The sequence below is a fragment of the Amphibalanus amphitrite genome, unplaced genomic scaffold (genome assembly GCF_019059575.1).
Source record: "Amphibalanus amphitrite isolate SeventyFive unplaced genomic scaffold, NRLGWU_Aamphi_draft 000583F_arrow, whole genome shotgun sequence".
NCBI lineage: Eukaryota > Metazoa > Arthropoda > Thecostraca > Balanomorpha > Balanidae > Amphibalanus > Amphibalanus amphitrite.
In genome coordinates, this window is record NW_024882077.1 from 9224 (window position 1) to 75568 (window position 66345).

The window sequence follows — 66345 nt, forward strand, 5'->3', positions numbered from 1 at the left end:
CTAATTTCGTCAGTCGCTCTGGAACCTTAACACCGGTTCGTCCCTAACATCAACCGCTTCCGGCACACAAGCTGACCTCATTCGAGGTCACCATCCTTGCGTCACTCTGTGACAATGTGGAAGCACTGGCGAATCCAAAGGGCGACGGGGGTCATTCGGGGCCACGCTCCAGGCGAATCCAAAGGTTGATGGGGGTCATTCGGGGCCTCGATCCTTTCAACGCATCTAAAGTTGACAATGTTTTAGCCGTATTTCTTGCATGAAAAACAAAAATATTGATTTTTTCATTTGTGTCGATCTGTCGACACATTGTGAGTGGCGCTGAACGCCAGCGCGGATGGCTCAGGTCTGCCGAGATGGGAATGGGCGTGTCACCGGAGAGCGGCAACAATCTTTGCAGGACGGCGGTTTTGTCAGTCATGGTCAACTGTATTTCTGGACAAAAAACTGCCCTCTGGAAAGGTGGAAACCCTACGGACTGACCCATTGATCGCTTTGGCTGCATATCCGTAGCGAGACAGTTTTATACCGGCGCCTTGTCAGCCGCCGCAGCTCACCAGTCACTGGTAGACACCCAAATGCTTCCTCCGCATGATCCTCTCATCTCACGACTCTGACATGGCTTGCTAGCCTATACTCACCCTCCATTCACAGAAGAAAAAAAAATGTTTAGACCTTAAAACTGCGGCCTTGGCGTATTTTGTGTTCCATTACACAAGGGAAGTCTAACAAAAGGATGAAATGCCATAAAAATTCAAGTGGTAAGCATTGGAAACACATCAATATACAAAATGTGGTATGAAATTTGCTTGATTTTGCTTGTTATAACGGCAACGAAACTGAATGACCATTGCCATTGTAAAATGAAATTTGCTTTTTTCCAATGCCCGATGTCACAGTCCTATGCCGTGTGCCGAAATTCATTGGCCAGTGTCGAAACCACGCTCAGTGTCGAAATTAAATGCCGCATGTCACGCCCCTGCACTATGCCGAGTTTGGAGCGTGGTTTGTCGAAAGCGCACTCCGGCTGACGTTCCTAATGCAGATCTGCCGAAACTAACTGACCGGATGCCGATTCGGATTGAAAAAAGGTGTAGGAAGTTGGGGGAGACATTGGTCTGGGCAGGCACCCTAGAGTCACCGGGGCGCAAATTTACAAACTGTATACACGTCTTCGGAGACCGAGCCGTGACGTCATGCCAAATGGGCGGAGTGAAAGGCTGTAGCGGCGCTTGGCAGGTGACGTCAAGTGCAGGGGCGGAGCGGAAGACTCGCGGATCGTGGAGCTTACCTACTCGATGAGAAATTGTAATGTTGTGTTGAATATTTACAACTAGCTAAAACCCCTGATCTTGTTTGGGAAAATAGTTCATCCGAAAGACCAAGTTATACTTACGAAATACGATAGCATAATTGTTAAACACAAAAGCCACCAATGGACTCAGGAAGACCTGCCGAATCGAATGATATGCGACATAACCTCTTTTGACCAACTTCGTGACCTGGGGGTGCTGACCTGACCTTGACCTGAGGTCAACACCCTAAAATGACCTGACCCTAACAAAAAGTATATCATTCGACGCGCCTGAGCGGGGCGAACACGATGCTGCCAAAATCGCGGCTCTGCGGCCGTTTTTTGCGAAGTTATTCACCAAAAACTGAACCGTACCCTGGGGCACTTGACCTGACCTCAGAGGTCACCGGTTGACCTAGGACCTTAAAATCGGGTACCAATCTCTGCGTCTCGTAACGGCGCACACGCTCGTTTTTTCCGCGACGCGCTAGCTCCACCAGGGGCGAAACGACGAGGGGGGTCGTACCCACCCCCCCCCCCCCTCGGCCGGCGCGTATGTAAAAAACCAATAGGTCCGGCGAGGGTTAACTCCAAGGCACCAAAGAATCGTCGCAATCCTTCGCTTTGCCGCGATTTATTGGTGAAAAACAGGGGGCGCGGTCTACTTACCTCTACTTATATGTGTGGTGGGTGAGGGCTAATATTCATTTTATCTGTGTTATTAATATGCAACAATTTCTACATGAACTGAGACCAGTCCATATGGGTATGTTTTTCTCACGGACAATGACAATATAAAAACAATGCGAATAAAACCAAACGTTTCGGACAACAACGTGCCTTCGTCAGTGGAGAAAAATAAGTGTATAGGTTTAACATCGATGAGAACTATATGCGGCACCGTCTCGGTCTGGCCAGCCGGGTTGCCGATAAAATACACAAATGTTTATAAGCTTCCAAGATGTGCTTAAAAAAACTGCTTAAAATATATCTAAAAAAACAAAAGTAACTACTTCATCGATTTTATCGAAAGAAAACATGTATGCCTAATTACTTATTTCTTGCCACTGACGGAGGCACTGTTTTGTGCGAAAAGTCTGTTTTATTCGTATTGTTATTGTATTGTCATGCCCTGTGAGAAAAAAGGATAACTCTTCAGTTAGTAACCATAACAGCGAAACGGCTTAATGTAACACAATTCACTGTGTATACGAAACCTATAAGTCCCTAAAAATAATCCTATTTACAACTTTTAAAAAGATACAGCTTATACAGCTTAGGCATATAATTTTTTTCTGCATTAAGATAATATTCATTTATCTCCACAGAATATGGTAAATTAGTGCTGCTGAAGTTCGCTTTCGAAGCGTCTCCTCCAGGCATTCCACAGCTCTCGTGCCATTTTGGATCACGGAACATGGCTGGGCGCAGGACAGGCCGTCTGCGAGCTTGGACGGACCACGTGACCACCTCCTCCCCTCCCCCTCACTCCCGTCCCCTTCCCTAGCAGGGCGTCCGATCTAATCGCGCCCCAGGCAGTCGGCTCGGTCCGACCCTCCCCTGGTCGAGCCACGGCCCGGTGCCGCCTGAATTTGTGCCGGGTGCAAAACTGGAGCAGTAACTAGCGCCGGAACTAGTAGTCAGCACGACCATCGTCAGATGGCAGGAGTAAATGGAATAAGCGGTTCCAGGTTTCAGAAGGAATGGGGCAGGAAAAAGCGCTGAAAGCAATGTTTTGCTGATATAGCCATAAAAAGTTCACTGAATTAGGAGAGCAGCACATCAGTTTAAAGCCCTTCAGATGGTGGTTTTAATAAGCACACAATTATTTCCCAATTCGCCTCCAACGGTGTCACAGGCAAAGAATACGCTGAAATACTAGTGTGTACAGAAGCAACTGCGGGTCCCTGTACCAGCCATGCTTTTTTGTCAATAATTTTGAATCAACAAGAAATTAACAGTCGAAATTTTGCATGGGCATTGGTGACAACCTTCCTCAAGCAGTCTCATTGTTTTCAAGTGCATTCGACCCTTCATGAGCTCACAAAAGGGTTCACCTCTGACCATGGGTCAGGCACGAAAATGTAGGTTGCAAAGTCGGGTATGTTGTGAAACTCTCTGTTTCAGGATTAATGGGAATGGTTAAGTCGGAAATGACACATGGCTAAGTGTCGGCGAGGATGAGTGCAACATAATGATCATCTCATAAAAACGGTGGCTAAAATTTTTGAAGGACGAAACCATGCGAGACTAACGGCGTTTTGAACGACCCTCGCACGACAGCAGACTCGTGTTCCGGAAAGCAGCTGAAAATGCGGTCATAACTATTGAAAACTGGCAAGAAGGTCACAGACAGAGGTTACCCATTTTCAAAAAGTGCAGGTCATCGTAAAATAAAGACAAATTATAATTTCAAATTGTTTATAATATCTATAACGCTAATTTTTGGGGACAATAACACAAAAATCGTCAATGCCAAGGACACCTGACCCTCCAAAAGTGTCAGTTATTGTAAAATTTTATCTAACGAAGTTTCGAGAGGCAGATCTGCAGCGAATAATTTTCTTTTAAACACAAAATCCCGATAAAACCACACGATGGACAGTTTTGGGCCGTTTACAAAGCAGAACATCTCCCGAGGAAAACACTCCGCAACCGAGCGAAGGTCTTGGCATGGGGAATGACGAGCGCTTGGAATTTGCAAAATTTGCACAATGTGTCTGAGAAACAGACGTCCGACACATTCTGCTACCATATGATGCGAAAAATTTACTCCTGGCACTTCCCGTTTGTTCAGGACTGGGGTCGTTTTGAAAAGGAAAATGGCGCTTGGGATGTCGGCGCCAGTCATTCATGAAGGAGTTAGCGCCAGAGAATGCATACAAAATACTCAAGAATGGTGTCGATGCAAGCTGTCGGCTTTCAGGGAAAATCAGATGTTGCCGGGGAGGTAGTCAAAACTAAATCCGACGCAGAAACTGCAGGGGATTCCCCTGCAAGAGCTTGAAAGCTGGTAACCTTTTATCAGCCTCCGGCAGCTGACGGAGCAACAAAAATTGGTATGGGCAAATATTTTTGGAGATACCAGGGCCTCCTCTAAGGATTTTTCACTGGGTGGGCAAAATTTTTCGCCGCTCCCCTGCCCAAGGGCAGATCCAGTCACTTGTTTTGGGGTGCAACCATTTTCACCTGCGACTGGGGGGGGCGGGTTAAGGCCTATGTCACTTTCACAGTCAACCAACTGTGCCATTTATAGTTTAACGTTTGTTGTGTGTGATATGGTATTTCGTGTGTATTTCACCTTATAGGTATGCCTATTGTTTACATTAGTGATATCAATAACGGAAAATCAGGATACCGATACCAAACCAAATGCCAACCAAAACCATGAAAAATACCGAAACCAAACCAACTTGGGAACATGAGGGAAATACCAACTTTTTACCGAATTCGTATCCTCTTATACATTAGCCGGATTCGTAATACCAACAAAATACCAACAACATTAGGATCAAAATACCAAATACCAAGTTGGTATCAGTTTGGTATCGGTATACCAAAAAGTTGGTGTCCGATTGACATCTCTAGTCTACATACATTTAAAATTTTAAGAAGACTGCAAAAGTGCAGAGTTAAACTTACTATGATCGCTCCTTGAACCAGAAATCGAATAGGTAGGTGAGGCTCGCTGCCTCTTTTTAGGAGGCATGGTCAGCTTACTCTTGACGCGTCCTCTTGATCTAAATACGGCTTTTATTGACCTTAATCTACTTGTAATACATCCTTGGCCTTGTAGCGCGCTACCCTGCTGGTCCATGCCGGTCTTTGAGGGTCCCACACTGACCTCTGAGGCCCCATGCTGGCCTGTAAAGGCCCATATTAGCCTCTGAGGGCCCCGCACTGGATTCTGAAGACCCGATGCCGGCCTTTAACCATCCCCTGTATTGGTGTTTTTCCAGCCGCGAACGTAGGTACTCGTATAGGGGGGGGGGGCGTTGGACCTCCCTTGCCGTTTCGCCCCTGATCGAGCTAGAGCTTCGCGGAAAAAAAAAACAAGCGTGCTGCCCGTGACGAGAGGAAGCCGATGATACCCAATTTTAACCCTCGCCGGCACAGGCCATTGCGTCCTTCGGCGGCACGATCCCCCTTCCCTCGCGTTTGGCCCCTGATCAAGCTAGAGCTTCACGGAAAAAACGAGCGTGTTGCCCGTTACGAGAGGAAGCCGATGATACCCAATTTTAAGGTCCTAGGTTTGTTTGTTTGTTTGTTTATTCAGTATATTGCCAACGGGATAAGGCCTCCCACTAAAAGGCAAAGCCATCCGTATAAAACAATAAATACAAGTCGTAAACAGGATATTACACCACACGCATGATCACACTTTTCATCACCACGGACCTACTGTCATGAAAAAGGTCAACATGGGGACATCGAGCTATAAAATCATTGGCAAGTCGGGGCAGTCGGCAAAACATCCCGTTCTTGACTGAATTTACCCTGGCGACAGGTTCGAAGAAGCTGGCCCGGTAGCGAGTAGTTCTTGATGGCACACGAATGGAAAAACAACTTAAAAGGTACATGGAGTCACATCTGCTTTTAATAATACTATATAACAGAGTAATGTCATGCTGTAGCCTGCGAGATGTGAGTGATGGCAGCTTAAACAGCGCTAGCAGTCCGTCATATGAGAGGTCAGATGACATCCTTCTGTTCGCAGTGCGGTGAACAAGCCATAACAGGAACTTATGTTGTACACGCTCTATCCTGTCCAGATGTGTTTTTGCCGCGCCTGACCAGATCTGGGATCCAAATTCTGAGACAGAACGGACGTTAGCAAAGTATGCGGCCATGACGGCCCCTTCGTTCAACTGCCCATTCTTTCCATGACAAAACTGAAACGATTGCATGAGCACACCCAAAGCACGGCGAGCCTTAGAAACGATGAAATCGACGTGTGCGTTGAAGGACAGTTAACTGTCTAAACTCTAAAAGCACACCAAGGTCGCGCATTGTGTCTACTTTTTCTAAAACTGTTCCATCGACGGTGTATACATATCGCACAGGGTTTCGTTTAAGCGTGACCGACATGGTTTTGCACTTTGATGCATTAAGAGACAGTTTCCATGTTTCGGCCCAATCTGAGATACGGTTCAGGTCATCCTGGAGAAGGATGCAGTCGTTGTGCGACCGCACATGTCTAGGTCATCGGGTGACCTTCCAGGTCAGGTCAATGACCCGAAAACCGGGAAAATCGGGACCTGTTAGAAAGTCGTAAAGTGTGGCTGTTATGTGGTTTTCCGGGGTGCTGATCACGAATATCGTGTTAGTTTTGATCAGAGATGTGATGTCTTTAAGCATTTAGACCAGGTCGGGTCAGGTCAGGTCAGGTCAACCGGTAGGGGTTGTGACGTGTATTCGTAATACGTGTCAACCGCCTCTGACAGCTTCGTAACATGTTACGAAGGCACCAAAACTACTTCGTAAATGTTCAAATGGTTGCTAAATTCGAATTCAGCTAAAAAACTAGCCTAGAACATGAAAAACTCGAAAAAGTGAACCGAGGTCACCCGAGGTCACCAAAGGTCAGTGACGTGACCTGACCTTCAGGTGACCTTGACACCCACCCTTATGTACACTGTAAACCAAATCTACAAGTTGGCTCCTTGTTACAAGTTTGGTTCCAATTCGCATAGGCGTCACCTTGTCGATACCTTGTCGATTCACCAACCACAGGCTTGTTTGCCAACAAACTAACGGTTTGTCTACAAGTTTGGTTCCAATTCGCATAGGCGTCACCTTGTCGATACCTTGTCGATTCACCAACCCCAGGCTTGTTGGCCAACAAACTAACAGTTTGTCTACAAGTTTGGTTCCAATTCGCATAGGCGTCACCTTGTTGAGTACTAGTTTGGGCCTTGTGGACCTACCAACTTCTGGATAGGCATAGTCGTTTCCTTGTCGGTTCACCAACCCCTGGTTTGTTGATGAACTAGCCTTTGACTGGGCATTGCTAGCTTACGAATTGTCAACAAGTAAGTGTACTAACGCTCTGTTCGAACTTGTTCTTCCTTACAATCGCTTTGTTTGCGTTGATAACCTTAAGAACTTACGATTCGCGTTCGTTTCCAATTGCCACGATACTGAATCAGGAAATATTTTCGATACGGACAGGTTATTTTTTGGCTGCAAGTGGTGCACAAAACCATGACTGGCATCAGTTATTGCTCAAAGGCTTGCGCTGACAAGAAACGAAAAACTGATGGGTTATATAATCAATGAATGCATACACCACATCCATTCGGAAGTTTCTGGAATCATTAGTATTTATTACGGTCACGTAATTAATACTATTGACTGGAGACAATTCCGAGTGCATACCTATTTTCGAATGGATGTGGTAAATGCATGAGGTAGGTATACCCAGTAGGTATACCTATCGTGCACCGTCAGCATATAAGTCTTTGAAGCAAGAACTGCTGCGTATGTGGAAGAACATGGTTTTGTGCACCGCATCAAGCCAGAAGTATAACATGCCCGTATGACGAATATTTCCTGAACATTAAGCATAACAATCATGCAGTTGCACGATCACGCTGATAATTCGAATAAATCATGATCGCCAACCAGATTAGCTTTTACAGCCCATATATGTCCATCAGGTTAAAAATACAAAGAGTTGAATTAAAGGCAAATAAATGTATTTAAATATAAAAAAACACCGACCGCAAAACATCTGCTCACATGTGCATGCACACTGCACAGGTCTGGCCCACTTACATTGCGCGCGCAGGGGAAGGGAGGCGTCTCGACCGCGGGTATAGGCACGATTAGTGCGTCCCGCAGGCCAGAGGGAGCCTCACTCATAGCACGAAAACCACAGTTCACAGATTTCACTTTTTACTGCACAAATGCTGGAACAGCCCTCGTCGCTGCTCCAGGCTGCACGGCGGCCGCGCGACAACTGCTGGTTTGAAACCGCCGCGCCGGGGCCCGCTAACGGCGGGCGGCGACCACTGATTGGTCCGCCAAGTCTGACGTCAGGCGCAGCTGACCATGTGTATGCTGACCAGCTGACCAGTACAAGTTAGGCGGCAACAGGTTTCCAAAACTGGTTAAGAAACAAACGTTGAAACAAATGTAGAGTTGGTCTGGATGCTGAGAAGTTGGTGTGCATAGTAACTATTGACTCGTAGTCGTCACCTGACAAGCAATGCACCAGACAACGGCTTGTTTAAAAAGTATCAGTTAGTAAACATACCAAGAGATGATTGGTTATATTACACAAGACTTGTCAATTTGGTTTACAGTGTATGGGAGCAACATCAAATCACATGTTTGAACGTTTGAAATCACGAAAAGCTTGCAAACGCGAGCCGACATACGCCGAATCGCGATTTCGGCCAAACATGGTCACGGAAAAGAGGTCACAGGTCGCGAGTTATTCGCAAAAAATCGAGGTGGGTCCTTTCGACTCCCCCCTATACGGGCGAGGGTTACCCCCGAGTTGCTGGGGGGGGGGGCGTTCAACGCCCCCACTTTTTTCGCTGGACCATAGCAAAAAAAAACGGCGCGCCGCAGGCGCGCCAAATTTTGGGTACCTGCAGGGAATTGATTGACGTTTATTGTGACAAAATTTCAAAAAAATCGTCTGGAAAATTTTTGAGATATCGAGGTTTCAGTGACGTCATGATTTCTTGGTTTTCGACCAAAAACTTTATGGGTGGAGACTTCCACCAGGCGTCCAACTGGCGTCTAACTGAGCAGACGTCCAAGTTGGCGTCTAACTTGGCGTCTAACTGTTGGACGGAGACTTCCAAGCCAGACGCGTCTAAATTTAGCTGTCGCCAGATAGACACAGCCGCCGTTCAGCTAGACGCGTCTATGACTTAGACGCGTCTAGCTAGACGCGAAATGGAAGTCTCCACCCTATGTGTTCAAAAAATCATAAAAAATCACAGAATAGACATACAGACATGCCGCCATTAGACTGACAATACCATGAACAATCAAATGGCTATCTTCGATTATTGATTATCGTTCCTCATTTTCCAAAATCTTGAACTGAATCTTGGCAATTTCTCATGACTACTTCACGACCATGATACATGCATTTCTTAAATTGAACTTTTTGAGCCAAACACGTACACATATGATAAAATGAATGTCACCATCGTGTTCTACGCCCCAAATTACCCATAAAACATGTGTCACAGGCTGCGAATATCAGTTTTGATTTTCGGGGATATGTGCCTACCCGGTTGACCTGACCTTGACCCTGACCTATGCTTGACTGACCCCTACATGGAGCTGTCACTCTTGTAGGCCTTATATGATGGATTGTGCACCGTTTTGACAGAGTTTATGACGAGAGGCGCCCATTGTGAAGTCCCGAAGTCCATGCTACTGAAAGTCTGATTTCAGGTGTTTGACGTGACCTTGACCCGACCTCTGACCTCAAAATTCAACTTAAAAGTACTCATCTGAAGCGTCTCGTCGCGTTCTTTCGTTTGCCGCCTCGTTCGTTTCGCTGCGCATATTGGTTCTCGAGTTATCGGCTGAGGGCGTTTAACGCCCCCCCCCCCCCCCAGCAAACGGTGGGTGGCGAAATACCCCAGCAACTGCCGGCTTAAGGACCTGCATCGGCTCTGAGGGCTAAACTTGGCCTTTTCTGGACTCTGGGGTCCAACACCAGCCCAAGCCTGTCTTTTAGGGTGGATGGGACCCTGAGGGTCCCATCCTTGCCTCAAGGACCCGCATTAGCCTTTGAGAGCCTCAAAGGCTAAAGCCGGCCTCTGATGGCCTCAAACTGCCATTTTCAGGCCCTGTACTGGTCTCTGAGGGCCTTAAACTGGCCTCTGAGGGCACAAACCGACCTTTAAAGGTCCCACACCGGTTTCTGATGGCCCATTTTCTGCCTCTGAGATCCAAGACTGACCCTTTTGTGCCTCTGAGGGCCCCGTACTGGCTTCTGAAGGATCGATGCCGGTCTCTGAGGACCAATGTCAGTCTTATAAGGGCCTCACACTGACATTTGAGGCCCACATTAACATCTGATGGCTCCAAATTGAGGCCCTATTTAGTCCCCAATCAGCCTATAAGGTCTCTGATTTTTGTTGTGTGGCTTGTGTGGCTGGGGACTAGTGATGTCAATCGGATACCAACTTTTTGGTATACCGATACCAAACCGATACCAAGCTGGTATTTGGTATTTCAATCCGATTGTTTTTGGTATTTTGTTGGTATTATGAACCCTTGCTAATGTATACAAGGTTGAAAAATCGGTAAAAAGTTGGTATTTTTCCTCATCTTCTCAAGTTGGTTCGGTTTCGGTATTTCCTGATGGTTTTGGTTGGTATTTGGTTTGGTATCGGTATTACGATTTTCTGTAATTGACATCACTACTGGGGACCCATGGCTTACACCCTTAGGCGTCACGCACTGGCCTCTGAGAGCCCACATCGGCCTCTGGGGTTCCATACGGGCCTTTGAGGCCGCTATGGCCATGGGCCCCTTAAGCTAGCACCGCCCCCCCCCCCTCCGAAAGTTGGCAAAGTTGCCAAGTTGCCCCCACCCCCAAACGCCAAGTCTGCTACCGCCCCTGCATTCAGATGCATCCATTGTAAAAAAAAAAAATAACCTGCACTGCAGTGATTGGGGGCTGGGGCACTGGCTGCTAGCAAGTTTTTTTTTTCCGGGAAACGGAAGTGGTAGTTCCTACCGGACGTCTGACCGGACCTTTATTTTTGCATTTGCTTCTGGGTGGGCAAATCGACGCCACTGGGTGGGCAATTGTGGTGACTGGGTAGGCATTTGCCCACCCAGTGGGTATGTTAGAGGAGGCCTTGGGAGATACAGCAAAGGGGTTGGTTTCCAACCTTCTTAATCAGTTGTCAAAGCATGCATATTTGTCTAGTGTACACACAGACACCAAAACCTTATACTTTTGGCCGGTTCTTATATGCTTTATTGGCATGGGAAATGTGTGAACGAACTTTTGAGACACCCTGTATATGTTGACCTCGAAAGGTCAAGGTCAAAGGTTGACCTCAGGTCACGTGACCTCGAGGTCATCATGTATATCATTGGATGCGTCTTGACGAGCTGAACACAATGAGACCATCCATGCGTCTGTATCTTGTTCCTGTACGGAGTTATTGGCCAAAAACCTTTGGTGACCTTTGATGACGTCACATGACCTCACAGCTGCCCAACAGCAAAACAGACCTCAAGGTAGTGAAGGTTGATCGTATATGAAGTCATGTATGGTATATGGGGCCATTCTGACCCGTTTTAGTGGTAAAAACAGGGAGTTGATTTTTCCCCCATTGACTTATAATGGGGAGGTCGCGAAATTGACCTGACCTTAGGTCACCGAAATCAAAATTCCGAGATATACAAATTGTAGCTACTAATGACCTAATAATATCCTGCGACTTTCAAAGGCCTCCGACATCTACTGTAGCTCTGGCACGGTGACAAAGTTGCAAAAAAGTGACTTGAGGTTGGGTCATTCAAAGTGACCTGGTGACCTGACCTTAAAAGGTAGGAGGTTCAAACTTGCACACCATGTGTAAAATTGATGAGGTTATAGTCATACCAAATGTCGCGGCGCTACGCGCCGCGGTTTTCCCGCTATTCGCGAAAAACCTCAGGGGGGGCGGATATCCGCCCCCCCCGTCGGTGCGCGGGTTAATATAGGAGTGATAGTAACTTTTGTTCATAACTAATGTAAAGGTTATATTATTTATAACTTTTTCTAGAACCATTCATAGAACCAAGAAAAAACGATATTACGTGTTTTAAAGTCTTTGATATACAATTTTAGTAATATAAGAGTGATAGTAACTTTGTCCATAACGTGTAAAAGTTATATTATATATAACTTTTTTTAGAACCATATTGCGCAAAACACGCAAACCCGCAAAAAACGCACGCAGAAAACGCATAGTTTCGCCAGGCCTTAACCCTCGCCGGCACAGACCATTTTGCATCCTTCGACGGCACAAGGGGGGGGGGGGGTACGATTGTTACGATTACACACAGCGTTACGATTGAAGATGATAACTAGTTCGGCTAATCCATATAGGTAAGGTATAGGTTCATTGCTTCCTTATCAAGTACCTATCAACCCCATTTACCAAGACAAATCTGAAATCAGTGGCCTTGCATGCCTGGGCTAAAAGGGCGATAGAAGCTGACTCAAATATCATTTTGGGCTCAAAAACGTCAATTTTCAGTGGCCACCGGACGGCAGTGCTTGGCCCCAGGCAACGACGTTTGCATTTTATTTACGCATTGACGTTTGCACTAAGCGTAGACTGGCCTTCTTCCTATGTCATGCTACTGTAAGTACACGAAACTCGGAGCTGGCGCCCATATAGTCGCAGCTTTGAGCTTAGTGAATACCTACTTCAGTTCTTCAGTTAGTTGTAAAAAGTTTCGTTTGATATTTTCTCCTTTGGAACAGTACATAAGCTTTGAAGGTCAACTTTTCTAGCATCACCGTCAGACCCGTTATGAAAAAAGGAAATCGAGAAGATCCCTCCAAAGTCGAATAGTAGGCGGACACCCTGTCACGAGCGTCATTCCCAGGAGTGTTTGCTGAAGACGTCCCGCTACCTGGCCTGGATGGCAATCGCCCGAGGGCAGTGCTCAGGTGCACGGTGCGCGAGCGACGCCACGCCACGGAGCGGCCGCCAGTGGTCGACGGGCGCTGCTGGGCGGCGGGCGGTGCAGGACCAGCACGGGACACTGGACACCCATAGCTGGGCGGTGCGACAGTCACTGGTCGCCGACCGGCAGTCACCGAGTGACGGTCACCCAACTTCGAGTGACCGGTCACTGGACTTCGAGCGACGGTCACCGGCAACCGAGTGACGGTCACCAGCCTCTGGCTGCAGGCCAGCGCAGTGCGTGGACATGGAGCTCAGAAAGGCAAGTACTAATTAAATATAAGTCGTCGGATTTACAGGCATGCTGGAGCGAAATCGTCTAAGTGATCGCGCAGGTTATTGAACCACGATGTAGCTCTCAGCGTACCTGTTTGTAGAAAAGAGGAACGGTTTAGTAGCCTGGTCATTTTTTCCTTGATATGAAGTATGCCATACCAATTTCTCTGATTCCTGTCTGCGGCTAAAATAAGGTTAACCCGCGCCCCACTGGGGTCTGCGTATAACACGCCCTACTGGGGGGGGGGGGGGGGGCTATTCATAGCCCCCCCCCTCCTAACTCCGAAACTACTGGGCTGATCGTCAAAATTCAAACGGCGTCTGATAGCACCGGAAAAACTGTCGAGCGAAACCTAATTTCATTGACCTCGAGGTCACCGATGACGTCACAGGTCAGGTCAAAGTAAAAATTATTAGCATTTTGGTTTGTTCACGTTTTGGGCTCTGGCCGCCGTCCTACAAGTCAGATCAGGCTCATTTTTGGTTCACACACTCGTGAACAGATGCTCTAGATACCCTGAGGGTACCAAACTTGTAATTTGATTTTCAGGTCAAGGTCAGGTCATCACAGGTCACGAAAATATTATGTCATGCGTCGGTCACGTGACACATGTTTTATGGTCCATTTAGGCCAAAGATTTCGAATTTGATGTCGTCTGTGTCATTCGAGGTCATTTTGAGTCAAATTTAGCTTAGGTCAGGTCACTTTCAGGTCAAAAAAGGTCAAATTTTGAAGTTATAATTTTTCAACAGAAAAGGTGTCTATTGGATGCAGTTTGAGCTCAGGAACACGATGGTGCTATTTATATTGGCGTACAATGTCAAATACGTGGTGAAAAGTTGATTTGAAAAATTAATAATTGTGAATTTTTTGCAATAATGCGTATAACTTGGCCATTTTTGAAGATATTTAGCTGAAACTTGCTAGAGTTAGTCATAATAACGCGTTCTATCACATATATTCCGGTTTTTTCGAAAAGTCAAAAACTTTTTGGAAAAAATGTAAAAATGTAAATTTTGAATTTTATTATATAAAATTTTCGAAATTTTCAAAATTTCGAAAATCCGAGATAGCAGTTTGATAGCGCAGTCAATTCTGAGTCCTCTCATGCAAAGAAATTGGATCTAGCTTAAAAACTGAGCCCTTGGGAGCGATTGCCGTGGTTCGATGTTTTGCGTCGAAATCGGCCGAACATGACGTCACTCTGACGTCATTTCCGGCCGACCTATGGTAGCTACGAAGTTCAAATTTTGACACAAGGTGTCAAATTGATGCAGCCGAAGGTACTGAAAGTTTGGCGTCGATACGTCAAGCGGTTTGGAAGTTATTGCAGAAAAACGGGAGGGGGGGGCTATAAATAGCCCCCCCCCCCAGTGGGGCGCGGGTTAACCCTCGCCCGCACATGGGGGGGGTGGTTGCCACCCCCCCCCCAGGCAGTCTTTCTGCTCTGCACTCAACATTTTTAGAGCTAGAAGGCTGATTTTCCGTATAGCTGCTCCTCTATCCTTTCTTGATGTCCACTGAAAATTTCAAGTTTCTGTGATTTTTGGTTTCGGAGATATGACCTTGTTTTTCAGGTCATGTCATGACCCAAATGGCCAATTCTCAACATCTTGCGTTTGCCATGGGCCTTGTGAGCTTTTGACACCCTGATTTCGGCCTTTTTTACCAGTCTTACCTCCCACCTATCATGGAACATGTTGTTCGACGATGTACAGGGGTCAAGGTCAGGGTCAAGGTCAACCTAGGTCATCTAAGACAATTGCGTTTTAGCAAGCTGAATTTACATTTTGTGAAGTTTTTTTTTACTGCATTTTTGGTAAAAGCTTCTCAGATCATGATTTCATGTGATATGGACCCAAAAACAATCGGTGCACACATCAGTATACACACAGACACACACAGACATACAAACACATATAATTGACCTTGACCTAACTTGACCTGAAATGACCTCAGCAGCAAAATTCTGGTCGGATAGTGTGACGAAGAGGTTCTAGCTGGCTTGGCACCAGAAAACAGCATCGTCATCGGTATTTGATAAGCAGCGCACTTGATATCCAACGGTGACCCAAAACAGCAACATTTTTTAGTTTGACCTGACCTGGAAGGTCAATGACTGACCTGAGAAGGTAAAACTGGGTATCATTGGATTCGTCTCTTCCCAAAGAATCTTTTTGGTCTTTACTGCTAAGCTCTATCTCCAACAGGAACGAAATGGCGCGGGGGGGTGGCAACCACCCCCCCCATGTGCGTTCTAGGATGGGAAAATGGCATGTGCGGGCGAGGGTTAACAAAGCTTCTCATACTCGTGTAGCACACACACACACAAGCCCTCAATAACGTACCTTTAGTTTTAAGATTTTGCCTAGTTTGTTTGTGTGTATAAAGTACCTAGCTGTAACTGACTTTTCCGAGTCACGAGTAGCAGTGCAGACAATGCGTTTAACAAGACACTGTTTTCGAAGGTGTGCACATACAATTGCTCAGATGAGAGCACAAACTTTAATTCAGCCGTACATGATAGTGGTCGGTTTTAAAAGATTATAATGATTATGTAGGTATGCATAATTTCATAGCAGTTATTCCAAGTGTGTTTTTTACATTTCTTTCACGCTGTTTGACAAAGGTATGCATAAAGGCCGTTGTCGTAGCTGTGGAAGCCATTACTGGAATTCACCGACTGACGGGAAGTTCATAAAACATAACTACTTGCCTTCTATCAAATGATCCTATTCTAACAGCTCCACATGTTCCAATCCAATCACTTAGAAAAAAAAAAGTTATAAAAGGATTTAACATCCGAAACTCAAGCGAACGACCATCGTTATTATTATTTTGTTACCATCGCGATGCTAAGCCGAATTACCGCCGTGCCCTCTCCGCTGTCTGCCCGCTGCTGAACTCGCTGGGTGTGATACCAAATGATTATGTCCATAAGTATTTTTTATCGAAGTTATGCGGTAAAGTCGGTGATTTCCCTAGTCGCTGATCGCCGAAGCAGTGGTAGTCCGGATCGGTTACTGAGCAGTCGATTGTCGAACATCGCCATTGATGTTTCGTCTGTGGCTGAAGGAGGTGCTCCTTGATAACTATTTTTGAGTAGGGTGTGAGAAAAATTGCCAAGTTGTTTGGTGTTGTCGGAAGAAGTTGTCGGTCTACACAATTCGACCTTAACTGTGGTGAAGATATATTGAATGCAAACTTCGCTGGGGTCGTGTGGCATACGTTTTGTCATTGATGCGGCATGTCATTGTCATGTCATGTCATTTGTCATTAACTCACTGGTTAATTTGCTCCTGCAGGCAATGCGCTTCTGCCATCTGAGCCGCAGCACCTCCACCCGTGTCATCATCATCGGCGCCATCATCATATGGGCGGCCATCTTCAACATGCTGACCTACAGGCGGCCGGCGACGGTGGTCGAGCTGCGCTCGGTGGCGCAGCCGCCGGCTGGCTGGTCGCAGTCGCGCCGGGTGGTACACGACAGTGCCCGAGTCAGAGAGCCGGTCAAGGAGAGGGTGGAGCCGGCCAGAGCACACACCGGACAGCTGGCCGAATCTCACGCGCCACTCAGCTGCTTCACGTGAGTCGCGTCGTGATTGCATTGTTCACGGTGGAGAGAAAGCGGCACAAGAACGATGGATGTCGACGTTGCCTGTCATGCGGCGTCGGCGAAATTTATGCGCTGGGAATGTGCTGAGAGGTGATCAGAGTCCGCACCGCTATACGAGCCCAGACAGCCGCGTGGGCATTTTGTGCATCGTCATCATCATGACTGGTAATCCCACTGGCGGATAAAGAAGGCGGTCTTGGACGCTACGGGGGCGTCCCTCCCAGATAAGCTCCTCCAAATTCCAAAAACTCCTCGACTTTCTATTTTACGCACTACTGTTAAATAAAACTTTCTGTAATCAAAATTGTTTAGTTTTATTTCCATTTCTAAAGAATTGTAACTTTTCGTCAATTTCGGGCGCTGGAGGGGGAGGGGGAGAGAAAAATTTGTTCGAAAACCTTTTGGATCATCTAGTGGATAAACTAACCCCCGAAATTTTACTTGAACATTATGTTCGGAGGCTAAAGAGAGTGATTGTGCTGCGGGAGTGGTGCTCGTACAGGTGTTGGAGAATATTACTTTGCCTAAATGGCGAGACATCAAGTAAATGAAAGAATCGATTAATCACAAATTTAATAACTGTACTTTTAAAGGTACATAGGATGTAATTTTGAGCCGGTCACTTCTTATTGGCTGGCACAAAAGGCGAAAACTTCCTGCCCAATCCCATTTTTATGTAAAGGTAATAATGAAGGTGAGTTTTTTTTCAGGGATCTCTCCAAACCCGAGGACAGGGTCTTTAACAATGAAGAGAAGGCCATGTTCCGCTACCTGTTTGACTGGCCGGAGGTACCGACCAGCTCCTGCAAACGCATGTTCAAAATGGGCGGCCTGGCCAGCGGCAAGGGCTGCCTGACCGACGGCGACAAGCACGTCTGTCTCGACGAGCCGCTCTCGTTGGCGGCTGCCCACGACGACTGCCTCATCTACTCGTTCGGCATCAACTACGACTGGAGCTTCGACGAGGCCGCCAGGGCCTTCGGCTGCGAGGTGCACTCGTTCGACCCCAGCATCGACTACCCCGAGGGCAGACGCTCGGACGGCATCACCTTCCACCACTTCGGCATCGGCCGCAACAACCACACGAACGTGTACGGCTGGCAGATCTACACCCTCGACCAGATCATGGACATCCTCGGCCACAAGGGGCGCACCATCCACTACCTCAAGATGGACGCCGAGGGCGGCGAGTTTGACATGATGGCGCAGCAGCTGCTGGACGGCGCCGGCGAATTCGTTCTCGACAAGGTCGAACAAATCGGCTTCGAGGTGCACTACCGGCTGGACCCTCGCCTAGAGATGGGCGACTTTTACCTGCTGGCAAACGAGACTATCCGCAGCATGCGCGAGCTCGGCTTCAACATGGTGATGTGGGAGTACAACAAGGTGGTGTGGCAGCGGTACATGTTCCCGGGAGTGGAGCGGCCCGTCAGCCTGCTCTACGAGATCCTGCTGATCAAGAACGGTCCCGACACGTGGGACCGCTCCAAGAGAGGACGCCGACAGAGGGAGGCGGCGGCTGCAGCGGAACAAGCGGCGGCAAAGGCAGCAGCTTCTGAAGCGGCAGCGGCCAGCCGGCGGCGGTAAACTATGTGATATTCTGCCAGGGCTGGGCGATGGGTAGTGGGAATGTTATGCATTGTGTTGCAGTAAACCCACCACACGTCTTCAGATAAATGACTGTGTGTGTGTAGGTTGCAATCGTGATGCCGTTCTCGAATATGTACGTGGTTGTTGCAAAGCGTTGCTGTTGTCCCCGACGTGACGGTAGGTTACAATCGCGATGCTATTCAGGGAACATGTGTGTGTCGTTATGTGTGTTGGAATGTTGTTGACCATTATGTCCGGACTTTAGTATACATAGATCACAATCCTATACGTTTAACACAATCCTGGGTCATGAGTGCTGTACAGGTTCCTGTTAGGAAGATATTTGGGACGCCTGAGACCTCCCTTGATGCAATTTGACATTTGTCCAAATATGATGCCTGCGTATTATTTTTGTTTGTTAAAAAAATGGCTGTAATAAACTTGGAAAGATGCCTCGATTTATGCTTCTCGATCGATTAGATTAGCTGGACTCAGCTGCGATCGTACTACGAACGAGCTTCTGTCCATCGCATTACATTTCAATACCTATTCAATTCAATACGTAGTTCAAATTGGTAACAAATACACTTTAAAGTGACCATCGAGAATTAGTTAATACCATTGAAATCCCGTGTTCGTACTAATTCGTAAACAGAAGCTTGTAAAAGCTGGTAAAAGTCACAGCGACTCGCGTTGCCTGCTGGAAGCTCGGCCCGATCTCCCACTCTCCAGCCACATCGCTGCTACAAATGTGGGCCACCGCGTGCTGCACCGGCAGGCATTGACCGCCCTGCAGCGCGCCTGGCCGCGCCGGCCCGACACCGTTACAGGAGAAACGGTCGGTTTTTGTTACCATCGAGAGCCGGCAGTGACCGGCATGTTTTGCCGTCGGCCTCACGGAGCGAGGGTGGTTGATTTGAGTGATGCACGTAGATACGGTCGTGCTCTATTTCCATTTAACTTAGTGTTATAGTCTTGTGTAAATATACCTTTTCGCCTTTTGTGTTTCAAGACTGTTTGGATTCTATTAAAATAGTAGGTACCAGCCGCGAAACATACATGCATATTTAAACATATGTAGTATGTACCGACATAATATTTGGATGAGAAAAACCCGCGCGTGATGAACAATACCTAAAAACTTTGTTTTTTTGTTTGTTTTGTTGGGTTAGGCCCTTTCGATCTGACGAGACCATTTCAGGGCCGTAAGGATAATAGGAAATAGGGGAAATAGTTTGAAATTGGTCTGGGTGAGCAGTGAGCACCCTGGTTAGTCGCCGGGGCTGAGCCCGTCCAGAGTACAGACCGACCAGCCTCCCAAGCACTCACTGCACCCAGCCACGGGCGTGCTCTTACGAGCCATCCCGCATGGGATAAAGTTGCCCGTTCAGCCCGGAGCAGGAGTGTGAGGCGTGGAGGAGAAGGATTGGTCTGCCCAGGAGATAAAAGACAGGAAACAGAAGACCTAAAAAGGCGCTGCCAGATAATTTACCGATTCCCTGATGTGCGTTCTCACCACGTTTCGTCATCTCACCACGTACCACTGCCTGTTCCGCTCTCATACGCATATCATCGTGCGTTGACCCAGTGCGCGTGCGGCATTGCGTTACAGGCGCCCTCGGGTCATAACGGTCGGCCGACCAGGGCGAGCTGACCCCACAGATAGGCGCTCGCTCCGGCCCGGAGGTTCACTGAACGCACCCGGCTGACCTCAACTGGCATGCGCCCACAAGGTGCGCCCCGGGCAGCGCTCTCCGATCCGCATACACACACGCACGCACACAGACGCACGCAGGTCGGACGGTGCTGGCCATGTTTGGTTTACCGTTCGATGAGCTGTCGGATGTGAGATCTGTTTGAGGAATTATAATGAGGAGATCCTGGATGGCCGTATAATGCGTATGTTGTCCTTAGTACCTATGTAGGTAGTACCGGTATATGACCAAGCGTGTCGAATTAAATGCATACTTTTTGTTTGAAAAAGGTTAGCTTGGGGTGCTGACTGTTGAGCTCATCAGATTACCAAGCTGGCCAAGTGAGGTCATATTAGCCGTTTTCACAACGGTCTATCCGGCGAGTGCACCTGATTTGACCAAATCTGCACCTAATCTCTTTTACCGCAAATATCTTCATTTTACGAGTTTATTCATGGGTGAAACTTTGACATTACCATTGGGGTCCCAAACGTCCAAGGGGGCCTCCATTTAGTGGGGGGGCCTCCAAGCAATCAGGGGCCTCCAATCGTGGAAGCGGTAATTTACGAACCACGCCAGGGCCTCCTCTAAGAAATTTTCACTGGGGGACCAGAGGCTCAGAAGCCAAACCGAGGGTACCCCCAAATCCAGTTTTCTCATCGGATTTAGGCCACTTATTTTTCGTCACAGCTCGGATGCCATGATTTAATTTTTTAATATTAATAAAGAAATTTGTCTCTCCGTGGCCAAGTGGATAAAAGCGCCGGAATTCGACACTTAACCGGAAGTGAGAGCCCGGTTCAAGCCCCGGTGCGGGCGGCCACATTTAGCTCCTACGTGTAATGGCGTGCGTGTCTGTGGCAGGGGCCGCACAGAAGCCAGGTAACGTGAGTGAGCGGAGGGGACCGTGTCCCACTGTCCAGTCGTGAGGGCACGTTAAACGTTCGGACAAAATTCTGCCATACAACTGGAATTGCGCGATCGGGCGATGGGGTCTGGGTCAGCACAACAAGCTATGCTTAGTGCGGGCTCTGATTCCTCAAATCCGCCCATTCAGCCATTCGGACTAAATTTATTTAAAAAAAAAAATGGTAGGTCACCTGACCCTAATGGTGGTTCCAGGCCAGCAGGGTGACATTGTATGTAAATTTCCCCTGCGGCGTCCGAAATCGACGAAAAATTATGGCTTTTTCACTTTCGACAATAAAACAAAATGCCTTTATTATAAAAACGAATTTAACGGCACAGCATTGCGCAAGGAATCTAACCGACCCCAGAAATTGTGAGGGTTAACGCTCGCCCGCACCTGGGGTGAGGGTTGCCACCCCCAAGTTAGTTTTTTTCTGCTCTACACAAAACATTTTAAAACATTTGAACATTTTAAAAGCTAGAAACCTGATTTTTTGTATAGCTGCTTTTCTGTCTTTTCTCAGCGTCAATTGAAAATTTCAAGTTTCTGTGGCTTTTGGGTTTGGAGATATGCTTGTTCTTCAGGTCATGTCGTGCCCTAAATGACGAATACCCAATATCTTGCGTTGGCTATGGTCCCATGTGAGCTTTTGACACCCTGATTTCGTTTTTTTTTGCCAGTCTTACCTCCCACCTATCATTAAACATGTTGTTCTGCGATGTAGGTACATACAGATGTCAGGGTCAGGGTCAAGGTCAACCTAGGTCATCTAAAATTGTTGCGTTTTAGGCAAGCTGAATTCACTTTTCGTGAAGTGTCTTTGACTGCATGTTTAGTAAAAGCTTCTCAGTTCATGATCTCATGTAATAGGCAGGGACACACAAATCAATCTGTGCACACATCAGTACATACACAGACATACACAGACATACAAACACATATCATTGACCTTGACCTAACTTGACGTGAAATGACCACAGCCAGCAAATTAGTCGGATAGTGTGACAAAGAGCTGTTCTAGCTGGCTTGGCACTAATACGGCAGCGTCATCGGTATATGAGGGGTTGGCCCGCTGCTTGTGTAGGCATTTTATCGACATCACCACAATTTTTTCTTACAAGATTTTAAGCTTTGCGGTCAAAAGCAACATATTCTTTGGGAAGAGACGAATCCAATGATACCAAATTTTACCTCATCAGGTCAGTCATTGACCTTCCAGGTCAGGTCAAACTAAAGAATGTTGCTGTTTGGGGTCACCGTTGCCCGTTGGAATATCACGTGCGCTGCTCATCATATACCGATGGGCGATGACGCTGCCGTATTGTGGTGCCAAGCCAGCTAGAACCTCTTTGTCACACTACCCGACCAGGTTTTTGCTGCTGAGGTCATTTCAGGTCAAGTTAGGTCAAGGTCAATGATATGTGTTTGTATGTCTTGTGTGTGTCTGTGTGTATACTGTTACTGATGTGTGCACAGATTGTGAATGTGTCCCTATAGCATGAGATCATGAACTGAGAAGATTTTACCAAAAATACAGTCAAAGAAACTTCACGAAGTAAATTCAGCTTGCCTAAAACGCAATATTTTTAGATGACCTAGGTTGACCTTGAACCTGACCCTGGCATCTCTACATCATCGAACAACATGTTCCATGATAGGTGGGAGGTAAAACTGGCAAAAAAGGCCGAAATCAAGGTTCAAAAGCTCACAAGACCCATAGCCAAAGCAAGATATTGGGCATTTGTCATTTGGGTTATGACATCACCTGAAGAATAAGGTCACATCTCCGAAACCAAAAACCACAGAAACTTGAAATTTTCAGTGGGCACTAAGAAAAGAATTAGAGAAGCAGCTATACAAAACATTTGGTTTCTAGCAATCAAAATGTTGAGTGCAGAGCAGAAAAACTACCTGGGGGGTGGGGGTGCCAATCACTGTCCCCCCCCCCATGTGCGTGCGAGGATTAAATAATTTGAATATCAGGAAAACAGTTTATTCAAACAGGTATTCCAACAGAGTCCCGCTTTTTTATAGATGACCTCCGATTTTTGTAGCATCTCGAGTACCTACGTAGTACGTAAGTTGCCCAGGGGGCCTCTTATTTGTAGGTACAGTACAGAGAGCCTCCTATTTCGACTACTTGCACAGAGAGCCTCCTACTTCGACTACTTGCACAGAGAGCCTCCTTTTTGTACATACAGCTAAGCTCCTACAGGTCGAGCGCCGGTCTTCTATTTGTACGTACAGAGAGCCTCCTACTGTTACGGAGGGCCTCCTATTTGTCTAGGGGGCCTCCTATTGGTTAATGGCGCCTCCTATTTGTCCAAGGGGCCTCCTATTCGTCTAGGGGGCCTCCTATTTGTCCAGGAGGCCTCCTGTTTGTCCAGAAGGTCCCCTGTTTATCCAGGGGGCTTCTTTTTTCCAGGGGGCTTCCTCTTTATCCAGGGGGCCTCCTACGTGTTCAGGGGCCTCCTATTTGTCCAGGGGCCTCCTATTTATCCAGGGGTCTTCTCTTCGACCAGGGGTCTCATGTTTGTGCAGGGGTCTCCTACTTGTCCAGGGGCCTCCTTTTTTGAAGGGCCTCCATTTTATTAAGGGAGCCTTCTATTTGTCCAGAGGGCCTCCTATTCGTACAGAGGGCCTCTAGCTCCTACTTGTCCATGGGGCCTCCTATTTGTTCAAGAGGCCCCTATTTGTACAGGGGGCCTCCTATTTGTCCCGGGGCCTCATATTTGTCCAGGGGCATCCTATTTGTCCAAGGGACCTGCTATTTTTCTAGGGGGCCTCCTATTTGCCCAAGAGGCCTCCTATTTGTCCAGCGGGCCTCCTACTTGTTCAGGGGGCCTCCTATTTGTCCAGGGGGCCTCCTATTGGTTAAAGTAGCCTCTTATTTTCCAAGCGGCCTCCTATTTATCCAGGGGCTCCTATTTTAGGGGGCCTCCTCTTTATCCAGGGGCCTCCTTCTTGTTCAGGGGGCCTCCTATTTATCCAGGGGCCTCCTATTTGTCCAGGGGGCATTCTAATTGTCCAGGGGGCCTCCTTTTGTGAAAGGGGCCTCCTATTTGCCCAGGGGCCTCCTTTGGTGAAAGTGGCCTCCTTTGGTGAAAGTGGCCTCCTATTTGTACAGAGGGCCTCCTACTTGTCCATGGGGCCTCCTATTTGTTCAGGGGGCTTCTTATTTGTACAGAGGGCCTCCTATTTGTCCATGGGGCCTCCTATTTGCCTAGGGGCCTCGTATTTGTCCAAGAGGTCTCCTGCTTGTCCAGAGAGCCTCCTATTTCTCCAGGGGGCCTCCTATTTATCCAGGGAGCCTCCTATTTCTCCAGGGGGCCTCCTGTTTTCCGGGGGCCTCCTACTTGTTCAGGGGGCCTCCTACTTGTTCAGGGGGCCTCCTACTTGTTCAGGGGGCCTCCTACTTGTTCAGGGGGCCTCCTACTTGCTCAGGGGGCCTCCTATTTGTCCAGGGGCCTCCCATTTGTCCAACAGGGCCTCCGATTTGTCCAAGGGGCCTCCTATTTATACAGAGAACCTTCTATATGAACATCGGGCCTCCGTTTGTAAAGAAGCTGGTGCTCTCGGGGGCCTCCACTATTGGGGTCCCAAAATGACAATTGAGGTCCCAAATGTTCGCATTGGGGTCCCACATGGGACCTCAAAAGTATACAAAGTTACACCCATGAGTTTATTTCAGTGTTTTAATCGATGATGCTCTCTGATAATACGACAAAGCAGGCATATAAACAATTAGTGCAACCCTAGCTGATAGCTACTAAGAGACACACTGAACCTGATTTGACCAAATCTGCACCTGATCTGCACCAGATGTGCACCAAATGTGTACCAGATGGCCGTCGTGAAAACGGCTACTGCCCATCAATTGATTCGGCAGGTCTTCTCAAGTTCACTGGTGGTTTACTGACACGCTACAGCCCCTCGCCGACACAGGGGGGGGGGTTGATGCAACCCCCAAAGGTTTTTCGCGCAGAACTCGCGTAAAAAGCAGCCGAATGCGACACAACTTTCAGGACCCTCGCATTTATAAATTGAATCTAGCTAAAAAACTGAGCTCTTGGGAGCGATTCCCGTGGTTCAATGTTTTGAGTCGAGATGATGAGATCGGCCGAACATGACGTCACTCTGACGTCATTTCCGGCCGACCTATGATAGATACGAAGTTCAAATTTTGACACAAGGTGTCAAATTGATGCAGCCGAAGGTACTGAAAGTTTGGCGGCGATACGTCCCTATTGCAGCAAACGGGAGGGAGGCTATGAATAGCCCCCCCCCCCCCCGAGTGGGGCGCGGGTTACCGTTAAGTGACGTCATGTCACGACATTTTCGCCTAAAAAACAGCAAAACTTCAAACGCCGCTAACATCTTCATTTTTAAAGGAATCAAGACGTGACAAAAACGTTATACGTGCTTCTACTTTGTCTATCAAATGGCTATCTCGTTTTTATGGCAATGTTGGATTTTGGCCCTTGAAAAACTGATTTTTTGGGGAAAATGATTATAAAATCCAAAATTTTGAGTGTATTGAGAAACTGGAATATATATCAGAGAAGTGGTCTCATGTGCACCTACATACCAATTTTTAGAAGAATCGGTTCAAAAATGTGGGAGTTATTCAAAATTTAATGACGTCATGACACACATTTTTTTGAAAAATGATTTTTTGGACGTTTTAGACCTCGTACGGAAACAAAAATAACACCATTCGATTTGCCGTGAAAAAACTGCATCAGATAGACACCTTTTTAGGTCTGAACAACCAACTTCAAAATTTGACCTCACTTGACCTGACCTCAGCTTACCTCGACCTGAAATTTATCAAGACGTGGACCATATCGCTTATTGAGTGTGCCTATTTAATTCTATGAATAAAATGACCCATAAAACATGTGTCGCACGTGTCCTTTCTATATTTCGTTTTTGGTGACCTGACCTGACCTTGACCTTGACCTTGACCTTGCATGATATTGTATGCAACGGCTATTGTCTTGGTAGCCTAAGAACACGTTTTGGGCAACCAGTCTCAGTCCATTCTTCGGCAACTACGGTGCAAGGCCGATACTGTAGAAACTTGCATTTTGTACCATTGACCTGACCTCTGACCTACTTAATCCTATTAGTGGCAGGGGGGGGTTGTTTTTATCCACCCCTCAGGTTTTTCGGGAATATCTCCGAAACCGCTGAAGCTACGATGCTGAAATTTTCTGACGTTTCCTAAAACTAAATTGGGCACATTCCCTGAAAATTTCAAGTTCATAACTTTACCAGGGGCGGCTCCAGAGCACTGGGAATTGGGGGGTCCTATTCGTGAAGCGAGTCATTTGGGCGAAGATCACGATGCTGCACCAGTTTTACGAACAGTGAATGAAAGGTATCATGTGATAACATATACAAAGTTATTGTGCATCCTCTTTTGACACGTTTTTGCTATAATAGGCGGATCCAGGCGTCCAAAAAGGGGGGTTATTTTTTACCTCCCAACATATGTGCCCTGACACCGCCTATGCATGACCAATACAATTTTAGTCGTTCTCTCATAAGAAAATTGTAACATAACAAGACCATTGCCACCCTTTTTAGAAACAGCATCAACAAAAACCTTATTTACTATACTTTTTGTGTACCCCCAATCTCAATGATCTGTATCCGCCTATGATTTTTGAAAATGCATATTTTTAGGATCCATGTGAATTCCTGGTTCATTCTCTATCGATCGGCAAAAGTTGCGTTAAGATTGGTTCAGAAACCTGGCCGTGATAAACAGTCTAAAATGTATCTGCAATTTGCCCGTTTTTACCCCCCTTTACCCCCCTATTGACATTTTTAATTTTTTTTAGAAATGTAGATCTCGTTGAGCCAAATCGAATGCCGTTTGAATTTTGAAAATCGGCCGGTTAGATCTCGAGATATCAAGGGGGGGTCGTAAACAGCCCCCCCCCCCCCTGCCACTAATATGGGGTAGCCAGGAGCCTGCCACTAATAGGGTTAAGCAAAAACAAATCGGCTCTTAAGATCCGCCTTGTTGAGAGCTTTCGATTGCCGTTTTCCCCGTCTTTCTACGACCATCGGTTCGGAAGTTAGACAGATGGGGAGCAGAATCTGTTCCCCCCCCCCCCCCAGCAGGGCGCGTATGGCTGAAAAGCCCAGCGGGGCGCGGGCTAAGTTCGCATTGTGTCAAATATGTCAATTACCACTCACCACCACGGTATAGTAGGTTTAGGTATGTCTCGAAAGAACTATATAGAAGGTGGCAATAGAAGTCAACGACTGAAAGCCGCCAACTGCTAAGAAAACAGCGGAATGTAAACGTCCTTTGCCTGCAGAACATTGGTGGATTTACATTGCATTAAAAAAATACCCGCAGACTTCATAGCGTCGCTTGTGACACGTCTAGTGTATCCGTTGATGACTGTGCGTCTGCGTCTGCATGCATCTACTCTAGCGTTAGGGCAGAACCACTGTGTGCGACATTTCCACAGTCTGCTTAGAGTTGCGTCTGCCAGACAGAAAAGGGTGCCACTTCTTCACTGGAAGATGGCCATGAATGTCGTGTTTGGTGTGAACATCTCGCTTTGTTAGCGCTTCATCGTGACATCTACCTCATTTTGTGTTAGCTTGAAGTTACCCAGCCATGATAGCAGCAAGAAGACAATGCTCGTCACTGATACGTTTATTTTTAACATGGCTATATTACAAACACCCGTGATTCATTCTCCAAGCGAAAACAGCTCATTCCCGGAATAGAAGCATTCGGAGACATCTCACGACCTGCTCTGGAAGTCGCCATCACAGTGACAACTAGCCATCTATAACTCGATCCACGCCAAATGACGGGAGAGTTGAACCGAGACATGCACCTACCGTATCGGAGCTCGCGACCGCAGGGGGTCGGTCGACCGCAGGAGACGTGGTCACTGATCAGTGACCCAGGGTGACCATTGCACCAGACCAGGGAGGCATCCGTTCACCCAAGGTCGTTGCATTTGTTCAATATCATCGTTTCGATGGCCGCTGGTAGCATGGGGTTTGGGTGGGTTCAGCCTCCTTCAGCCCAATCCTAATGTCTTTATGTCCCCTCCTCATTTCATTTTTCGACTTTGAAAAAAGATGACAAGTCAAATGTTCGCACAACATAGTACCAAGAGTGGTAAAACAGCTCCACAAATAAGGGTGGAATCATGTCAGGCTCACGTTTGAGAAAAAAAAAACTAATTTGGACCATGATATGTCCAGCGTCCAGCATCCCTAGCAAGGTGGAGGAGCAGCAGCAGCCGCCGCGTCCTCTATCGGCGGACTGGTGGCGACATCTTTATTGGATTGAGCAGCCTGCCTTGGCGCCGTTCTTCCTCAGGCGCGACCTCGGCTTGTACTTCTCCAAAAACTGCAGCTGCTTCGCATTGATGGCTCCTCTGCGCTTCCTGGAGCAGGACAGAAATGGACCAGTTAGAACGATGGATTCAGCCAGATCCAGCAGCTACACCTGGCAGTTACAATGTATAAAACTACACCCGCGAAATAGGGAGTCTAAGTCCATAAAATAACGACGCACACGAGCTTTTGCCTCAGTCCGCCGTTCCAGAGTCACTTTATTCGCAAGAATTTGAACAAAAACAACATTTCATTACTATAGACAGTGAACTAGGGTGACCCGCGTGCTCCGCAACGCGAAAAGGGATATTTTCGATCGGCGGGTGTTCGGTTGTTCTTGTGTCGGTTGGGTTATCTATCCATTTCGGTCGATTGCTTTTTGACAGCTAAACGTTTTGGTTTGTGGAAAAAATATCCACCGCATCGAGGTGCCCGTGTCTGATAAGCATGCTTTCCACTTCAGAATCTGTCAAATGTGCTTTATAATTGAGGTGCGTAGTTTTAAGACAAATGAAAGGCGTAGATAATTTTCGCTAAAAATCGTTTTGCAGAGGTTTAAAACATTTATATTTTTAATAATACTGTTGCTTGTCATGCAAACGTGATGATTGGATCTTGGAGAGAATTGAATGCTCTTTCTAATGATAGCATTTTCAATTGTCAAGCGTATCAGGTTAAGCAGCAAATCCCGTGTAACTTTTTAGTGGCACATTATGGACAAATACCATTTAATTCAGCGATTTTTTCCACATTGTTTTTGATTAATTAGCTGTTCACAATTTTTCCATGAGAGGCGGTACATTTCTCTTGCCAATTGACGTTGTTTCAACTCTCTCAGTCTGATGGTCACGGGAAAATAAAATAAAATCCAAAATCCGTTTAAAATGGCACTTTTTGAAATGAAATTGCCCTCACACTTGCACGTGGCGCGTGCCACCCCTGCACCGCACACTATTCGATTGCCCGTTCGATTATCTACACGATGCTGTTTTCCCCGTGCCGATCGGGCGCACGGCTACCGAGATATTGCACGGGGAACGGACCCGTGTCGGGCAAATTTAGCCATTTTCGCCCGTTTTTGCCAGCCGATTTATACATGTTAAGTCTATGACGCGAATTTGCACTTTTTGGGCACGCGCCACGCGCTCGCTATCGATCCGATCGAGCCGAGACCGCTCAAAGGCACGTTGTCCATCCTTGTTCTATAACTTGCGCAAATTTCAGCGTGGTAGGTGCAACGGTGTGATCTGTAACCCGCGCTACGTAGCACCATGTCGCGACCTCGGTTACAGACAGAAACTACGTCACCTCAAATAGTAATATAGATACTTCTGTATTCAAAGTATCTCGTCCACGATGGAAAGGGTATATCAGCGCCCAGAGGCTAATGTCAAGATATAAAGAGCCAGAGCCTCCAATGACAGGGCCAAAGAAACGGTATCTACGCTGGCCCGAGCGCCAAAAACACCTTTCTTCACGGCCAACGACTTATTGCATAGATAGAGATCATCAACTGCGAAATGAATTGAAATTATCATAAAGCATGCGTAGATAACACGTCGATAGCGCCCAGCTAATAATCTTCACGACCTTCGCCGATTTAATTACGACTGAGACAGTTAATATTCATTTGAGACCTTGTGCTATCGGCACTCTAAACTGACACAGTGCACCTCTCCTATCATCGTCCCAATAATTCCAATTGCAGCCGGAAGTTCTGAGCGTCACGCGGCAGACAGCCGTCCCTTATCTCCGATAAATAGCAGCCCCCACTTAACGAGCAGACACGATAAGCCGGTACTTTCAGTGGGCGACAGACCTTACATTGATCACACGCCTGATGATTAGCACAGAACAGACACTGGTCACCCTTATTACAGAGACGGCGGGGGCGATGGTTCCCGAACATCTTTGGGGGGTGGGGCAAGAGAGGGGGCGCACAGGCGGCAGACGCTCGATGACGGATGACGCAATCCCAGCAGAGGGAGAAATTCCACCGGCCGGACCCACGCGGCGCACCACGTCACATGTCATGTGAGAGGGCGCCACTGTCGCCAGCTCCCCCGTCCGCTCCGCGTAGGAAACCGCTCCCGTGCCACCCACGTGGTGGACGCGCTTCGAAGTTCGAACCTACACATCCGTCCATACTAGCATAGGACAAGTGCAGTGTGCACACAGAGGGAGTTGTGCAACAATTGGCATATAGGTACCACGTGGTTTTCACCAGCAAAAGGTCACATGGTGTGTGACACCATTGCGTCACCCTACTCGGTATCTTTCTGTTTTTCTCCTCCCCCCTCTTTCCTCTATCCCTTGGGGATTTCCCAGGTCAAAGCACATGCTCAGCGGAGCTTGCGTGGGGTTCATTTCCGCCTATACCCGTTTCTTCTTCAGTGATATATTTTGACGCCATATGACCGTGACACCACATATGTGGTGATAAGCATGAAACATGTGACATTCCCCACCATGTATGACCATTAATATTGCTATATTTCCCTGAACCGGGAAACAATCCATACTCGGCAGTCAGCGCTAGTCGACAATATTCGGAGAAAATGACTGGCGGCGATAAATTAACCACCAGCACACGTTATTCAGATTTCAGTGCATTTATACCGCGGGCCGCAAGATTCTTGACAAGTGGAAATGAAGGGATGTTATGACAGATTTGTAAGACAGGAAAGTCACTTGGTCATCAATATTCAGGTGTCAGATAAAACCCATGCATCATAATCTACGAAGACTTGTGAAAATACCAATAGCTGACTTTCAGAGAAGCAGTATTCGAAGGAGTTCCCGTGCCCAGCAAAACAAGAAGCTCCCTCAAGCTGAAGCAGAAGTGGCCGTTTGGGTCAATCGATTTTAATCGCGTTAACCCTTCTCTCGTGTTCTCGCCACGTCCGGCGCGCCCGCCCCTGCCGTCACCGATGACGTCAGCACACGGATGACGTCACGCCACTCCTCGGAAATTCTCCTCGTCGGCGCCGTCGCCGCGGTCCGGGAATGCCGGCCGGCCGTGACGTCAGAACCCCACGATAAGAGCTGACCGGGTGAATGGCGAGCGAGCCCCGTCCGCTCTAGTGGGTGTGTGCGGTCTATATAGCACGACAGATTATCACAATTTTAACCATTGGCTGTGCAGTCTACAGAAGTTATCGACTACCGTCCATCGATCTCAGTCAACAAATTAATTTACGTACCACTGACTTCTGTCCGTAACTTAATTTTAGTAATGCCCACCGGTCACTAATGGCAACTGACCGTGACTCACGACTTCCGAATTAGCCAATACGTACACGTCGAATGTCACTGACCTCTGACTCACGGTTAACGCTAGTCAACAACTAGTACTGGTCGTCACTCGTCAGCGATCACTAACTGCGACTGGCGCCACTCAGTGACAGTAAACAACGGCTAGTGTTACACTTACAACTCCATCATCCGTATAGCAACTGAATAATGGCAGCGTCCTCACAAATCGTATAAACAACCTCGAGTTCAGTCTCTCTACAGGCCGATTGGCGCAGTGTAGCTGCTTCCTGTTGCTTTACTAATCTACAATCAGGCCAATTGGATTGGATAGGCCTTCCATGAGAGTCAACTCATTATCAATCGCATTCATAAATCGTCTATACGTCCTATCAGATCTCACCACAGACCCCTTACAAAGCTGGGCTCAAAAACTTCGAAAAGTCTCCAAGGCCCTCATATCACCCGTCCTTCACTCAGTACCTACTTCCAACCGTCTCCCAAGATCCCATCTCGCTGGCCTGCAGCTCCCATCAAATTCCACAGCCACAACTTCCACCGTATTACCTCACAAACTTCTACCCCATCGGCGAACAGTTCCGACCTCAGTCCTCCGGGCGCTCCCCATCCCCCCTTCCCCTTTCTATTTCCCCCTCTACCCTCCCTCCCCTCCCCATGATACGTACTCTCGAATGAGCTCCACAGCGTCCTCATACTTGAGTCCGAGCTCCATGAGTGCCAGCGCCACGAGCACGGGCGCCCGTCCCAGGCCGGCCACGCAGTGTACCGCCACGCACGAGGTGGGGTCAGCCCGGGCCTGGCGCCGCACTATGTCGAGCCATTCGGTCACAACCTGGAGAGCAAGGGGAACGGGGTGGAGACTGGAGTTAATATCGGCAGTCACAGCCTCCACAGTGCGGCGGGGGAAACGGGGGAGGTTGATGTCGGTGGATATGCAAACCGTAAAAACGACGGGGAAGCGAGTGTGAGTACGAACCGGCAAGCACAATCAGTGATGGGAGGGGAAAACGGGGCTACGGTTAAACCGATTTGCAGAGAAGACACATGTCCATTACATCATAGCAGATAAGAACAGCATGAGGGGTTCAGTTAGCACTCGGATGGTGCTTAATCTGAATTGCATGGGGGTGGGATACGAGGTAAGTGAGCACCGGAAGACACAATCAGTACAGTCGTGTACAGGTTGATGGTCCCCTACTCTTTATCCACCGGGTTCCTATGGCTCAGCATTGGCAGCAGCCGCCTGGTACCGGTAGGCTGTACCGCATGACCCGAGAGTGAAGCGGCACAGTCTACCCACGCCGTTTGACATCGGCTCGGGTCGCCGGGTGGAGCGCTTTGTAGACCAGCTGTCGCGTCAGACCAGCCCGGGAGGAGGGGCTCGTCTCGGTGGTTGGCGTGGGCTGGCGAGTGGTGTGGGGCGTGTTGGTGGACCATGGGGGCTGGGCGGGTGTGTGTGGTCACTTGCTGCATTGCACATTTTGCGTCGCTTAACAATTGCATTCCTGTTTTTGCTAAGCACAATGCACGGAAGACTCAGCGAATATAATTTACTTGTGCATTGTGCAAAACGTGATTTGGCACGGTATCGAGGCAACCATAGGTCTTGTGCCACATAATATATGCATGATATTTAGGCAATACGCTTATGAAAGTGGTAGATTGATCGGATTGATCCTGGATGTCAATTCGTATGCTAAATCTCGACATGTATTAAATGAACGAATGAATGAATCAATCAATCAATCGACAATCGACATGTAGATATAAAACCGTATAAATGGCTCGCAACCACTAAAATCAAACCAGATCCTAACTCGGAAAAGCAGCCGGAGCCCCGATGAGGCTCGAACCGGGACTCCACGTTGAAAGTTTTGCCAATGATTCATCATCATTCCACCAAGCTAGAGCGACCGGCACCCGAAACCACAAAAAAACATTCATTGACTTTGCTGCCGACCTCCCGGCCCCGCCGCCCGCCCAGCCAGACTTTGCCCCGGCCGTGGCCACCATCCGGTGTAGCTCAGCGTAGGAGTGCTAGACTGTCAAACTGGCCGGTAGTGACAGGCCCGGTTCGAGACGCTTCGCGTGCTGGATGCTTATTTCTGTGTCCGAGGCTATGCGATTAGTCCACTTTTCAGAATGATTATTTGGTGACAGGTCTGGTTTCTTTCTTTGCTGCGATTCATGAGGAGACCGTATGGACCCTTACCTGTCCTTCCGCACCCCACTTGGGAGATGGGTGTTTGAACCCCCTGGGTTTTGTGAATATCTCTAAAGCGAATTTTTGGAGGGTGGATTACGATCGGTTCTATGCGACAAGTGACCACACACACCCAGCTCCAGGTCCGCTCACTCCCTCCCCACATCACCCCCGCCCCACACCACACTCCAGCCCGCCTCATCCACCGAGCCGAGCCAAATAGACAGGAATGACCCTTAACCCGCGCCCTGATGGGGGGGGGCCATTTTGGCCCCCCCCCTGTGGTTTTTCTTAATTAGCGAGAAAACGGCGGCGCGCAGCGCCGCCAAATTTTGGTTACCTTACCGGACATCAATTTGACACCTTCACACAAAATTTCAAGTCACAGGTCACCTCAGGTCAGGAGTTATTGAGGTCAAACTGAGGTCATGTTCGAGTAAAAATGAGCAAAAAACATGACATCTTGAAACGCTCACCAATTCTACAGTTAACAAGCAATTTTAAAGTTCTTTATGTGGTTGTGTAGACAAAAGACGGCGCTACAAAACTGCTATCTCGGATTTTCGAAATTTTGGGATTTTGACCCCCAAAAATCAAAAAAATTGATTTTTTTAGAAAAACTCAAAAAATTTCCAAAAAAAATTCGAATTTCGAAAAAAAACCGGAATATATGTGATAGTCCCTGCGCTCTTCGATATACATACCAAATTTTAGATCGATACCTCTTTTTTTGGCCAAGTTATAGCGAAAAAAACTGTTAAAAATTGATGACGTCAAATTTTTGAACTCAATTTTTAGCAATTCTAGACCTCGTAGCGCAAAACGGAGACCACCATTGAACTCCCCGTGACGAGCTGCATCGAATCGATACCCATTTTATGCAAAAATATCAACTTTGAAATTTGACCTCATTTGACCTGACCTTGACCTGACCTTGACCTGACCTTGACCGAAACGTGACCTAAGCTGGCCCTAAAGTCTGTCTGACCCACATAATCGCATTTGTCATGTAAAATGGACCATAAAACATGTATCACACGACACTTTCATATTGTGACCCCCCAGTGACCTGACCTCTGTGACCTGACCTGGTATCAGTGACCTCAAATAGCAAAATATGTGTTTGAAGAACATTTCCCCATCGATGATTTTCAATGAAATGCATTTTACACGATTTTACAACGCATTTCTTGAAATGCCTGTAAACGGTGAAAATTCGACCTTTGACCTGACCTGTGACGTCATCGGTTTGACCGAGGTCAATGAAATTGGGTCACAAGGTAGTTCCCCGTTGGGGCTATCCAACACCGTTTACCGCTTGTCGCTATGTTGCGTGGTTCTCGAGATCTGAGGGGGGGGGGGCCAAAATGGCCCCCCCCCCATCAGACCGCGTTGCTCGGCAGACCCCATCTGGGCGCGGGTTAATCCCCCCCCTCCCCCAGCCGGTGTAACGCAGCGTCCGGTCAAATCGCTCTACCAGGCGACCCGAGCCGGTGTCATACAGTGTGGGTAGGCTGTGCCGCTTCACTCTCGGGTCATGCGGCACAGCCTACCGGTACCAGGCGGCTGCTGCCAATGCTGAGCCATAGGAACCCGGTGGATAAAGAGTAGCGGACCATCAACCTGTACACGACTGTACAACGTGGGGGTAATGGGGACAGTCTATGACTGTTGGTTTAGATAGGCGACTGGTGAGATAACGTGAGGTCTGGTTGAGTCTGGGAGGTCAGATATAGGCGACAGCCATGCTGGGAAGTCCAATAACTGGAGTGATCAGTCGACTGGGGGTGTGACAATGAATAGTGCAATTAATACAGCTGCAGGGAAGTCAGGCAGTGAATAGGGTGATTGGAAAACGATTCATCAGGTAAGATAACTGGGGAGGTCAGACAACACTTGACAGTTCTAATCTTTCAGCTGTTGTTTGACTTCAGCCTGAGAGGAAGTTCAAAAACACCTGATGTAAGAGTACCAGATAGCACACGAATATCACGTCCCACCGTTGAACGGGGATCTCATGCTGAATGTGGGAAAACGCTTCAAGGCTCAAGCAGAACTAAATTCAGAACGCACAGGCACAAGTAAACACGGACATGATCGATTAGCAGAGTTCGGTAAACTTTCAAAAAACATTGTCCCTGCCATCCGATTGCAAAAAGTTATCTTTGCAACAATCAACGCATCTTGCATACCTATGCATAACGAAAGGACAAAATCATTTAGCATAAGGAGCATCGAATTTTCCTTTCAACATAGCTAATGAGCCATTCGTTTATCTGAGCTGACATGGGGAAACGTGCTTCAAGTTACGATTTCAATATTATCCTTGTCAAAACGCACGTCGCTCATACAATATGCACCTAACACATCGTCTACTGCACCGGTAGACGGTTGCCTAGACTAGGTTGGCAGACTACATTTGGACTTGACTAGACTGGTTGACTATACCCCACTTGCCTCCGCGGGCGGGAAGGAGCCGTCGTCGAACTCGAGATCGGTGACGGTGATACCCTCCTTCTCCAGCAGGTCCGTCTTGTAGCTGGGTTCGCAGACTCGCACCACCGCCTGCGCGTTGTGCCGCTTCAGCTCCTGTGGAGGAAGGGTCAGAGCGACCGGTCAGCAAGGGTCAAGAGTCAGAGAGACCGGTCAGCAAGGGTCAGAGAGTCAGAGGAGGGGTCATAGAGGGAAACAGATCAAAGAGCCATGAGAGGTAGCCAGGCACTGTCAAGTGAGAAAGTGTGGTCAGCAGGCAGGGTTGGCATTTTTGCCGGCAAAAACTAGTTTATGCCATTTGCCGGTTTAAACCGGCTTTAACCGGCAAAAAGTGGCAAAAAGTGGCAAAAACTAAAAACCATCACAATGATATGCCTAGACATGGATTTGAACATGAAACATTTTAAGGAGAATTCGGTGAAAGCTTTATGCTTTCAAACAGAAGTGACATTGACCGTTGAAGTGTTCTATAACTCAAAAACACTTTCATGGGCTTTCCTTAACCCGCGCCCTGGTGGGGGGGGGCTATTTTTTGCCCCCCCCCTCCAGATTTTTCGATATATCTCCAGAACCGCTGCGCCGATCGTCACCAAACTTTCAGTACCCTCCCGGACATCAATTTTACACATAGTGACCAAAAATTTTTCCAAAGGCTATGATAGGTTGGCCGGAAATGACGTCAGAGTGACGTCATGTTCTGCCGTTTTCGACCCAAAAAACGGTTTCGCGGGAAGAGCTGTCAGGCCTATAGCTTTGCAAATACAGAAAAACGATAAAGACATAAAAGCTGTAGAATTGACAGGGCTACAAAACTGCTATCTCGGATTTTTGAAATTTTTGGATTTTGACCCCAAAAATCAAAAAATAGATTTTTCGATTATAATAACCAAAAAATCCAAAAAGTTTTTTGAATTTCGAAAAAAACCGGAATATATGTGATAGTCCCTACCGCCCTCTATCTACATACCAAATTTGAAATCGATACCTCTTTTTTTGGCCAAGTTATAGCGAAAAAACTGTTCAAAATTGATGACGTCAAATTTTCAAACTCAATTTTTAGCAATTCTAGACCTCGTAGCGCAAAACAAAGACCACCATTAGACTCCCCGTGACGAGCTGCATCGAATCAATACCCATTTTATGCAAAAATATCAACTTTGAAATTTGACCTTTTTTGACCTGACCTTGACCTGACCTCCACCAGAAAGTGACCTAAGCCGTACCTGATAGTCTTATAACCAACACCATTGAGTTGGAAATGAAAAATTTGCCATAAAACATGCATCGCACAACCTTAGTATCTAAAGTTAGGTTCATGTGACCTGACCTGTGAGTTGTGACCCTTGGTGACCTGACCTGTGACCTGACCTGGTAATGTCAGTGACCTCTTATAGCAACATATGTACTAGGCAACCGACGCCCTATCGCTGATTCTCGACAAAATGCGTTTTCTTCGGTGTTATAGCGCATTCTCTAGATGACCCGTGAACGGTGAAACATTTCATCTTTGACCTGACCTGTGACGTCATCGGTGACCCCGAGGTCAATGAAATTTGGTTTCCTTCGACAAATTTGACAGGCCTTTCGAACGCCGTTTGAATTTTGCGGATCCGTCCAGTAGTTTCGGAGATACGGGGGGGGGCAAAAAATAGCCCCCCCCCCCCCCCACCACCACCAGGTCGCGTTATAAACAGACCCCACCAGGGCGCGGGATAAGGAACCAGTAAGACGCCTTTTGGGGTTGACAAATGAGCCAGTGCAAGAGTGAGTCCTGCACAATCAGAAGTGCGAAGGGGTATCTGCCACCGATATGCGCACGGCACCCTACCGTGGCAGCTTTGCCCCACTCTCCCCTACATGGAAATGCATTCTGTGGGGGATGTCTACCGACATGCATAGACATTTTAAGCAGGGATAAGTAATGAGGCAAACTTCAGAATGTTTGGTGCATCTCTATAACATCCAGAAATGCATTTGTACATTTCAGATCCATTCCTAACTAGAAAAGTTAAAGGGACCCTCCCACCTTCAAAAAAGTTAATGAATTGGCACGAAAGTGATGTCGCTCGGTTCAGAAAGAGCGAAAACGAATATCTACCAAATTTCATCGAAAAATATTCACCGGTTTTCAAGATATTAGACTTTTACTTTTGTTTACTTTTTGGGATCTCCGCTGTTCCTAGCGACTTTATTTGAAAGTGCGGCATTTGTTGCGCGCAAAGCAGCATATACCACCGCGTGCTACCAAACGTTTTAGTAAAAGATTTAAAAATCGTTAGATCTCCGCTGACGTCACAAATTCTAAGGGGGCATACCAATGCACTAGCCCCTTAGAATCTGAAAACTGCAAGTTTGAAATTCCATATCTCCGAATTAAAGCATTTGTCGATGTTGTGAGTGCCCAAACCGGTATTTGCAGGCCATGGCCACCAATTTGGCTATCTCAACTCAAAACTAATGTTAAGGTGGGAGTGTCCCTTTAAGGTTTGGGCCACCTGAGTTTTATCCAGTTTTTGCCAGTTTTTGCCACCGGGGTTTCTGCCAGCCGGTTTAAACCGGTTAAAACCACTGGCAAAAACCAGTTTTTGCCACCCCTTGCCAACCCTGTCAGCAGGGGTCGGCCGGTCAGGCAGAGGAAGGTCAGAGGGTCAGCGAGAGGGGTCAGTGAGAGGGGTCAGCGGGGTCAGGGAAAGGGGTCACGGAAGAAAGAGTCAGACAGGTATCTAACTATACGTAAAGTCAAATGAAGCCACAAGGATTATCAGAGCCATACTGCAACACAATCGGAGGGATATGCGTCAGAAAGAGTTGTATGATATTGTTAGATCAAATATTTGAAGGCCTAGTAAGGAGCTTACAAGATAAGATTGTGTTATGCTGCTCGAAATGCGTTCAAAAGCTGGCAAGGTAAGTGCCAGAGGTAAGGCAGCAGCGTGCGAAAATAAATTGTGACACCTTATCTCAGAAGTTGCAGTCTACGGCATTCAACAGACGTCATTCCACGCCATATTTTTTCAGTCCTTCTCTATCACACAGGCACTCAAGCCCGCACACCGTGCACAGGATACAACCCAACCAGACGACCAATGCACAATTCATCCTTCCCAGCCTAAGCTTGCTGTCGACAGATCGAGATCTGATAGCTGCGGCTAGAGGGCCTTGGCTGCGGCTTCGGTTCAGCAGCCTTCAGCGTTCGTGCAGACGGCTGAATAATCCCGTGTAAACGCACAGTGCGGTGCAGCGGGAGAGATGTCGCCAAACCGGTAGGTACCGGGCTCCACTGGACTCGCTCCCTTAGTCGATGTGTCCACAATGAAGAAGGTGTGGGTAGGAGCCAGACTGGTGTTCGATTCACCCGTGATTGGGATTGAATCAAACAACATTTGATGAATCGAAAAGGTTTGATTCACCATCAGAATTGTTCGATTCACAGGCCATGATTGAATCGAAGCATTGAGAATCAGGGTTGATTGAATAAAAAATTGACGATTCATGAACTTAAAAAATTGAAGTGAACATACATAGTTCATTACAAATACCTAATGCGCCGGTGCAATGCAACAATGGAGCTGCTCAGGTGTAAAAATAAATTGTGTAAAAATATTGGCCAAATATTGGTTTGATTTTGTTTTAATCGAATCGAAAAAATAGTTCAATAACTTTTTGGCTGAATCAAACGTGAATCGTTCCCTTTTGTTTTTCGATTCTCTGAATCGAAAGGAATCGATTCACTAATTTTTTGGAGGAATCAAACGGTGATTGAATATAGAGAAAAAAAATAAAATGAATCAATGATTGAATCGATCCAATAAAGGTGAATCAATAACCAGTCTGGTAGGAGCAAAAGGTGATGGACCGTTAGATACCTAGATAGAGCTCCCAAATTGTGACATAGGGCGATAAATTAAAAATATTTAATTACACCCAGACTGGATTGTAGTCGGTGGAGCCGAGCCAGGGCAGCATGTAGTCGGTTGACAGTGGACACTATATGTGCAGGGTGGACTTTCAACCAGTGCCCTTTAACTAAAACGCAGACATTGCACCCACGATGAAATTGGCTATAACACCTAGACTGGACTGCAGCTAGTCATTGCCAGGTCATTGCAGCTAGTTATACTTGGCATTAAGTCGATACACTCAGACCGATGCATCAGTACACCGATGCATTCAGGCTGGAATCCAGCACGTGCGCCCAGAATGGATTGTACAATTGTACATATATCGGTAAGTAAACAGTAGTCAAGGCACCGCAAGATGGACTACAGCCAAGTATCCAGACTGTCACTGAGCTCCAGCCAAGTATCCAGACTGGACTCCAGCCGGTGCTTTCGTCGATACCCCGACCGGCGACCAGCGGCTCCTAACCCAGACACTGCCGTGACGGCAGCAAGAGCCGATGACGACACCAGTGCTGGGATGACTTACACCAGGCCCAGCGGCCCCGTCCGGTGAGGTAAACAGCGGCGAGGGACGGGACGGACGGGCCGTGGACAGGCGGAGAACCAGACTACACCGACCGACCCAGCTCCGCCCAAACAGGACGGACAGGCGGGCGAGCGGACGGACGGACGGACGGACGGACGGACGGACGGACGGACGGACAGACGGTGGGGCGGGCGGACGGACGGGCGAGCGGTCGGTCGCCGGTGCGCACACACTTCATAGCCTTGACACACAACTGGCGGTGGTCAGTGGGACGGCCGACGGCCAGCAGCCAGTGGCCAGGCTCAGTCGCATCCGACAGTTACCAGGCCCGACTGACAAGGAGGGCACAGCGAGAAGAGAAAGCGCAGCCACCGATTAGTTGAGCGAGTTCATGTGCCCGCACGTGAGGGATGGTCGATGTTTTATTGCGTGCCGGGCATGTCGGATAACCGCTAATCGTGAAGGACAAGTCATATCTCTGTGATATGCTGGAAACGAAAGGAATGTCGATAGCCACATTCCGCAACCGAAAGATAGTGATAGCCACATTCCGCAACCTATTAGGGATTTCGTCGCGACAATTTTTTTTAGAAAAGCATGAACTCAATACTCTTTTTGAAGATCACGTGATAGTTGTTTTATTTGGCAAAGTCTCCGAAACGTCGTATACAATAGCCTATTAACTTCCACGATACTATTAAAAGAAAAAAGATAAAAGCATCAAAACACGATGCGACAAAATAAAGCAAAAAAATGTCACGCTTACTTATGATGCATGTCCATTGTCCAGCAAATTCCCCATTTCTAGTCCATCCAACTACGGCCTAACCCTACTGAAACTGCCTCATTGTCTCAAACCACTACTGGCGTGGTTGGCTATGCTCTCTCAGTCTCGTAGCCCGATGGCACAGTTTCCAGAGCCGAGGCGCCGTGACAGGCCACACCGCTGGCTGGCCACGGTCCAGCACGAGACGGCATGACGCAGCACTCTCGCACGGAGAGGGATGGCAAGGCACAAGACAGCCAAGGTGGCCATAAGGGAGGCCATGGAAGTGCTTAGAAGGAGACTTATCATCGAACTCTCTTTTAGAAGACGTGCCTTCCCTGATTTTAGCCTCAACCGGATTCCCTAATGTAAGACGTAAAAAATGTCACAACATATAGAAAGATATGATGGCGATCGAAACTTTGCGTGTACCTACTTAGCCCTTCATTTCGAAATGCTATCGTTGATAAAAAAAAAAAACGAAAAGAGCGTAGAGCGAATGACAGGGTTAAACAGGGGTTCGGAAAAGAAACGAAAACGAGAGCTGAAGAGAGAGAGAGAGAGAGAGAGAGAGAGAGAGAGAGAGAGAGAGAGAGAGAGAGAGAGAGAGAGAGAGAGAGAGAGAGAGAGAGAGAGAGAGAGAGAGAGAGAGAGAGAGAGAGAGAGAGAGAGAGAGAGAGAGAGAGAGACAGAGACAGAGACAGAGACAGAGACAGAGACAGAGACAGAGACAGAGACAGAGACAGAGACAGAGACAGAGACAGAGACAGAGACAGAGACAGAGACAGAGACAGAGACAGAGACAGAGACAGAGACAGAGACAGAGACAGAGACAGAGACAGAGACAGAGTCGGGGCGGGACTGAGCGACAACCGTTGCCCCACTCACCTCGATATAGGAGGGCAGGATGGCCTCAGTGGGCCGATCCGTGATCAGGAAGCGCACGCCACGGTACTCGATCTCCGAAGGAGCTGGACGGCTGCCCTTGCTCTTCATGTTGCTCATTTCACTTCGTGCCACTCACAGTACAGACAACTGGGCGACGTCTGGCCACGTCCACTCGGCACGGCTCGGCGCTCGGGTCACTCCCTGACCGTCGGACGAGCGGCCCTCTTGTCCTCTCTTTGGCGCTACGGTGTGGCGCCTCGTCCCATGGAAGCGCTGGGAGGTCGGGGCGGCTCTCGGCGGCGACTAGGTGGCTGAAAGGCGACTAGGCAGCTATTGGGCTAGGCAGCTAGGCAGCTCACTTGTGCTGAGCTCGGCAGAATTCTCCGCTGCACTTGCGCACCTCCATGCGGCTGTAGCCCCGGCCAGACTGCTGCTGCGGCAGACAGAGAGGTCACAGGTCAGGTCACCGAGCACTGTGCAGTTACCTGAGGTTACCTGTCACACGTCTTTTGGGCGGCAAGGGAGAGAACAGAATAGTGAGCCCTACACGTGCCCAAGTGCGACGTGAGACCCCCGAGTAACTTGTGCGGACCACCTTTCTTACCGACCCCTAACGCTGTACCTATGAACTTTGACCGCCATCGGCCTTGTCGTTCTTTGGCGCGAAGGGTCTCTGCACGTGCGCAAGTACAAAGTGAGGTACTAGGTATCTGAATGGTGCCGATCACCTTTCTAACCGGTCCCCAACAGTGAAGGTCCTACAAAGAGATTACAATTTAGACCGCCGGGACAATGGCATTCGCAACCCAAGCCAGCAGGCACAGGCCACAGATAGCGACAGGTCAAGTCAGCGGTAATTTCACAGGATGCACAAACACACCGATTCAATAGCCGAGAAAACGCGCTGTTAGCTTAACAAAAACTAAAATAAACGGCAACAAAACAATGAAATTAATTATCATAAACATGTACGGACAGTTTTACATAAAATAACAGCAAAACGATCATCAGGGCAGTGGCGGCGGAAGGTATTTTGGGATGGGGGGGCACACCTGATCCTTCCCGGAACCTAGGGTACCCCCAAATCTAGTTTTCTCGCCGGTTTTAGGCCACTTATTTTTCACCTCTTGGCCTTTACAACAAAAATAAAAAATAAAACATTTGCAAATAAGTGAGATAATTAGTCTCATCTGAGTCAAGAAACTACCTTTTTGGTAACCTGGAATAAACGTTTAAAGCTTCCACACATGAGCTGTCAAGTCAGGTACGGGGACCCGCAGTTGCTACTGTACAGCGACCCTGAGTAAATTGTCCCAGCACCCTCACAGGGAACAACGATAAGCTGTCAGAGGGCACGCACAGAAAACCTCAGCTGCTCTTGTGCAGGGACCGGCAGTCGATATCAATGTTATCGGTTGTTACTGGACAGGACAGACGGCTAGAGTTGGGGTTCGTGTACAATAGCAACTGCGGGTCCCCGTACAGAGGGGGATTTTTTTACTTAAATAGGTATTGTCTTCCATTCAGCTTTTCTTTGAGGCCCTCGGCCGCTAATATGGGGAGGACAAGCTGCCCCGACGGTTCCTGGCCCTTTGAAACTTTGCGGGGGCAGAGACCCCCACGGCCCCAGAGTTGTGGGGGCAGGCTGCCCCCATGCTGCCCCCGGCTCACGCGCCTATGCCGGCTGGCGTCTGGCAGAGTCGCGGGGAAAGGCCTGTGGCACGCTCAGACGCACTTTCGTGACGTCCGTGCCGCCTGCCGGGCCACTCGCGTTCCGTCCTACTCTTCCAGACTTCGGTTACCGGTAGCTCGTAGATAGCTCTGCTTGATTTCTGAGCATTATGTGTGGAGGGCGTTTGGTGGAAATAGCCCGTCACGGACTAGCTCGCCGGATAGCCCGTCGTGAAAACGGCTATTATCAATCCAAGTCACTCGCTATATCAACTTAATAAAAAGGTACTCAGCCAAACTGGCATATGTTCCTGACGTAGGTAGTATGGAAGTATTGTGGTACTTCGTCGATAACAATTTTGGGGGGGCAAAAAGATATGTTTGCCCCCCCCACCCTGGAAGATGGGGGGGCGCCGTGCCCCCGCTGCCCCCCCGCTTCCGCCGCCACTGCATCAGGGCACTTTAGCCTAGCATTATAAAGGTAAAAGGCGCGAGAAAAACTAGTGGAACATCTTGCAAGCATGGAAGGTTCAAATGCATAGGCATTGTGTTTTATTCTTTTCTTCGATGAATGAATATGGATACCCCGTATCGTAAATTATACAGTGTGTTCGACAGTTCGTTGAATAAACGGACAACCCTATCACAATGCCAACAGCATTAGATGCAGTCATTTCCGCCTAAATGTTTGTCGCGTTGCTCACGTGATGGCCTCCCTGAACAATGGCCGGCGCAACTGCAGAGCTAACAGTTACCTCATCGGTTATGACGCGCGGTGGGTGACACTTTTCCTCCCCGCACTCAGCCATTTCCCTCCTTCCTCCTGTAAATAGCCATCCTCCCCGACCCCGGTTGAGTCAGCCAGCGCTGAGCGGTTCAGCCCGTTCAGGAAAGGGGAAGGGCAGGGGTGGAAGGATGTCCCGAGCCCCAACCGCCAGCCGGCGAATCAATGCCTGCCGGCCGCTCCCTGCGCCGCCACCGTCGCCGCCGCCGCCGGGTGGCGTCAGGCGCCGGGCGGGGGGGGGGGGGGGCGGGGGCGGCGGCGGCGGACCGGCCGGATGGAGCGTCCCAGATCGACGGCAACACGTGCCCCCACCAGACACGGTGTATGGAGCTCATCAAGCCCAGCCCCCGCCGCGTGGGATTGCCCAACTGAACTTTGTTCTGTTCTCACTTCACAACTATTCAGATTACATGATTGGCTTTATTTGTAGACACCCACATGTTTTCTCAATTACTGGGCATTCAAAGCATTCCAACACAGGTGGAAGCTGCATCGACGAAATTGTTTCATCACTTTTGACTTCTGCCATTAAACTTTTGAGCACGACACTTGGACCGGGCATGTGACAACACTGACACCCTACCCCTTCCCCTCCAGCCCCGTCCCCAACCAAACGACATTACACAGGTGCGAGAAATCGATCGAGGGAGTGGTGTATCGGGGGGGGGGGGGCATCAGGCGACGACGCTGGCAACAAGGCCGCCCCCTTCCCCCCTCCCCGCCGTTCTACTAAACCAGTCTATACCGGGGCAGGGACAGCCTTCAGGGGAGGGGGAGGGGGAGGGGAGGGTCTCTGGGTCGCGGGGGACACACGAACCCGTCGGGCGTGGTGTCGCCTGTCCACGAACCCGCCGGGCATGGTGCCGCCTGTCTCCTGGCGCCGCTGACACTTGTTTGGAGCGGTCGACAGACCCTGGCCGGCCTCGTCAGACCGTCATGGCGCCGGCCCCAGCGACTCAGACTCACAACAGGCGCGTCCGGAAATCACAGTCAATGGTCACGTGATGCGTGTCATAAGACTGCGTGATCGGATAAGCCGGTCACGTGATGGTCTCCCTAAATGGAGCAGTGTCGGCTCAGAGCCACGGCTAATCAGAGGCCGGGGGTGGCCGTTTCGTGACGCTCTGGAAATGATGCGGCGCTCCGAGGCTGCGCTCGCCCGTCCCGCGGACGTGCACTGCACAGTTGGTCCGTGACATGAGGGTTGTGCGCTGCTGGTGGATCGTGACCAGAACGATGCACCGTCGGAATGTGATGGTGTCGACAGAAAGCTGACTAACGCCTGACGCTGGTTGGCGATGTGATGGATCTAAGCGCAGTAGAAGCATCCGCTCAGAACATTTAACAAGCCGCAAGGTAGTTCGACATGCTGCCGAAATACCAGCACGATATCGGTGACATACTGGTGTATCAAATAGCTCGCAGCTCTGGCTTCCATTCAGCGTTCCATTTCATCGAAAGTGCTACACAGTTACACACATGACATACCTTTAAGTTCTAGCTCAATCAATCACAGTATAAAAGATATGCTATGAACTCGAGAACGCTATTGGATGAGTGGAATGTGGCCGTCACAAACGAACATGAACAGATGCCTCTATATCAATTTTAGAGCAGTTTCTGACTAACCCCTTCGCTCAAAATTAGTCAGCATTACCATCAGACTTGTGCCAAGGTCCCAAAAAGATCCGAGATCCAGGGTTCGCAGAGTCCAAGGTCTGGGACCTTGATGGATCCTGGACCTTGCATTGTCATTTTTGTCGCGAGACCTTGGAAACCCAGGACCTTAAAACATCCATATGCCGCGAGACCTTGGAATCCCAGGACCTTAAAACATCCATATGCCGCGAGACCTTAGAATCCCAGGACCTCAACATTTGCACATGTCGCGAGACCTTGGAATCCCAGGACATCAACATTTCATGTGACATGAGACCTTAGAAACCCAGGACCTCAACATTTCATATGCCGTAAAACCATGGAAACCCAGGGGTTAGGACCTTAAAATTTTGGTATGCTGCAAGACCCTGCAGAATGCAGACCTTCAGTACCAGTTTTATTATTTGTAATGGGATCTTAGGAGAACGGTCTGGACCTACACCACCATTTTGTTGAGGGACCTCAAGAATCCTGGAAGCTGGACCATGAGGTTTATGTTGCACATGGGCCACTAAGGACCCTGCACTAGGTTTTGTCTGTAAGCACTTCAAGTCTTCAATAAATATCTATGGTTGAGCGACCAGCTGCAAGGGGCTAGATAGCTACACAAAGAGAAAACGAACCAGACTGTGTAGACATATATAGAGCAAAATCATTGCCATGGTTGTGAGGCAGAACTGGAACAAGAGACCTGGTAGCTTTTTACATTATCAATGTTGTGGATTATGAAACTGTCAAACAGTGGACAGTGGTGGTTTGGAAAGTTCTTTTCTAATCTCACCTCACATATTTTCTGGGTTGTGATATGCCGGGCTTGAAGCTACTTGGAAGCTACCCTAAGTGCCAAACTTATTTGTTTTCCATTCATCAAATCACCATTGAGCAATGAGCAATATAAGCAATCATTCCATGACAGTTCAACTTTTTCGTTTAGCAGGTTTTCGTCGGACAATTTTTCGTCTGCAGATTTTCGTCCGCAGACTTTCGTCTATGCATTTGTTCGTCTGTGCATTTTCAAGTCCGCGCATTATTTTCATAAGGACATTTTCCGCCTCGTCCAGACGAAAAAATGCCGGACAGAAAAATACTCAGACGAAAAATGCACCAATTTAATTCGAACAGACAAAAAAATGCGAGACGAAAAAGTCAGACGAAAATCTGCCGACGAATAACCGGCTGACGATTGTCAGATGGAATTTTGTTCAGAGCCTTCAATCTAATGTGAATGAACAGTAAGTAAGGTTTGCGCTCGCTGATACTCTAATTCTATTGGCTTAGTCCATCAGTTTTTCTGTGAGCGCTCGCGCAAACAAGACTTAAAACATATTTTACTTTTTATCCTAGGTATTATGTAACTGAATGTGCAGAAAATCGAAAGCATATACCTATCCAATTCAACTTTTCCATTTCTATGAAGCCTGTAGGTTTTATTTCTGTTTTTTTTTTATATTGCCTGAAAGAATACTTGAATGTCTGTCTTCAATAACTGTAAGGTGCTATCCTACATTCCTACTGATAAGGTAAGATTGAATTGAAAGGGACATGACAATACAAATTGCAAGGTACCTATTACCTACCTATATTTTTTACGAATTTGTCAGGTTAAAGAAGGAGAGATTGATATTATGATTCATTTTTAACTTGTGCTGAAGCTCCCCCTACCTATGTTGGTTAACGATAAAACCACCACAGTCCACAGGTTTGCATAGGTTCTGCCCCTTTAAATGTTGCTGGGCATCCATTGGCAGAATATTTAGAAGTAAGTCTGCTCATCAGAATGTAAGTTTGTTTAAGTTCTTGTTGTGGGACCCTGAATACTTTGGATCCTGAGATGTATTCTTGCCGTGGGACCTTGAGGACTGTGGACCCTGAACTCTGAAGTGTGTACTTGTCATGGGACCTTGGGGACTGTGGATCCTGAAATTCACACTTGTCGTGGGACCCTAGGGACTGTGGATCCTGCAATGCATTCTTGTCGTGGGACCTTGGGGACTGTTGATCCTGCAATGCATTCTTGTTGTGGGACCTTGGGGACTGTGGACCCTGCAAAGTATACTTGCTATGGGACCTTGGAAACCTTGGATTCTAGAAATTGAATTTGTCGTGGGACCTTGGAAACCTTGGATTCTAGAAATTGAATTTGCCGTGGGACCTTGGAAACCTTGATTCTAGAAATTGAAATTGCCGTGGGACCTTGGAAACCTTGGATTCTAGAAATTGAATTTGCCGTTGGACCTTAGAAACCTTGGATTCTAAAAATTGAATTTGCCGTGGGACCTTGAGGATCCTGGATCTTGATTTTTGGTCCCGGCACAAGTCTGATTACCATATGTGTGAAGTGAATCAAACGAAGCTGACGAGCACAGTGACTTCACCAAGCACTAGCGCCAGGTTCGTCCTCATATATCGTATGGCATAATCCGTAGTGTGAATCGTAGCCTGACCCGTTTTCCTTGGAAGCCCACTCAGCACCGGCAGTCGGCAGGCCAATGCCGACTCAGGTTTTGCAACGCCTCTGACCATGTTTGGTAGGGACTGATGCTGCACAGTGCACTGGGCACTTCTAAAGGGAATTTGGGAATTTGGTTAGGGCTAGCGTGATATGGGACTTCAAAGGCTTCGCCGTGTGATTAATGGTTTGGGACGGCGAAATTATATGTTGGAGCATTCCAAATCACATGCATCAGGAGCCGGCGGAATAACATGTTTGTCTATTCCGAAGCGAGCCATTCCTTCAGTGGATCCCCCTGGGTTGGGCTGGGTTTTCGTTTGCCCTCTGGACTGATCTGGGCTATGTCCGGTGACCTGGTCTGGACACAAGTCGAGTGGTCGAGAACCGCCCAAGGCGGGCGTCTGGCTCATGGCTGTCACAAATGGAGAATGGGGTCACCAAATGTCATCGCCGCTCGGTCAGACAGGCGATGGGACGGCAGAGAAAACCCAGGCCCTCCCTTCTCATAACCGTCCAAATACCGGACGTTACTGCCAACCACCGCTCTCGATGCATCCGAAACCGGCCACCGCTCTCTCCGCTCTGCCCCATCCAGTCCTCTCTCATTCCACTCTCGGTCCCCTATATCCTGCAGAGCCGCCTCCGGCCTGCCCACCCCCTATCGCCCTCTCCCTATCCCGCCCCACCCGTTTCGTTTCATAGACCACCAGCCATCCCGGCCAAGCACGGCACGGGTCACGGCACGGGATTCCAGCGCGGGACACGGTGCAAGGCACGGGACACGGACAAGGCCAGTCCAGCCCTCTTCTGCGCTCCAGTGAGCGAAGGACTCGGTGCTCGCAGTCTCTCGGTCGCACCCTTTCCAGGAACCGGCACCGGTGATACCGAATCTGATCTGCGCCGCGGTCACGGCCGCCAAATCCGCGGCGCAGCAGCCGAAGAGCGCCGCAGTTGGCGAGCTAGGTACGCCGCAGTTGGCCGGAAGACGTAGTGGTTTCGTTTCGTAACCATTGTTCCAGAAAAGTCTACGACCCCTTTGCGACGTTTGGGTAATGTGTTTTTCGTTTATTGAAGCAAGACGTGGGCTTTAACTTAGGTATGCACTTTTTTATATTATTATAATATCATATGCATTCATGTATGCATTCATTCAAATTTACCAGCTATACATAACGTAGTCAAATAAGTAATAACATCATGCATGCAATGGTTCAGAAGCTCACATATTAAATAGTGTGTTTCTACCCGTTCAGGTACTAAGGAAGTGTTCATTTTAAATAATAATGCTTGGATGCTGCATAACCCATGTCACGAAAAAAGTATGATTCCTGCGCCAGAGTTACCTGTACATTCTTAAACTTCATCTTCCTTCTTTGCTTTGCAGCGAAGAGCGCATTCTGCTAAGCTCGGCGGATTTTCCCATGGTTGCAGAACGAATCCGGCGTCGTGGACAATCATCCTCTTATGCTTGTAGGGTCTCGGTTATAACGGTGGTGCCGGGCGAGCCAAGGTTGCCTGCAGCAGGCCTGCCAGCCAGCAACGCCGCTATTTTTATCACAACACTGGCACCGTTTTCCGATCCATAGCGGCGAAGCCTCTGGAGTTTACTTCAACGCCAGAGAAAATGAAACTGGCCCAGACAAAGCCGGCAAAGCCTGTCATCTCGTATAGGCTGTCAATGCTCATCACGAGGCAGAAGACGAAGCTGATCTAGGGAGAACAAAGACTGGAGACAAAGACTCCGCGGGCGACCCTCGGCTGTCAGGACAGTTGTCCTTTCGTCGTCCCCACCGGCTGACCCTGACACCTCTCCGGACTCGGTCCTACGTCTGACACAGTTCCCATCAGTGCCACCGCCACTGCCTGCATGACGACAGTCCTTGTCCCTTACACCTATACGGTACCGCCTCTGACACAGTTCATAATTCCTACCCCATACCATATCTGAGAACACTCCTGTCCCTTACAATTTACACTTTCAGTGCTGCCTCTGGCAGCATTTCCGTCCCCGACACAGTCCCTGACACAGCTCCTGACACAGTTCGGGTGCCCGTGTCACACAGGGCAGGCTAGGTACGCCACCTGACACCGTACCTTCCCTCCACGTACCTCCGTCCGGTAAAGGACACGCCCCGCCGTTCGGCTCGTGTCGAACGGTTCAACAGGCACGCCCGGTTCGGATCGGGTGGCCCCGTGCCGCCCCGGGGCTCCGCCCGGGTCAGTGGGTGTCGAGCCAGATATCGACCGCTGCCGGCCGGCCGCCCCGGCGCGGCGCGGCGGCCGCGCGGGCAGGCCGGTCGGACCGACAAGTGCCCCAGGCGGTCGGCCGAAACAGCACAGCTGATCAGGTGGCACGTCAGGTGCGCAGGTGGTCCAACAACTGGGCGAAAATCGGCCAATGGGATACCCGCGGAATAGCGGCAGGGTAATTACAATGGAGCGTCCAACAACGGGCTTCATAGTTTCACGGCAGGCAATAAAGGCCGGGTGAGATCTTGAGGATTATCAAGCCTCCCATTCTTCGCCGGTTATCAAACGAAGAAAAAATCGCGCTTATCTGAGAGACCAGTTGCAAAACGAGCAAAGATGAAAGACCAGTTCTTTCAGGATCCTGTTCGTTTCTGACGGTTGCTAGGACGGCGAGTGTGATGTTATCCGCCATCGCGCCACGTCAGCGGCCCGGTAAGAGAGAACAGGTTCCAACACGTCGTGCGGACGGCCACGCCGACCCCTCTAGGGCTTCGGGAATCCCGAGCGTCCCACACTCGGGTTCCACTTCAATGTACCCCGCAGTCACCCGCCATATGGGGTGCACAAGTTTGGCTTTATAGACTTTTTAATAGCAAAATATAATGCGATTATAGAGCGTTTTCGCTGAAAATAAGCACACTAATATTATTCCAAATTAAAACTAATCTACATGCAACTAGCATTAAATTTAATAATGCATTTCAAAAATAGCAAACTAACACAAACTTGCATGAAAGCAAATAAATACGGCAAAACTCAAACGTTTATCCACATTTCTGAATTTGGTCTTTTCCACCATTCCTACGGGTTGCACGAGCGCCAGAAAATGAAATGACCCCTGTCCACCTAGGCACACACATCTAGCATTTCCGCCCTCCCCCGGTCGGATACTCACGACTTGGGCCGTCGTTAGTTCTCCGGCGCACATGTAGGAAATAAGGGTGCGCGCCTGTACGGGCTTGTCGAGCGATCGCGTGGATCACGGGTCCCCCACCAGCGAGCGGCGGCGACTGGCGGCCGGCGGCCCGGGGCCGCCGGCCGCGTGCCACATCACTCCCCTGGCCGTGCGCCGCGCACGCCCCCGCTGCGCCGCTCAGCTGAGCAGAGCGGCAAATGACGTCATTCATTGAAAACTTGGGCGCATGCTAAAAGATATCGACTCAGAAAAGCACAAAGTCAGACAAAAATGATTGATTATGAGAGAAAAACATAAATGAGTAGGCGGATTACACTCAAGAACATTACTTTAGCAGAAAATCCTATAAGCTGGTAAACTCATGTTTGGCAATCAGAACAGATGTCGCTACTCGCTCTCAGCCGGATTGTAGATGACGCTAGACGCTCTCCCTCTCTCGGACTCCGGAGAGATTGGTTGGTGAAGTCGTCTCCCCTAGGGTCGGAACGGCAACTCTACGAGAGAGTGCAATTCAATCAGAAAATGCTGTTGGGCTGAGCCCCCAGGCACTTACTGGCAGGGTTGTATACCAATCAAGTCGATTGAATTGATTGATTTGATTCAACGCGTATTTTGAGTTGATTGGATTGAGTCGATTGACTTTTGGAGATGACTGGTTGACTGACTCGTTTGACTTTAGCGACTGGTTGACTGATTTGATTCCCGAAAATTAGAGTGACTCGTATGATTGAGTCGATTGAATGGAAAGTTGAAATAAGTTTTAGTTGACGAAAAATAATGACACCAATTGATGACATCAAAGATCACAAAACTACACTGAAAACTGCTTGTCATCACAACTGCAATATGGGGTAGATGGCCAAATAAAGAACAGGGCCTAAACATGAACAGCCAACTTTGACTTTCAACTGCAATAACTGCTCCAATCCTGTGATAGAACCTGGCGATGCACCTACCTACCTTTCTGCACTCAGCAGGAAACTTTTTTTAATCCAGATGATAAAGTGCAAGGCCCTATATACTAATAAAGTGTGATTAATTAATAATTCACATCTCCACATCTCCTCAGAAACAACCCACTGAACTCTATGAATATCTGAAACCCCTACAAAAATAACTGAAACAAAAGCGCCGTTTTCGTCTCGCTAATTACGTTTACATTAATAGCTAATGTGCTGCATTGTTTAATTTGCAGCAGAACGTTTGTTGATCCTTTTCTCCTGAGAGCCTAGGCATAACATATTTAATATATTTCATTTTCCTTAAAATATTTTACCGAATATTATTAAGTGGTTTTATTTCAAATGAAATAATAATTAAAACGAAATTGGTGTTGTACAACCGATTTATTTTATGATGATCTACCATACTACATGATAATCAATGACGTCATCTTACCAAAAAATCAAAAGACGTAGAATAAGGATTTATAAAAGCTTAGCATGCTCATTGGCAAAACGTTTTCTTGTTTTTTCGCGGTCGCACCGTGCCGTTTTCGCGTTTTAATTTTCCTTGTTCTTCTTCCTTTGTCCTTAACTTATCCTGTGGTTCCAGAGTCCCTGTCCTTTCCATTTCCTTTTAAATATATTTTTAATGCTCATCCCTATCCCCCAGTCCTAACAGTTTCAAATTGTATTGCAATAAAATGTTTTGAATTCTTCATATATAACCTATCTACCTTCGTTGGTACTGTTGGTAGCCAGTGACACATCTAGGCAGGTAAGTAGGTACCTACCTGCTTTCCTGCTGTCTTCATAAAGCATACCTAATGAAGTTGTCAAATTTGTAGCACATTTTCAACACTTTCATATGGTGTCAGTGTGGCATGTAATCTAGCTAGGTTCATTATGTTCATGGTTCAATTCAGAAGAGCTCCGCATAACTCACATAAGAGACAGACGGGGGCTTTACATGGGGTAGATGGCCTGATGACTTAGCTGGAATATGGCCTAAATTAAATTGACAACTTTTAGGTGAAAGGTGGTGATTTGGGTTAAGGGGCGTTTGTTGAAGTCAACTACTGGGTAATTTTGCACCCATTAAATGAAACTTCTGCTCCAATTCTACCCATTGAACCTCATTATCATGATCCACCTGTCCATCACTAGGTATCCTTCCTCATTACATAGAAACTTTGAATGGCATGGCAATTTATAATTTTAAATGACAATATTTTTATGTTTCTTCTGTAGGTAGGTAGGTAGGTAGGTAGGTACACCAGACTGCTATGGACACTTTTCCAAGTTGGTGGGGCAAAAAACCTAATGTATATCTTGGTTTGAGTCGTTTGATTGAGTTGATTGATTCCTTTCATTGTCGCGTTTGAGTCGATTGAATCAATTCCCGAAAACTGCTCTGACTTGATTGATTTGATTGGTTTCCCAAATTTGTCGTGATTGAATTGATTGCTATTGATTGAGTCGTATACAACCCTGCTTACTGGTTCACAGGTAAGCAAATTAGTTTGATGTCTTTTCACCACTCCCCGAAAGCATGCGTGACAAAAAAAAAATATATATTTTACAATTTACTACCGTCCTCAGGCGGGAGACACAATGACACCATTTTTGAAGCTCTAGCCTCATTTATCCCGCGCCCCGTAGGGCTATCGGCGGACCCTACCACCCGTGGGGGGGGGGGGGGGGCGTTTCGGCCCCCCTCTAAGATCTCGGAAATTTACCAGCCGATTTTCGAAATTCAATCGGCGTTCGATAGCCCCACCCGGAAACTACCTTGTGACCAAATTTCATTGACCTTGGTCAAACCGATAACATCACAGGTCAGGTCAAAGGTCGGGTTTTCGCCGTTCACAGGCATTTCAAGAAATGCGTTGTGAAATCGAGTAAATTGGTAATTTATTGAAAACCATCGATGGTACATTGTTCGTCAAACACATACTTTGCTATCTGAGGTCTCTGATATCAGATCAGGTCACAGCGAGGTCAGGTCACTGGAGGTCACAATATGAATGTGTCGTTTGATACATGTTTTATGGTCCATTTTACATGACAAATGCGATTATTTGGGTTAGGCAGCCTTTGGGGCCAGCCTAGGTCACGTTTTGGTGAAGGTCAGGTCAAGGTTAGGTCAAATTAGGTCAAATTTAAAAGTTGATATTTTTGCATAAAACGGGTGTCCATTCGATGCAGCTTGTCACGGGGAGTCTAATGACGGTCTTTGTTTTGCTCTACGAGGTCTAGAATTGTCAAAAAAAATGAGTTTGAAAATTTGACGTCATCATTTTTGAACAGTTATTTCGCTATAACTTGGCCAAAAAAAAACAAGGTATCGATCTGAAATTTGGTATGTAGATAGAAGACGGTAGGCACTATCACATATATTCCGTTTTTTTTTCGAAACTTAAAAAAACCTTTTTGATTTTTTGGCTAATATATAAAAAAAATGTTTTTTGATTTTGGGGTGTCAAAACTCAAACACTTCAAAAATCCGAGATAGCTTTTTTGTAGCCCTGTCAATTCTACACCTTTTATGCCTTCATCATTTTTCAGTATTTTCAAAGCTGTAGGCCTGACAGGTCTTCTCGCGAAGGTCTTCTTTCGGTCGAAAATGGCAGAACATTGACGTCATTTGTGGCCAACCTATCATAGCCTCTGGAAAAATTTTTGGTCACAATTTGTAAAATTGATGCCCGAAGGGGTCCTGAAAGTTTAGTGGCGATGTCTCCAGCCGTTTAGGAGATATCGACGGAAAGGACAGGGGGGCCGTTTCGCCCCCCCCCTACGGGGCGCGGGATTTATGTGCCAAGTAATTAGCAAACACGTAGTTTGACCCTAGTTAACCTCAGTTGACTCGACCCTAGCGTTCTTGTACCTTGTAGATACCAAGTAGATATAACTCAAGGGTGTAGGTACAACACAAAAACGTTGAACTTGAGAACAAAGCTCTCATTTTTACACATTTAGACCCATTCGGGCAAATTTCCTTAAAATTTGTCATGACCTCTAGATGACCGCAGGTCATCTGAAGTTGAAAAAATTGGTGGTGCATATCGTGGCACTCGGTGAGCTAAGCATATCTGGCAATTTTGACTCAAACTGATGAAGAACTCTAGTTTTCATCAACAAAATAGTGCATTTTTAATACCATTAAGCCAACGTACCGGTATTTGTAACCATGTGACCTGACCTGGGGTGACTGGAATTTAAAACTCCCAGGTCATGTGACACATAAATGCTGCAAGTCGTGTCTGAAATTCGGTAGCGCTACGTGCCATTACACTTGCGCTATCAACGAAAAACTATGTCATTCTGTTGCCGCTAAACTAGTGCAATTTTCCCCTGACCTTGTACCGGTTTTTTAGACTTGGTGACCTGACCTGAAAAGTCTGAGACTTTAAATTTTCAGGATAGGTGCCAAAAGGCTGCCCCAGGGGGTATACCAAGTTTGGCGGCGCTATCGCGCCGTTGTTTTTACGTTATATGCGAAAAACTTTAGGGAGGTTGCATCCCCCCTCGCCGGGCGAGGGTTATTACGAAGCTCCGGCGATCATAAGAGGCAGAAGGGGCTAAACGACTGTTCCTATGTAACACCCACTAGTTAGGAAAAACAATAGGCACGTTGACTCGGATATATGTATTTACGAATTAAATCGATCATTAATCATTGATGCACAGGTAGAATAACACCTACTATAACAACGCCTATTATAAAAACATGACCAATGCGTTCACGTTGCACACATTTCGCACGATCTTCTTCGAACGTAGGCACAATGCAGATGATATGCAGCGCTCAAGCATGGCATTTACTTCATGGTTAACTTCAGTCAGCTTCGTGTTTCATCTACTCTGCCCTACCGTCTATGCTTGATGACACCCACGGAACAATTCGATTGTTTGTACCTCTGTGCCACTGCCTTGGCACAGTACCCTATCCTTTCAAATCACCGCCACTGCCCCTGCTGTCTTGACTTGATGCGTCGCTCGGCTCCACGTCCTTTCCCGTGTCAAAGTGCTGCTGAATCTGCTCCAGCGTCTTGCCCCGCGTCTCGACCAATGTCAGCTGTAAGATGACCGCGCCGAAGAGACAGAGACAGGCGTACATCCAGAACGTACCCGCCGGGCTGATGGCATCCTCCAGCGGCTCAAAAGTCAGCGTCGTCAGGAAGCAGGTGCCCCAGTTGAAGAAGATGGCGATACCACTGGCGAGGTTCTTAACATCAGGTGGAGTGGAAGTATCTCCCCTGTTGGGAAAGAGAAGAATTCATAACTTGAGACTTCTTTTGAGGGACAGAGTGTGCCGATTCACTGTCATATTATGTGGGGCAAAATCGAAAGAGTCGTCAAGAGAGTGAAGGTCCCGGGCAATGCACGTGGCGTTGCCGCTACCTGACCGCTTGGAACAGTGTAAGAGTTCCGGTTAGCGCCTTGGTCCACTGGATGTGGTGCTTAACCCAAACCAACCAGCCAAGAGAGTGAAGGGCTGACCCTAACATGCAGCTTTATTCTAGTCTCACCCATGTAAAGGTAGGTAATGGGGCCGAAGCCGATGCCGAAGCCCAGGAGGAAGACAACGATAGACGTCAGCGGCAGCCACTCGATTGCCGAGACGTCCTGCCCAGTGTCTTTTAGCCTGAAGAAGACGCCCAGGACCACCAGGCTGGCTCCTGTGATGACAGAGGAGGCCACCAGGAGCGGTTTTCGGCCGCGGCTATGCACTGCTGCCACTCCCAAGGCTGTGGTGAGTACCTGCCAAATTAAAACAAAGAAACAATGGAGATGGCTTGCACCTCAGATGAAAGCAAGGAGATGTTCTGACATTCCTTGGACTCGTTTTAAGCTGCAAAAAATGGTCTTATCAAAAAGGGCACTTGTTCGGCGTTCCGTCATTGATAAAAGATGCAGTTGACGATATATTTTCAACCAACTACATGCACTACACAAAAATGCAGCTGACAACAGTCATGTAGTTATAGTGACAACGTTCACAGCAATTTGTGCCAATGCCTTGGATTTCACCTTTGTAAGCCCAGCTGGAGTCCATGGACCCGCCGGCCTCAACGAAGATATCCGTGGCGTAGAAGGTGATGACGTTGTTGCCGCAGGCCTTTTGCAAGATGACCACGAACAGCGCCAGGGCCAGTGGCCGTCGGTACTCTGGCCGCCAGAGTTCGGACAGCGCCGCCTTCCCGGTGGCCCGGCCGGTGCCCAGCGCGGCCAGCTCGTTCTCCACATCAGCCAGCTCTCCGCGCAGCCAGCGCAGCGTTGCGCGCGCCTCGGCCAGCCGGCCGCGCTGCGCCAGCCACAGCGGCGACTGGCAGCTGAGCGTCACCAGCAGCAGCCACAGCGCCGACACGGCGCCGGAGAGGACGGCCAGCAGCCGCCAGTCGGCGTACTTGCCCACCACGTACGACAGGAGCACGCCCACGTTGAGCTGCAGTTCGAATACTGCGCCTGCGGGGCCGCGGAGTCGCGCCGTCGTCACCTCGGCTAGGTAGGTAGGTACGACCACCGTGGTCCAGCCGACTGCGGCGCCTGTCAGCAGCCGGCCCAGCAGCAGAACGGTCAGCGAGCCAGCGTAGGTGACCAGCAGCCACCCCAGCACGGCCGGCAGAGAGACCAGCACCAGCGCCGAGCGGCGGCCCAGCGCCTGCATGGCGCTGCCGGCCAGCGGGGCGGCCAGCAGCGCGCCCAGCGGCACCATCGAGCCGACCAGCGAGCCCTGCTGGTCGGTCACGTGCAGTCGAGAGTCCCTCAACTGTGGCAGAGCGCTGCTCGTGTAGCCCAGCGCCAGGCCCACCGGATAACCGCCGAATGTCGCTGGAAAAAGAGGAATCTTAGTTTTTCTTTGTTTCCCTTCATCGAAAAAGTAGATCTGTTCTCCCAGAATCCAGGTCGGTGCAAGAGCTTTTCATAACCGACGACCCGTTTGGGGCCCTTTCGCCGATAGCTTAAAAACGGCTGCGAGTTTCGGCTCGCCGTTTTCAGTTCTCCGGACATAAATTTTTGCGCAACTCCTGAAAAAAAAAAATGTGGTCTAGGTCATCTCAGGTCATAAGTTATAGCGTTGAAACCGAGGTCATGTTTGGCCATTTTCGGTCGAAAAAGCTGCTCGCGAAAAAAAATCGCAGAAGATTAGAGTTTCAATCCAGATACTTAAAAATTGAGCCGTCAGTGAAAAATTCAGGCAAACTAAAGGGCTATCTTGACATAAAAAATAATAACAATATCAAGAGTTCGCGTTTTTCTTACTCCAAATTTCGATTTCTTGACATATTTTGAAATGTAGGGATATTTGAAAAAATAAATACCTCAGAGAGCACCTTACTGCCTTTCTACATGCCAACACTGAGCACAATGTTTCAGAGTTCTGGGATCCCTCATGTTTGGGGACAAACTGCAGTTATTTTTTGTCACTTTGATTAGTTTTTTGGGACAATTATGATAAGTTGCTTAATTTGGAATCAATAGGTATGCATAGAAATTAACCCGAAATTCCGAAATCGCCCGTGGCTTCAGCCTTCTACTGGTGGCGCTTCCGACCAGTGTGCGCCGCTCCGGGGGATTTTTTTTTAACTTTACACCACTGTGACTATATAGAAAGGTGGTTCACCGATTTACTTATTGCTCTTAAGTCTCACAAGATGTGCAATTCAATTTTATGTCAGTAGTGAAAATTTGTCGTTAATGGAATAAGTGCCACGTGATTTATTTGCGAAGAACAAGAGGGGCGGGCGAAATTCACTTCCCCTTCCACTGCGCGTGTTAACATCATATGTAAATGAAAATGAAATTATGAAAACTTATGAAAATTCAAAATCAGCAATAGTATATTTCCATAATTCAATATTTCAATAATTCAAAATCAGCAATCGTCTTATCGCCCGCTCTCTATCCAACAGACTTACCGGCTGCAGCGGTGAGCAGCTGGTGCCACTCGCACGTGCTGAGCAGGCCTCTCGGCGCCATCAGAGGCGTGCGGGGTGGGTGTCACAGACCCGAAAGGCACCGATCTGCCGGCCTCTACACCGCCAAGAAACACTGTCAATCACACTGGGGAGCGCGAGATCCCTGACGAGCGTGACCAGTAAACAGAGTGACCAGCTGTACATAGGGCGAGCCGTCGGTGGGACACTGCAGGACGTGAGTCGCTTTTCACTAAGTATGCCTGTATTTCGGCTGACTGGTGAAGTGATTTCCAATGTTGTCGCTGATTAGATACGATGCGAGATGAGAGGCGAACAGAGGCGTGCTAACAAAACTAGACGCGTTATATAAGGCGGGGCTATTTGATGCATGACAATTGAAGAGGTCATATAGAGATAGCCCATATCCATATCCATTATTCAGCCCAGATTCACTCCGGACTCGGGACACCTCAGATCAAGCTGAAACTTGTACACAATAGAGGCCATGACATACACAACCCACAGCCAGAGCCATTCGGTGACACTCCCAGCCGTTTGACCTGCAGACGTCAGCAAAGGTCACGTGTGCTGACGTCCGAGTCATTCGATGGCACTCCCAGCAGTTTGACCTGCAGACGTCAGCAAATGTCTAGCTCCACCCAGTAGAGCTAAAGCACTACTATGGACGTCAAACCCCTTGAGACCTCACTTTTTTGCGATAATTCTTAAATGCATCAACTCTCGTTGATAATATTCTGGCAATGTGTGTTTCAGAACCTGCCGAAACTTTTATTACTAAGGTATTTTGACGCCAAACGATTATGGAAGGTACTTCTCATTCACTCGTAATGCTAAGGTCAATTCAGGCCCGGGCAGAGGCTTGCGCTCGGCCACACACGAGCCCCGCCACCAGCGCCATCTGCTCTAAATGTCATCTACCAGCGCCCGCTACCGCTACCAGCTACCGCCCATCATCAAGCCTGAATGGAGCGAGAGACGCGAGTGACCGGTCGCCGGGCAAGGAGCGCCGGAGGGGTAGGGCGGAGCTTAGCGCTGACGTCATTACGTGGCTCCGTCCCATGAGTGCGTAGCCTCTACCCAAACAGCAGATTCGTTCCGTGAAATTTAACATTACGAGTGAATGAGAAGTACAGGTCTCGCGGGTTTTAAGGGTAGGTTTTGCCTTTCCGGCTATATCTTTTTCGTCTTCAGCTTTGTAGGCTTGAAGATGTGACCGATTTATTCGTATAGCTCCCTACCATGATCATGGAAAAAGGTTTAACCGTATGCCGGATAGTTTCGGAGAAATTTAAAGAAAACCTCAAAATCCGCCGTTTGGGGCATTCTGACCGCGGCTTCCCTGCAGTCGCCTATGACTACAGTGGCGCCACCCAACGGGTAGGACGCTGAAACACAGAGGCATGAATGAACCCAGCGCGTAGTAAACGTTGAATGGAAGCGGGACTCAGCAGAGGCTATCACTGCGGCCCGCGCGCAGGGCGTCCTTGGACAACGGCCGAGCCCTCGGGCGGTGAGGCTAGAGGTCACGAGAGCCCGGCGCTGTTTGGCGTGTAGGGAGGGGTGAGGCGCTCGCCGCCAGTCTTGTAGCTCGGCCGGTGTGGCATGTCTATGAAAGCAGGGGTTGGGAGGAGCTGGACCAGGGTGATAGGTTTAGGCATAGAATAGAATGGAAGCGTGCTGAGGCCAGTGTTACCAACAGAAAAATGGCCGGCTGCCAGTATTTTTTTTTAAAGTCTCCCTCAAGGTCAAATAATAATCCCTAAACATATAATAATTAATGATCGGAAAAAGTAACCGCTATGGGCAAAATATTCCGGCAGCCGGCGATTTTGCCGTTGGTAAAACTGGCCTCAGATCAACTAAAAATATCTTTTGCTTATTAAAATGCATCTATCATTACGAAATAATCCACAATAATTTATTGAGAAAGATACAATGAATTGTATTTTTCCGATGTTACCGTTTTATAACAATTATTATTTGCACTTGAAAGGGCGGTCGAACGAACCCCTCCTCTCATTTTTCTCGAACAACTCGCCATAAGTGGCGGATCGCCACGTAGGGGAGAGCGGGGCAATGGCGGACGGTGGGTAATGCCGGCCACCCATCTCTAGTGAGTACTTTGTCCATCACTAATCAGCTGATGTTGTTTACATTTCAGTTGAGCGCCATTCTAGCACGTGGTGCAAGTTTGTCACGGTAGCTCCATTATTTTCATTTTTATAGCGTTAAATGTGTTTTTCGCATCTGATTTTTAATTTTTGTTGCATCTTTTTGCTGACTGTGAAATGTGTTAACGCATTTTCAGAAGTGCTGCTTTGCAATGACCTTCAATTAAGCCTTTCTTAGGAGACTGCTGGATGTGAGGCGTTTGCGACGCAATGCCTTTGACTGCTGCCTGCTTTCTTAAAATAAAGCTGACCTCGGGGTAATACCGGACACGTGTCCGGAATGACTCCACGCGGTTTTGTTTGCGACTTCTGTCGTTAAAGCTCAACGTTTCGGGTTGCTGTGTTCACGGCTGTGTTAGTTTGCTTGCTGTTTCCGGTTGTGTTAGTTTGCTGCTCTGTTGGCGCCGCGCTGTTGTGTTGCAGCGAGTGCAGTGTTGTGTTGCAGTGCAGTGCACTGTTAACTGCTGAATACAGTTGTCGTTTCTTAATTCTCACTTAAAGTTCCATCGAAAGAACGGTTTAAGGATGAATACCAGTGGCGATATTTCGACTTTTTGTGCTATTGCACTAGTGGCCGGCATTACCCCTCGCTTTTTTGCACCTCCATTTTTCACCACATTTTCGCGTAGGCTCTGAATCTGTCATCAGTGATCTGAGATACTAAAACTGGGTGTTATCTGAAAGCCTATTTCCTTTGGCTATAACCACAGTCAAAATCACCATAAAATAGCTTCAAATAGGTAAGCTATTGAGCAAAATGCTTATGGTGTCGCCATTGCCCCACTCTCCCCTATGTCTATACAAAAAATCGTAGCTGCCATAGATCAGCATAGATGGGCCGAAAATGGGAGTTTGACAAATTTATGTCAATTGTGATTTTTTTCACCGTAAGTTTTCCAAAAAGTCGAGCTATTGATCTGATAATTGGCATATTGATGGACCGCGTTAGCCCGCGTCCCGTAGGGCTATCGGCGGGCCCTACCACCCGTGGGGGGGGGAGGGGGGAACGTTTCGCCCCGCCCCCAAGATCTCGGAAAGTTACCGGCCGATTTTCAAAATTTAAACGGTGTTGGATAGCCGGCCAGGGCTGCAGAGTCGGAGTCGGAGTCGGAGTCAGAGTCGGTCGGAGTCTATAGTTTTGACCGGAGTCGGAGTCGGAGTCGCCAAAATCTTACTGACGTCGACTCCGGGGTCGGAGTTAATTTGGCATAGCTCAAAGTCATGCCCTACACATGTTTGCTTGGAAATATTATGCTCGTTGATGTTTCCAAACCAGACTTTGTCAAAGCTAAGGCAAGGTTTCTGTTTTGGACGATCATTTTCAGCGAAAACCAGAAGACCGGTGGTGCTAGAAACTGCTTATGGTACTGAATGTTATTTTTAGAGTATCTATAACTGCGCGATGTAAGGCCATGGAACGCGCGAATGATTGTCTCAGGCAAGATAAAAAGACCTCCGACATGAACTTTTCTATCATGATATGGACTTATAGGTAAATGCCCGGAGTCGGAGCTGGAGTCGGAGTCGGAGTCGGAGTCGATTTTTGAAGCCGGAGTATTTTCGGAATATTTTTCTCTATCTTCAAAACTGCAAGGCCTGACCGCGCTTCCCGCGAAACCTTTTTTGTTGAAAATGGCAGAACATGACGTCAGATTTGCGGCCAACTTATCATAGCCTCTGGATAAATTTTGGCCACAATGTGTAACATTGATAACATTGATAACAGAGGGGCCCTGAAAGTTTGGTGACGATATCTACAGTCGTTTAGGAGATATATACGGAAAAGGACAAGGGGGCGATCCCCCTACGGGGCGCGGGCTAGGTTCTATATCATCAAGATTTTCTCGAAGTTTAGAAAACTTTCGGTTATTTTTGGAAAATAATATGATGATTGCTGAAATAAATGCTTTAATGATATACATCTTATTGTGTTGCACATTGTTATCTATGTTCAAAACTGTAGACGTCAGTGGCGGCGGAATAGGGGGTGCAGGGGGTGCAGCTGCACCCCCATCGAAAAACATGGGGGGTGCAAACATATCTTTTTGCACCCCCAAAATCCGTACAAGGGGCCCGTCGCACCATAAAATACATTTTCTTCTGAATACCAGTGATCGGGAAACGAACACTGATGTGGAATCATCCGGGATGTCCAATTATGGTCAGGAGAGCCCCTTGCTAGTCTTTAGGGCCCCCACACCGGCTAGAAGTGTCCCGAGCCGCGTTTGATGCTCCATGCGGCATCTGAGGGCCCCCACGATGGCCTCAGAGGGCCCTTTTATGACGATCTCTAAGGGCTTCCACGATGACCTCTGTCCCCTGGGGCCCTACAACGGCCACTAAGGGCCCTCATGACGACCGCTGAGGGTCCCACAGAGACTCCAGGGCCCCAATGAGACTCAAGGGGCCACGCTGGCCTCTGAGGGCCCCTATGACGGCCTCTGAGGGCCCTTACGATGATCCCTGAAGGCTCTCACGACGACCTCTGTCCCCTGGGGCCCTATAACGACCACCAAGGGCCCTCATGACGACCGCTGAGGGTCCCACAGGACTCTTGGTGCCCCGCTGGCCTCTGAGGGCCTCTACGACGGTCGCTGAGGGCCCTCGTCACGGCCCCAGACCCAACTCAAGTCTGAGGGCCCATTTGGCTTCAGACGGCCCAGCGACGGCTTCTGAGGGCCCCAACACAGCCAGGCTGCAGGGCTATGCTGGCATCTGGGGGCCTGCAACGGTCTATTGAGGGTCCTAACGATGGCCTCTAGCGGTCTTACCAAGGCCTCTGAGAGCCCTGCAAAGGTATATGAGGGCCCATGAAGACTCCCACTATGGCCATGGACCCTCATGACGACCTCTGATGATCCTCTCGAAGGCTTCTAAGGGTCCTCACAACAACTTCTGAGGACCCCAGGATGGTCCCTAAGGGGCTGAGGGCCCTGACGACGACCTCTCTGAACCCTCACGATGGTCTCTATGACCCAACGCAAGCTCCAAAGGCCCACGCTGGCGTCTGAGGGCCCCACGACGGCCTCTGAGGGCCTCGACGCAGGCAGGCTCCAGGGGCCATGCTGACCTCTGAGGGCCCTCTTGACGGCTTCTAGGGCCTAACGAAGGCTTCAAGGGCCAACGCTGGCCTCTGAAGAACCCTACGACGGCCTCGGAGGGCCTCAACGTAACGCAGCCAGGTGCCAGGAGACATGCTGGCATCTGAGGGCCCCGCAGAGTTCAGATTCAGAGGGCCCAACGACCTTTGTGGACCTTACGAAATACGAAGGTCTCCGAGAGCTCACGCAGGCTCCCAGAATTCCACAATGATTCTCAGGCCCCATGTCGGCTTGTTGAGGCACTTTATCTGCTCTTAGTGCCCCGTCGCCGGCCTCTGAGAGTCTCAATGTCGGAACTTATGGGGTCATGGGCCCTACACCGGCTTTTATGGCCCCTACATCGACTCTTGGGACTCATGCCCCCATGAAATGTGGGTCTACGCGGCTTCTAAGAATCCCCATGTTGGTTCTAGTAGCAACCAGCCGGATATTTGGGCTCACACGCGAGCTCCTGGCACCCCGTGCATATACCCCAGGGGTCTACCTGCCTCTAAGACCCCACATATACTTTTGGGGCTCAAACGCTTGCCCCTGAAGGCCCCACTGACACTGAGACCCCCTTTCCCCTATTCAGTCCTCCATACCGGCTCTTTAGGCTAAGCATCGGCTCCTGTGGCCTCCATCCCGGCTTTGGAGGGCCTCCATACAGGCTTTTTTGGGGTCCGATGCCGGTTTCTGAGAGCCCTCAAAAGACTTTCGGGCCTATACTGCCTTCTGAAACCTTTCAGCAACTTTCAAGGGACCGACCCTGATCGGAGGGCTCATTCAGTCTGGGGAGTCATGTAGTAGGTCTCTGGAGGAGTCTTTATGTGGTCGGTTTCCAAGGGGCTTCTAAGCACGGTCTTCTTGGAAAGGTCTCGTAGGGCCCTCAATGGCTCACTGCGGATCCAGAAAAGTGGCTTGAGACGCTGCGGGTGGTGGCTAGACTAAAAGATTAGCCGCTAAAAAAATTAGAAAAAAAACTAGCTG

General features: G+C 48.3%; 3 protein-coding genes across 4 annotated transcripts; 1 reads left to right on the forward strand and 2 right to left on the reverse strand.

The window, feature by feature from the left end:
• Positions 1 to 12980: 12980 nt before the first annotated feature.
• LOC122394298 lies at positions 12981 to 18907 on the forward strand. The gene is made up of 3 exons (XM_043391056.1): positions 12981 to 13228; positions 16549 to 16829; positions 17570 to 18907. The coding sequence occupies exons 1-3, from the start codon at positions 13214 to 13216 to the stop codon at positions 18444 to 18446; spliced, it is 1173 nt and encodes a 390-aa protein (XP_043246991.1). The 5' UTR covers positions 12981 to 13213; the 3' UTR covers positions 18447 to 18907.
• A 9431-nt stretch (positions 18908 to 28338) lies between these two features.
• LOC122394282 (protein tyrosine phosphatase type IVA 3-like) lies at positions 28339 to 52359 on the reverse strand. 2 transcript variants are annotated; one of them, XM_043391036.1, is made up of 5 exons: positions 52196 to 52359; positions 42485 to 42914; positions 36367 to 36498; positions 32372 to 32538; positions 28339 to 28483 (listed from the first exon to the last, which is right to left on the reverse strand). In XM_043391036.1, the coding sequence occupies exons 2-5, from the start codon at positions 42599 to 42601 to the stop codon at positions 28375 to 28377; spliced, it is 525 nt and encodes a 174-aa protein (XP_043246971.1). In that variant the 5' UTR covers positions 42602 to 42914; positions 52196 to 52359; the 3' UTR covers positions 28339 to 28374. The 2 variants fall into 2 exon arrangements, with proteins under 2 accessions (XP_043246971.1, XP_043246972.1); XM_043391037.1 differs by having other exon boundaries at positions 42485 to 42917; positions 52196 to 52352.
• A 4747-nt stretch (positions 52360 to 57106) lies between these two features.
• LOC122394281 (facilitated trehalose transporter Tret1-like) lies at positions 57107 to 60144 on the reverse strand. The gene is made up of 5 exons (XM_043391034.1): positions 60084 to 60144; positions 58195 to 58995; positions 57693 to 57911; positions 57565 to 57571; positions 57107 to 57419 (listed from the first exon to the last, which is right to left on the reverse strand). Exons 1-5 carry the CDS (start codon positions 60142 to 60144, stop codon positions 57107 to 57109), a joined length of 1401 nt encoding a protein of 466 aa, XP_043246969.1.
• Between the last annotated feature and the right edge of the window lie 6201 nt (positions 60145 to 66345).

Excerpts from the sequence above, each read along its gene's own strand:
- LOC122394281 (XM_043391034.1), bottom strand. The coding sequence starts at position 60,144 with ATGGCGCCGAGAGGCCTGCTCAGCACGTGCGAGTGGCACCAGCTGCTC. Across the intron at positions 58,996-60,083 it reads GCTGCTCACCGCTGCAGCCG|CGACATTCGGCGGTTATCCG; the intron begins GTAAGTCTGTTG and ends CTCTTTTTCCAG. Across the intron at positions 57,912-58,194 it reads CTCCAGCTGGGCTTACAAAG|CCTTGGGAGTGGCAGCAGTG; the intron begins GTGAAATCCAAG and ends TACTCACCACAG.
- LOC122394298 (XM_043391056.1), top strand. Across the intron at positions 16,830-17,569 it reads GCGCCACTCAGCTGCTTCAC|GGATCTCTCCAAACCCGAGG; the intron begins GTGAGTCGCGTC and ends GTTTTTTTTCAG.
- LOC122394282 (XM_043391036.1), bottom strand. The coding sequence starts at position 42,601 with ATGAGCAACATGAAGAGCAAGGGCAGCCGTCCAGCTCCTTCGGAGATC. Across the intron at positions 36,499-42,484 it reads TCCTGCCCTCCTATATCGAG|GAGCTGAAGCGGCACAACGC; the intron begins GTGAGTGGGGCA and ends CTTCCTCCACAG. Across the intron at positions 28,484-32,371 it reads GCTGTGGAGCTCATTCGAGA|GAAGCGCAGAGGAGCCATCA; the intron begins GTACGTATCATG and ends GTCCTGCTCCAG.